This window comes from Mesoplodon densirostris, chromosome 4 (assembly GCF_025265405.1).
Source record: "Mesoplodon densirostris isolate mMesDen1 chromosome 4, mMesDen1 primary haplotype, whole genome shotgun sequence".
Taxonomy (NCBI): Eukaryota; Metazoa; Chordata; class Mammalia; order Artiodactyla; family Ziphiidae; genus Mesoplodon; species Mesoplodon densirostris.
Genome location: NC_082664.1, coordinates 128,758,204 through 128,827,555, shown reverse-complemented (window position 1 = coordinate 128,827,555; position 69,352 = coordinate 128,758,204). Strand labels below are relative to the sequence as shown.

The window sequence follows — 69,352 nt, the reverse complement described above, 5'->3', positions numbered from 1 at the left end:
TGAAAGTGCCAACTCAAAGTATGATACTGGTGGACTAGGAGGCAAACTAAAGGATGTAAATAGCTTAGTTTTGTCCTGGTTATGAGTTGCTGGCAGGATGAGGGAATCTAAACCTTGTGCATATCATGCACCACTTAAGTCTGTTGTAAGTACTAAAGGCACAGACCAGGACAAATACCTGCTTCGAAGGGATGGAATACTGAAAGTTTGGTGCTGCTGGGAAGAGAAATCAAGCCAGCAGAGGGACATCCTCTGATCAGGCAAACCTAAAAACTAAAATGAACCATTGGAGAATCTACTGTATAGCTCAGGGAACTCTACTCAATGCTCTGTGGTGACCTAAACGGGAAGGAAATCCAAAAAAGAGGGGATGTATGTATACGTATAGCTGATTCACTTTGCTGTACCGTAGAAACTAACACAATATTGTAAAACAACTATACTCTGATAAAAATTAAAAACAAAATCATAAAATGAAAAAAAAAACAAGGCTGCTGTGAGTCACCTTGTACATGGGTCATTTCACACATGCCTCTATCTGTGGAGAAATTCCTACAAGTGGAATTGCTGGGTCAAAGGGCATGTACATTTTAATTTTTCCAGTTGCAAAAATAATGCATACTTATTACACGAATTTCAAACAACTCTGAAGCTTATTGGTTAAAAAGTGAAAGAAACCCTCCCCACAACCCCAATCCCACTCCTCTGGTGGAGTTTTCCTTCTTTGCCTCCCTTTTGGGGGCACTTCCTCCCTGGCCCTGGCCTGCAGCTCTCAGTGCCATCCCTGCTTGCCTGATTCTGGGTCTCCCCTCCTCCTACTGCCCCACCTCTTCCTCCTCTCATCCCTCAGTAGAGACTTCCCCATCAATCCCCAGAGCCTGGGCTGGGATTGAGGCTCACAGTCAAATATAACCTATTCCCCACCAAACCTACCAATGTCAGGCCCCTGGCAAGTGCTTTCAAATCACAGAATGTTCAAACCAAAAGGTTAGGGGCTTCTCATCCAACTCTCACATTCTACCTTACATAGTTTTACACAGGAGACAACTGAGGCCCAGAGAAAAGTATTTCACATGGTAGTAAGTGCCCTGTAAGGATAAACAGTGACTTGGGTCCAGGAGTCTTAACTGGGTGGTGATATCTGAGCTGGGACCTAAATGACAGGGAAGAGCCAGGTAAACCAGCATATGCAAAGGTCCTGAGGTAGGAAGAAAATTTGTATATTTGACAGACAAGAAGAAGGCCAATGGACTGGAGCAAACGAGGTGGCAAAGGTACCCAGGGCTAATCACTTAGGGCCCTGGAGGCAGAGTGAGGTCATTCTGCAATGCCATAAGGTCAGCTTCTCTCCTGCTCCTGTGCCCCAGTAGCTCAGCCTGAAGAACACAGCAGGGGCTCCCTGAACCTTGCTGAATGAATGAATGAATGAGCACTGTGTGTTAAAGTGAGTGAAGAAGAGGGGCAGAAAGGTGTGTTACAGAATCCTTGAACAGAGACATAGATTCAGACCCCAGATTACTAATTGTATGGCTTGGGATCTGCTGTTTTTCATAAGTATAATCATCATCATAATGGTAGCCAACCCTTAGAGAGCTTTGTAGGCCATATAGTTAACATCTGTGTGGCAGCAACTCAATTCTGCCCTGGTAGCTGTAGTAGGGAAGCAACCATAGACAATGCAAAAACATGGGTTGGCTGTGTTCCAATAAAGCTTTATTTACAAAAGCAGGCTTTGGGCCAACCCATGCCTTAGAGAGCACTTAAAAAGTGCCAGATACAGTTGTAAGAGCCTTAAGTGTATTAACACATTTATAATGAGAGGCTCAACAGATCATTGTTCTGTATCTCATTTGGGTCTTGGACCCCCTTTAAGTGTCAGATGGTGTCTTTGGATGTTTGCTTCAGAAATCTTCACATACTCAGATACAGAGTTGTGCACACAGTTGTGGTGGGGGAGGCGTTAAGGACCTTCTGAGGCCTTTGTGGGCCTCCTGGATGGATAATCCCCAAGGCCTCTTCTGCCTCAGTGACCAGGTCGGGGAATGCCGGGGCAGCAGGTGGGTCTGAGAGGTAGAGGGGGAACCAGGGACTTCTGGGATGGATACTACAGTCTGGGACAGTAGTTGAGGGGTTGGCTGACAAGAGGCCACCCAGCCTCTCTGCTAGAATCTGTAGTGTGAGCTCTAGATGGTTGTCTTCCACCCCAAAATGTGCCCACTTGGTCGCTGGAGGAGTTCCTTCCCAACTCAATGGCAGAAAAAGCCTAGCTTGGGGCGGAGCCCTGCAGGAGACCCCCTTAGTCCTGTCTCCTGGCAGCGATGGTTGGTCAAGCACAGCTCTGCCTCTACTGTAAAATGAAGGAGTTGTATTAGACTCATTCTTTCCAACTACAGACATTTATGGGCACCTACTGCATACCAAAGACTACATTGTAAAATTGTGAGCCATTATGTTGAACACCTGAAACTTATATAATATTATACATCAACTAAACCTAAAAAAAAAAAAAAAAAAAAAAAAAAAAGAGTACATTGGACCCCACCAGTGATGAAATAGCCTCAAGTACAAAGAACTATGCCCAAGAGAAATGAGAGGCCACTTGCAGCCTTCAGCCAGGTCGGCTGGGAAGGTCCCTGGGAGGCCCTGCACTGGAGCCAGACCCTGAAGATGGATAGTTAGGGGCATTCCCAGCAGAGGGAAGGACATGGGTGTGGGAAAACTCAGGGTGTGCAGGGCCTACTTTGGCTGGAGTGTCAGGTGAATAGAGAGGAGCTCTCAGGAGCAAAGCAAGAAGGAGAATTGGGTCCACAGGTGGTTCGGGCCCTGCCTGGTGGGAGCTAGACCAAGGATCATCAGGAGGTGACAACTGCAGGGCCTTAGGGGTGGAGAAAGGGGCAAGCACTGGGCCTCCCCAAGCTTTGTGGGAGAGGAATGTTGGGGGATAATGACACTGGAAGGGGGACACGTGGGCGGAGGGCGCTGGTGGCAGGACACAGAAGAGAGTTGGATTTGGAGCTTCCCTGGTGGCGCAGTGGTTAAGAATCCGCCTGCCAATGCAGGGGACACGGGTTCGAGCCCTGGTCCGGGAAGATCCCACATGCCGCGGAGCAACTAAGCCCGTGCACCACAACTACTGAGCCTGCGCTCTAGAGCCCGTGAACCACAGCTACTGAGCCCACGTGCCACAACTACTGAACCCTGTGTACCTAGAGCCCGTGCTCCGCAACAAGAGAAGCCACCACAATGAAGCCTGTGCACTGCAACGAAGAGTAGCTCCCGCTCACCACAACTAGAGAAAGTCCGCGCACAGCAACAAACACCCAATGCAGCCAAAAATAAATAAAAATAAAAATTAAAAAATTTATTAAGAAAAAAAAAAAGAAAGTTGGATTTGGTAGGATATTTGTCTCTCAGGCGATTGGAAATGGAAGGCTGGAGCTAGGGAGAGATTAGGGAAAAGACTGCCCAAGGTTAAAGGCAGGCTGTGGCCGCCTTCTCAAAGGAGAGGTGTTGATAAGTGCTTTCAGAAGTTAAGTCTGGGAGGCTCCGTCGCTCTCCTTCCACCCCCAACAGTCTCTGGCAGGTTCACAAAGTGCATTAGCATGTGAAAGGCTCAGGAAGAAGTGGGATTGGGGAGAAGAGAGTGGTTTAGCTCCATTCTACTCACTGTGAGGTTGCTGTGGGTCTGGGGGCTCGGGCAGGCTCACTCATGGACTTCCTGGAAGAACATTTCAGACAAATAAACTTAAGCAGGGGGCAAAAAGATTTAATCATCTGTCAAAGTATTTATTAGTTTGCTTCTTTGTTTATTAACATTTTGAAGTAAACTAGCTTCAGCTCGAGGTCTGGATGGAGTCAGTGTGGTTAGCAGGTGTGCCCTGAGCCTTGTCCATCTCTACCAGAACCAGCTCCCCTTACAACATTTTAACCCACGAGGGTGGAATGACTATGTCTTTTCCAGATAGGGAAGCTATGGTTCAGATAGGTTCAGAAGTTGTCCCAAGATCACAGAGCAAGAAAGTAGGGAAGCCAGGACTGGGCTGGAACCAAGTGTCTCTCACCTCAGATTCCTTGCTCTTAACCTTCAGGGCTTACAACGTGGCAATTAAATTTAACTCTTAAAAAGTTGAAATTTAAAAATTTGTAGCAACATTAAATCTGTGGTTAGCAGATGAAGCAGCCAAGCTCCCCTTTCCCTCCACCGTGTCAGTGTGGACCGCCTGCCAGCTTGCTGCCTGAGCCTCCAGCTCTCTCAGGGTTGCTGGTTGTCCTGAGACACAGAAGGTAGAGGAAATGGCAGAGTCTCACCAGACCTGGGGGTTTGGTGGTACTGCTGGTAGAAAGGGGCAGGCTGAGAAGAAGAAACAATTTTTCAGGATGATGACAGTTCATTTGTCACCAGATAGACTTGGATCACCACTTATCAGCTATGGGACCTGGGACAAGGAATAAACTGTCTGAACCTCAGTTTCCCCAAGTTGTAAAATGAGGATGGTTATAGTATATGTGAAGTTGAAACACGCTACCATGTGTAACGCACTCAGCTTAAGGCCTGTGTGTGTAGATGGTAGCAGCCATTTATGTGAATTTTATTATTGGTGGTGTTCTTGTCAGGTGGTTGAGATGGGTCCTGAGGTTTCTTTAACATTCTGCAGGACTCTAATGAATTCCCATTTTGAGTCCTGTTAGAGCTGCAGGACTAGAGACCTCTCTTGAGAGGTCTGGAGTGGAAACTCTGATCTGAGAGTCTGCAGCACAAACAAAGGTGGTCTCTGGGTATCCGGAGCCAGGGTGGGGGTGGGGCATCTTCTGGAGGACAGCAGGCACAGGAGCTCGAAGATGCTACCTGAGGTTCTCTCGTTCTTCAGTCCCTGCTGAACACTCACAGACCGACTGCTCCTCCCCTGCCTCGTTGTCATCATCCTTGGGTAGGGAACAAGTCAGGGCTCTGGGATCAAAACCCTGGAGTTTGCCCTGCCAAGCTGTGTGAACTTGAGCAAGTCACTCAACGTCCCCAGTAGGCAGTTTCCCATGTGCAAAGGGGTGTATAATAATGTTAACCCTAGAGAAGAAGTTGAGAGGATGGGTCTAGACTCTAAAAAGAGGATATGAAAGCACTTAGTAAGCTTCAAAGGCCACACGAATGCAGGGCATAACTTTTCTCACAGGCCTGATACCAGTGGCACCTCTTCCACAAAGCCTTCCCAGATTGCCCAGTTGGAAGTGCTGCCCCCATCTAGAGGCACAAGTATGAGCACAGGAGAGGGCAGATCTCCTGAATCTGGCTAGTATCTTGGTAGTATCTCCTGACAGCCCTCTTGTTGTCTGTCCACCAAGCACTTTCCTAGCACTTGTCCTGTCCTCCATCTGTAGGATGCAAGACCAGCCAAGTTCATACTATGTGGCCCTGCCCTCTGACCACACACCTTGGTGTGTGGTGGAGTCCTTAACCCAAGTGCACCAGTAAGGTCTTTCCCTAAGGATTTACACATGGGCTTAGGATTGACAGGGAGACAATTCAGCATCTCTCTGAGTAATTAAACCTGTACCATGCAAAACTCAGAAGCTGGTAGCTTTCCTATACGACCATGTAGATGGGGAAACAGGGAAAGCTGTGATCAGGGAAGCAAAGACGAGGGATGAACAGAGAAGGCTTTCTGGGACCCTGCAGAGCTCCGTCACTTTCTGAAACTTCCTTCCAATGAAGTCCCTTTTTGACTTAAACTAGCACTTACAGGTTCTGGTACTTTCTTTTTTTAAAATTTTATTTATTTAATTAATTTATTTTTTGGCTGGGTTGGGTCTTCATTGCTGCATGAAAGCTTTCTCTTGCAGCGAGTGGGGGCTACTCTTCATTGAGGTGTGCAGGCTTCTCATTGTGGTGGTTCCTCTTGTTGCGGAGCACGTGCTCTAGGCAAGCGGGCTTCAGTAGTTGTGGCACGCGAGCTCAGTAGATGTGGCTCACAGGCTCAGTAGTTGTGGTACACAGGCTTAGTTGCTCCATGGCACGTGGGATCTTCCTGGACCAGGGATCGAACCTGTGTCCCCTGCATTGGCAGGTGGATTCTTAACCACTGCGCCACCAGGGAAGCCCTCTGGTACTTTCTAACCTTTTACAGAAAAAGAAACTTAAGTCTCAGAAAAGCTTACCAGTGTGTCTGGGGTCCCGTAGCAAGTTAGCAGAGATACCATATCACATATACATCCTTTTAATCAGGTTTTGAACAGATTGAGGTGTAATTGGCGTATAATAAACTGCACCTATGTAAAGTGTGCAATTTGATGAGCTTTGACATAGGTATATATTTGTGAAACCATTGTCACATTCAAGATAATGAATATATCATCACCCACAGAGGTTTCCTCCAGCCCCTTCTTAATCCCTCCAGCTCCTCCCTGACCCTTACCCCAGGGAACCACTGAACTGCTTTCAGTGCTGTAAATTAGTTTGCATTTTCCAGAATATTATATAAATGGAGTCATACAATATATACTCTTTTTTTGTCTTCTTTCAGTCAGCATAATTATTTTGAGATTCATCCATGTTGTATAGCTTAATAGATCCATTTTTGTGCTGAGTAGCAATCAATTTCATGGACATGCAACAATCTGTTTACCATTCACCTCTTGCTGAACATTTGGGTTGTTTGCAGGTTTTGGTTATTACAAATAAAGCTACTGTGAACATTCATGTATAAGTCTTTATAAGGCTCTGTGCTTTTGTGTTTTTTTTTTGGCCACTTGGCATGCGGGGGTGGGGTGGGCTGGGAGGTGTTCCCCCTGCAGTGGAAGCTCGGAGTCTTAACCACTGGACCGCCAGGGAAGTCCCTATGGCTATGTGCTTTTTTTTTTTTTTTTTTTTTTTTTTTTTTTTTTTGCGGTATGCGAGCCTCTCACTGTTGTGGCCTCTCCTGTTGCGGAGCACAGGCTCCAGATGCGCAGGCTCAGCGGCCATGGCTCACGGGCCCAGCCGCTCCGCGGCATGTGGGATTTTCCCGGACCGGGGTACGAACCCGTGTCCCCTGCATCGGCAGGCGGACTCTCAACCACTGCGCCATCCGGGAAGCCCTGGCTATGTGCTTTTATTTCTCATACAGAAATACCTAGGAGTAGAATGGCTCGGTCGTATGAAGGGTGGTCATATGGAAGTTATGTTATGTTTAACTTCTTAAAAAACTGCCAAACTGTTTTCCAAAGTGGTTACACTGTTTTACATTCCCACCAGTAGAGTAGGAAAAGTCTAGTTACTTCACATCCTCACCAAACACTTGACTTCAGTCTTTATAATTTTAGAAATTCTAATAAGTGTCCATAGTTTTAAGTTTTACCTTTAGGTCTGTCATCTATTTTGACTTAATTTTGGTGTATATATATGAGGTATCAATCAAATTTAATTTTTGTGTGTGTGTATGAGTATATCCAATTGTTCAAGCATCATTTGTTGAAAAGATTTTCCTGTTTACAATGAATTCACTTTCTTTAATAGATACAGGGCTATTTAAATTATTTCTTACTTTCTGAGTTAGTTTTCACACTTTGTATCTTTTGTTACGGAATTTGTCCATTTCACCTAAGTTGTCAAATTTATTGGCAAAACGTTTTTATGAATGATATCAAGCATCTTTTCATGTGCTTATTGGCCATTTGTATACCTTATTTGGAGTAATGTCTATTAAGATCTTTGGCCCAAGTTTTTAGTTATTTATTTGTCTTTTTATTGTCTATTTATTTGAATACTTGTGTCATAAGAATTCTTTATGTATTCTATATACAAGTCCCTTAACAGATTTATAATTTGCAAACATTTTCTCTCATTCTCTGAGTTATCTTTTACCTTTCTTGAGAGTGTTCTTTGAAGCGCAAAAATTTTTAATTTGATAAAGTCTATTTTATCTAATTGTTCTTTTGCTGCTTATGCATTTGGTGTCATATCTAAGAATCCGTTGTCTAATTCAAGGTTTACTACTGTGTTTTCTTCTAAGAGTTTTATAACTTTAGCTCTTACATTAAGGCATTTGATCTATTTTGAGTTACTTTCTGTATATGATATGAGCTAAGAGTTTCAACTTTGTTTTTTTGCGTGTGAATATCCAACTGTCTCAGCACAATTTGTTGAAAAAACTATTCTCTAACAATAGAATGGTCTTTGCACCCTTGCTGAAAGTCAACTGACCATAGACACACAGGGTTTATTTATGGACTCTCAATTCTATTCCATTGATCTATTTGTCTGTCCTTATGCTGCCACCACACTGTCTTCATTACTGTTGGCTGCTTTGTAGTAAGTTTTGAAGTGAGGAAGTATGTCCCCCAACTTTGTTCTTCTTTTTCAAGATTGTTTTGGCTATTCTGGGTCCCTTGCAATTCCATATGAATTATAGGATCAGCTTGTCAATTTCTACAAAGGTGTTAGCTGGGATTCTGATACAGGTTGTGTTGAATATGTAGATCAAATGGGGAGTACTGCTATCCTAATAATATTAAGTCTCCTGGAACTTCCTTGGTGGTCCAGTGGTTAAGACTCCATACTCCCAATACAGGGGGCCCAGGTTCGTTCCCTGGTCAGGGAACTAGATCCCACATGCCACAACAAAGATCCTGCACTTGGCAATGAAAATCTCATGTGCCACAACTAAAACCTGGCCCAGCCAAATACATAAATAAATATTTTTAAAATATATATATTAAGTCTCCTGATCCATGAACATGGGGATGTTTTTCCATTTATTTAGACCTTCTTTAATTTCTTTCAACACTGTTTTCTAATGTTTCTCATTTCTTCTGTTAATTTTTTTTTTTTTTGCGGTATGCGGGTCTCTCACTGTTGTGGCCTCTCCCGTTGCGGAGCACAGGCTCTGGACGCACAGGCTCAGCGGCCGTGGCTCACGGGCCCAGCCGCTCTGCGGCATGTGGAATCTTCCCGGACCGGGGCACGAACCCGTGTCCCCTGCATCGGCAGGCGGACTCTCAACCACTGCGCCACCAGGGAAGCCCTCTTCTGTTAAATTTATTCTTAAGTATTTTATTCTTTTTGATACTATTGTAAATGGAATTGTTTTCTTAATTTTATTTTCAGATTGTTGATTAGTATATAGAAATACAATTGATTTTTGCATATTGATCTTTTACCCTGAAACCTTCCTGAACTTGCTTATTAGTTCAAATAGTATTTTTGTGTATGTGTGTGTGGATATCTTAGGACTTTCTATATACAAAATGATGTCATCTGCAAATACAGGTACTTTTATTTCTTCCTTTCTAATATTGATGCCTTTTATTTCTGTTTCTAATTGCCCTGACTAGAACTTCTAGTACAATTTTGAGTAGAAATAGTGAGAGCAGACATCCTGATCTTAGAGAGAAAGCACCAACTATGAAAGTATTAACATCATATTAAGGATGTGAGCTGTGGGATTTTTGTAGATGTCCTTGATTAGGTTGAGGAAATTCCCTTCTATTTCTAATTTGTTTGTTTGTTTTTAAATTATAAATGGGTTTTAGATTGTGTCAAATGCTTTTTTTGTTTTGTTTTGTTCTGCATCTTTTGAGATAATCATGTGCTTCTTAAAAATTCTGTTGATAAAGTGTATTACATTAATTGACATTTGGATATTTAACCAACCTTGCAATGTTCCTGGGATAAATCCCACTTGGTCATGGTCATGGTGTAATTCTTTTTATATGTTGCTGGATTCAGTTTGCTAATATTTTGTTAAGGATTTTTGCATCCATATTCCTAAGAGATATGGGTCTGTAGTTTTCTTGTGATTTCTTTGGGTTTGGTATCAGGGTAATTCTGCCTGATAGAATGAGTTGAGAAGTGTTCCTTCCTTTTCTACTTTCTGGAAGAGTTTATGAAAACATTGATATTAATTCTTTTTTAAATATTTGGTAGAATTCATCAGTGAAGACATCTGAGCCTGTGGGTAATTTTTTAAGTTAATATTCTGATGTCTTTACTTGTTATAGGTCTTTACAGATTGTCTGTTTCTTCTTAAGTCAGTTTCAATGGTTTGTTTCTTTCTAGGAATTTGTCCATTTATTGGTATCTAATTTATTGGTATATAATGTTCATAGTATTTCTTTTTAATCTTTTTTATTTCTGTAATGTCAGTAAGAATGTTACCTCTTTCATTTCTAATTCTAGTAATTGAGTCTTTTTTTGGTCTTTTTTTTTCTTTTTAAATTTATTTATTTATTTATGGCTGCATTGGGTCATTGGTTGCTGCACACAGGGCTTTCTCTTGCTGTGGCGAGTGGGAGCTACTCTTCGTTGCGGTGTGCAGGCTTCTCATTGTGGTGGCTTCCCTTGCTGCGGAACATGGACTCCAGATGCGTGAGCTTCAGTAGTTGTGGCATGCGGGCTCAGTTGCTCCGCGGCATGTAGGATCTTCCCAGACCAGGGCTTGAACCCATGTCCTCCGCACTGGCAGGTGGATTCTTAACCACTGCGCCACCCGGGAAGTCCCTTTTTTTTTTTCTTGATAGTTCTAACTAAAGGTTTGTCAATTTTGTTGATCTTTAAAAAAAACAAAACAGCTTTTGGTTTATTGATTTTCTCTGTTTTTCTATCCTCTATTTCACTAATTTACACTCTAATTTTTATTTATTTATTTTATTTATTTTTATTTTTTTCTTTTTGCGGTATGTGGGCCTCTCACTGTTGTGGCCTCTCCCGTTGCGGAGCACAGGCTCCAGATGCGCAGGCCCAGCGGCCATGGCTCACGGGCCCAGCCGCTCCGCGGCATATGGGATCCTCCCAGACCGGGGCACGAACCCGTATCCCCTGCATCGGCAGGCGGACTCTTAACCACTGCGCCACCAGGGAGGCCCTCTAATTTTTATTATTTCCTTACCACTGCTTGTTTTAGACTTAGTTTGTTCTTCCTTTTCCAGTGTCTTAAGGTGGAAGGTTAGGTTATTGATTTGAGATCTTTCTTGTTTTATAATATAAGTATTTACAGCTATAAATGTCCCTCTAAGCACTGGTATAGCTGCATCCCATAAGTTTTGGTATGTTGTGTATTCATTTTCATTTATTTCAAGGTATTTTCTAACTTCCCTTGTGATTTCTTCTTTATTTTCTTGATTTGTATTGTTTTGCTTTCTTTTATTGTGTGTGTGATTTCTGCTGTGATTTCAGAGTTGTTGCTTAATTTCTACATATCTGTGAATTTTCTAAATTTCTTTTTGTCATTAATTTCTAATTTTATCCCATGTGGGTTAGCTTTCATTTCTGAAAGTTATTTTTCCTGGGTAAAAACATTTTAGGTTGATATTTATTTTTCCTTTCTGTATTTTAAAGACTTGGCTCCACGGTCTTCTTGCTTGCATTGTTTCTTTTTTCTTTCCTTCTCATTTTATAAATCAATACTCCTAAGAGGTTAGTAAATGTTTCACATGAGAGATACTTAAGTTTTATGTAGGAGTACAATTTGCCTTGAGTCACAGTTAATAAGTCATAAATCATGGATATTACTTGCCTTGTGATGAGCCTAGTTTCACTTGAAAAACTTGGAGAGAAGAGGTTAGTTATATATATTCTCAAATTCAAATTTTGTAGTCACCAATTCTCTTGATTTCCTTTTTGACTCAGTGGTTAAGATTGTGTTACTTAGTTTCCACGTATTTGTGGATTCTCCTATTTTCGTGATTCAGTTGATTTCTAGTTTCATTTCATTTTGTTCAGAAAATCTTGGTGTGATTTCCATATTCTTCAATTCATTAAACTCTACGGTGACATACATGTCATCTATCCTGGAGAAAGTTCTGTGATTGCTTGAGAAAAATGTAAATTATTCTGCTATTGGGCAAAAAGTTTTGTACATATCTTTTAGATCCATTTTTTATAATGTTGTCCAGATCCACAGATTTTTAAAATTGATTTCTGTCTCATTTTTTGTTTTTTTAAACATAGATTTTATTTATTTATTAATTTTTGGCTGCGTTGGGTCTTCATTGCTGCGCGCAGGCTTTCTCTAGTTGTGGCGAGCGGGGGCTACTCTTTGTTGCGGTGCTCATTGCAGTGGCTTCTCTTGTTGCAGAGCACGGGCTCTAGGCACAGGCTTCCATAGTTGTGGCTCGAGGACTTCAGTAGTTGTGGCTCCAGAGCTCTAGAGCACAGGCTCAGTAGTTGTGGCACATGGGCTCTAGAGCGCAGGCTCAGTAGTTGTGGCACACGGGCTTAGTTGATCCGTGGCCTGTGGGATCTTCCTGGACCAGGGCTCAAACCCACATCCCCTGCATTGGCAGGTGGATTCTTAACCACTGTGCCACCAGGGAAGTCCTCAATGTTTTATCCATTATTGCAAGTCCTGTATTAAAGTCTCCTACTATTATTGTGTTTCTCTCAATTTCTCCTTTCAGATCTGCCAATATTTGATTTACATACTTTGGTGATTTGATGCTGGGTGCATATATATTTACAATTGCTGTATCTTCCTATTGAATGACCCTTTTATCATTATGTAATGATCTTCTTTGTCTCTAGTGACAGTTTCTGGCTAAAAGTCAGCTTTGTGTGGTTTAAATATAGCCACTTCTGCTTTGTTTTGGTTAACATTTGCATGAAATATCTTTTTCCATCACTTCACTTTCAGCCTATGTGTGTCCTAGAATCTAAAGTGAGTGTCTGGTAGACAACAGATCTTGGCTTTTTATCCATTCAGCCACTATGTATCTTTTTGAAGGTCTAATTGTCTTTATTATGTGATTCATGACTCAGGTAGCATTCCATCTAGGAACTAGAAGGAGGTCCAGAGGGGAAGGCTTTTAGAGGCAGAAGGACGGTGGGGCAAGGATGTTACTAGCAAAAGGAAAAAAAAAATTGTTTCAGGCCAGGTCATCTTCTTTGGCAGGGAAGGGAAGGGTGGGGATTATGCAGATTGTCTCACTGATTAGTGCTAATTAGGAAATTTAAGGTATTTATTTAAAAGCCACATTCCTGGGAGAGGTTGAAAGTACAATTAAGTCTTGGTTTGCTGTCCTGGGGGCAAATAACTCCATTTTGGGTTTGTTACTGCTTTTTAACAATTCCCCCCTTTTGATCAAACTCTCACCCTGAGAGATGTGATCAAAATTTAAGGTATTAGTGCTACTCTGAGCTATGTATCTATGGATGCTTGGTGTGGTATCCACAGATCATAATGTTTTGTTTAATCCCTGTGACATTCACAGGTCATGGTTCCAGTTTCCTAATCCTTAAAGTGGTCATTCTCCTTGTTCCTTTTCTGACATCCCAGTCTTAGGGAGATCATTTGCTTGACATTTAACAGCTGTGAACACGCATTTCAAAGCTTTTGAGAGAATATAATGCACCAGGGGGATTTTTATGATAACTATAAGCAGGAGAATTCCCAGTGTTTGGAGTGTACTTTGGAGCCATGGTCCCCAAGACCCAAACCAATCAGAATCAAATAAGTCAAAGAAAGACCCTATTGAAAGAGTCATCTTCTTAAGTCAAGTTTGCTCAATAATGTTACGTAACTGAGTTTCAACTTTCCCAGAAGTATTAACCCAGGTATAACAGGTACACTTGCATTGTTTCTGACAAAAAAATATATGCTATCCTTATTTTTGTCTGTTTGTATGTAGTGTGTCTTTTTTTCCTCAGGCTGCTTTTAAGTCTTTCTCTTTATCACTTTTTTTTTTTGAAACTATTATTTTATTAAGGAATCCACTTCTATGACTTATGAAGCCCAGGCTGAGTTAATAGTGATGAGTTCTGGAGGTAATGACACCCCACTCTGACTTTCTGGTTATAACCACTGTCTTCTCTCTCTATCCCAACTGAAATCCCAGACTCATGAGGCCTCAATCCCTGCCCTCCTATTCCTGGAAGATGCCAAAGCCAACTATGTAAAAGCCTTTTTCAGAGGAAAAGATGACTTTTGTCTTCCCAGAAGACAAACCCTCTACTTTGCTTTATGAGGCAGATAGCAACCCCAAACCACAGAAAGGTTGAGAATTCTCTTTATCACTTTTTAAAAACAATTTTGATATACTTTGGTATAGGTTTTTTTTTTCTTTTTCTTTTTCTTTTTTTTTCTTGGCTGAGTAGAGAGTACTTATTGATGGTACATGACAAAGTAGGGGTCCTCCAAAGTAGGGCTTTGGAGAGCCCCAACTGTGATGGGGTCACAGTTTCTTATTCTTAGAAACTGTCAAGAACAAGAGATTCTCAGAGTCTTGGGAGATTGAGTTGAGGCAAGGACTCCCCAGAAGCTGAGGACCTCTCTCTTCCTCTTGTGTTCTTAGTAGGGCTGATGGTCCAGGGACTCTTACTCCTTGGAGGCCATGTGGACCATAAGGTTCATCACCCTGTTGCTATAGTCAGATTCATTGTCGTACCAGAAAATGAGCTTGATAAAGTGGTCATTGAGAGCAGTGCCAGCCCTAGCATCAAAGGTGGAAGAGTAGGGCTTCCCTGGTGGCACAGTGGTTGAGAGTCCGCCTGCCGATGCAGGGGACACGGGTTTGTGCCCCGGTCCGGGAAGATCCCACATGCCGCGGAGCGGCTGGGCCCGTGAGCCATGGCCGCTGAGCCTGCGCGTCCGGAGCCTGTGCTCCACAACGGGAGAGGCCACAGCGGTGAGAGGCCCGCGTACCACAGCAAAAAAAAAAAAAAAAAGGTGGAAGAGTGGGTGTCACTGTTAAAGACTCAGGAGACAGTCTGGTCCTTAATGTAGCCCAGGATGCCCTTAACGGACCCTTTGATACCTACTTTACCACCTTCTTGATGTCATCATATTTGGCACCTTTCTCCAAATGGAGGTCAGGTCCAGAACCAACACATTGTGGGTGGGGACATGAGAGGCCACGCCAGTGAACTTCCCATTCAGCTCAGGGATAACCTTGCCTACAGCCTTGGCAGCACCAATAGAAGCTGGGATAATGTGCTGGGCACCCCCATGACCATCACACCACAGCTTCCCAGAGGAACTATCCACTGTCTTCTGGGGGGCAGTGATGGCATAGACTGTGGGTATGAGTCCCTCCATGATGCCAAAGTTGTCATGGATGATGTTGGCTGGGGGGAGTGGGGGCAAGCAATTGGTGATGCAGTAGGCATTGCTGACAATCTTGAGTGAGTTGTCATATTTCTCATGGTTCACGCCCATGACATACATGGGGGCATCAGCAGAAGGAGCAGAAATGATGACCCTTTTGGCTCCACCCTTAAAATGAGCCCCAGCCTTCTCCAAGATAATGAAGACACCAGTGGACTCCACAACATATTTGGCACCAGCATCATCCTATTTGATGTTGGTGGGATCTCACTTCTGAAAGATGGAGATGGGCCTTCCATTGATGACAAGCTTCCCATTCTTATCTTTCTGCCATTGAATTTGCCATGGGTGGAATCATACTGGAACATGTAGACCATGTAGTTGAGGTCAATGAAGGGGTCATTGATGGAGACATTATCTACTTTGCCAGAGTTAAAAGTAGCCCTGGTGGGACTTCCCTGGTGGCTCAGTGGTTGGGAATCCGCCTGCTAATGCAGGGGACACAGGTTCAAGCCCTGGTCTGGGAAGATCCCACATGCCAAGGAGCAGCTAAGCCCGTGCACCACAACTACTGAAGCCCGAGTGCCTGGAGCCCATGCTGTGCAACAAGAGAAGGCCCCGCTCGCCACAACTAGAGAAAGCCCACGCACAGGAACAAAGACCCAAAGCAGCCAAAAATAAATAAATAAATTTATTTATTTATTTATTTTTAAAAAAGTAGTCCTGGTGACCAGGCACCCAATACAGCTGTATTCGTTTACTCCAGCCTTCACCATCATGTCTCAGTGACACGGCTGGCACTGCACAAGAAGATGCAGCTGTCTTGGGAATTCCCTGGTGGTCCAGTGGTTAGGACTCTGCTTTCACTGCCAAGGGCCCAGGTTCAATCTTGGTCTCTCTTGTGCTTTCTGTTGGATGGGGAAGACCAGAGAGCTTGGTATAGTTTCTTTATGTTTACAGTGCTTGGGGTTATCTTAGATCTATGGATTTATTATTTTTATCAAATTTAGAAATGTTTCAGTTAATTTTTTCCTTCAAATATATTTTCCTGTCTTCTTCCCTCAGGTTACATATATAGAAATATTAGGTCACTTGAAGTCATCTCACAGCTCACTGATGCCATGTTATTATTATTATTATTTTTTTTAGCCTTTTTTCTCTAGGTGTTTTATTTTGTATAGTTTCTATTACTATGTATTAAAATTCACTAATCTTCTGCCATGTCTAGTGTTCTATTAATCCATCTAGTGTATTTTTTTTTTCTTTTTTTTTGGTGGTATGTGGGCCTCTCACTGTTGTGGCCTCTCCCGTTGCGGAGCACAGGCTCCAGACGCGCAGGCTCAGCGGCCATGGCTCACGGGCCCAGCCGCTCTGCGGCACGTGGGATCCTCCCAGACCGGGGCACGAACCCGTGTCCCCTGCATCGGCAGGCGGACTCTCAACCACTGCGCCACCAGGGAAGCCCTATCTAGTGTATTTTTATCTCAGACATTATAGTTTTCATAATTTCAACTTGGGTCTTTTAAAAAATACCTTCTATATCTCTACTTAACATGGTCAGTCTTTTCTTTATCTTCTTGCACATATGGAATATAGTTAGAATAACTGTTTTAATGTCTGTGATATGGACTTCCCTGGCGATCCAGTAGTTAAGACTCTGTGCTTCCACTGTAGGGAGAACGGGTTCGATCCCTGGTTGGGGAATTAAGATCCTGCATGCTGTGCAGCCAAAAAAAAAAAAAAAAAAGTCTGTAATAACTCTGTCATCTGGATAATTTCTAGGTAGGTTTCAATTGATTGGTTTTTCTTTTCATTATGGGTCATATTTTCCTGTTTCTTTTTTACCTGCTAATTTTTATTGGTTGCCAGGCATTAAGAATTTTATTTTATCAGTTGCTGGATTTTTGTGTGTGTGTGTGTGTGTGTGTATTCTTTTTTTTTTTTTTTTTTTTTTGCGGTACACGGACCCCTCACTCCTCGGGCCCCCCACCCCCACCCCGCCGTGGAGCACAGGCTCCAGATGCACAGGCTCAGCGGCCATGACCCACGGGCCCAGCCGCTGCACGGCATGTGGGATCCTCCCAGACCAGGGCACAAACCTGCGCCCCCTGCGCTGGCAGGCGGACCCCCAACCACTGCACCACCAGGGAAGCCCTGTGTGTGTGTATTCTTATAAATGTCCTTGAGCTTTGTCCTGGGGTGCAAAAGTTACTTGAGAACAGTTTGGTCCTTTCAGATCTTACTTTTGTTAGAGGGGGCCAGAGCAGTGTTTAGTTTTTTCCCACTTTCGAGCCAAAAATTCTTCTGATGCTGGCTCTACTCAGTGTCCCATTAATTGTGTGGTTTCTACTCTGGTTTGTGGGAACCAGCACTATTCGCAGCTCTCTGTGAGCTCCAAGGATTATTCTCTCTCATCCTTTTGGGTGGTGCTTACTGTGCTTTCTGGTGGTTTCCTCACATGCATGCACTGAGCAGAATTACTGCAGAGGTACCCTGTGTAGAGCTCTAGTGTTCTCTGTGTGCAGCTCTTGCCCTTTTGGTTCTCTGCCTTGTGTTCAGTACTCCCAGCTTTTCAGTGTCTTCTCAGTGTGGGGAGGCTGCCAGACTTCACCTGCCTTCCTCTCGCTGCGCTCTGGTCTGGAAACTTTCTTCAGGCAGTGAGGTGGGGCATTTATAGGGCTCACCTCATTTGTTTCCTTACGCCCAGAAGTCACTATTTTTCCCTGTCTGGCATCCAATGTCTTGAGAACCACCGTTTCATATATTTTGCGGGGTATTTTATTTTATTTTATTTTATTTTTATTTTTATTTTTTTGCAGTATGCAGGCCTCTCACTGTTGTGGCCTCTGCCGTTGCGGAGCACAGGCTCCGGACGCGCAGGCCCAGCAGCCATGGCTCACGGGCCCACCTGCTCCACGGCATGTTGGATCTTCCCAGACCGGGGCACGAACCCGCGTCCCCTGCATCGGCAGGCAGACTCTCAACCACTGCGCTACCAGGGAAGCCCTTTGCGGGGTATTTTAGTTGTCTTTGGTGGGGATGTAAATCCAGTCCCTGTTACTCCATCTCAGCTGGATGCAGAAATCCTTATGATCATTGGTTGATTTGTTCAGTTGGCATTTACTGAGGGCAAGCTTGCTGTGTGCCCACCTCACACCAGGCTTGCTCATCTCCAAACACTCCAAATATTCCTGTCTCAGGGCCTTTGCGTGGGCCCTCTTCTCTGCCCAGAATGCTCTTTCTAGCTGTTCTTCCCTCCCTCAGCTCAAAGGCCTTCTCAGACTAACCTGTGTAAAGCTAATTGCTCTCTTTTATTTCCATCACACTTATGCTTTCCTTTACAGCTTCTTTTACTAGAATGTAGGCAGGAGTTTTTGTCCAGTTCCCCACAGCCAGCTCAGGGCCAGGCACACTGTCAGTGTTCAATAAATATTTATTGAAAGAGTGCGGTCTTTGCATATTTCAGGGTGCCTGTCATATAACAGAGCCCAGTCAACTTGGAGGTGCTTGGCCGGTGGGAACACAGCTCCCTGCCTGAAGGTGCCCAGCAAGGAAGGGAGACCAGGCCCCTGAACTGAGGCCCCCCTCAGCTGCGCTCTCCTTAGTGATAACCAAAGGCCCCACGTGCCTGCCTGGGAGGGCTGACAGGTGGGGCTGATGAGTTGCAGACCCAGGTCTCCGCCCAGCACAGAGCCAGATGCTGGGCAGGAGCCAGAGCCAAGCTTCCATGACACTGTTGTCTTCAAAGCCCCTGTCCCACCCTAGGCCCTGGGTGGGGATTTCAGGCCTCACCAAACCCCTCAGAGTGTCTGCCACCAGCCTCTGGGAAAAGATGGAGCCATCCCCTGGTTCTAGTCCCAGATCTAGTTGTGTGACCGTTGACAACTATTAGAATGCTCACAGGATTAGAGGTTGGCTCTATAAAGTAAATAGTACTTTGTAAACTGCAGACCTTCTACAAGTACTCACTGAGCCTTAGGAAATTTCTGTTCCAAAACCCTACTTTTTTTTTTTTTTTTTTTTTTTTTTTTGCGGTACGCGGGCTTCTCACCGCTGTGGCCTCTCCCGTTGCGGAGCACAGGCTCTGGACACACAGGCTCAGCGGCCATGGCTCACGGGCCCAGCTGCCCCGCGGCATGTGGGATCTTCCCGGACCGGGGCACGAACCCGTGTCCCCTGCATCGGCAGGCGGACTCCCAACCACTGCCCCACCAGGGAAGCCCCCAAACCCCTACTTTTGACAGAGGAAGGGACTGTTTAAATGAGATGATGTATGTAGACTGCTTAGCACCAGGCTTGGGACTTTGTGTTTGTATTCTAGCTACTAACCAGCTGCCTACCTCTGGCTGAACAACCAACAGCCTGCACCCCCTCAGCTGGGGGCTTTGATCCATCTGTCCGCAATAAGGATTATAGCTACCATTTTTTGAGCATTTACCAGGTGTCAGGCCATGAGCTCAGCACTTTGCGTGCATGATCTAATTCTCTCATCATAGGCTGAAATAGTTGTTATTATTTCCAGTGAGGAAACTGAGGCTCAGAGACATTGGGTAATTTTCCCAAGACCCTGAAACTAGTAAGTGGCTGAAGCAGTGTTCAAACCCCAGGGTGGGAGGTCTCCAAGCTTCTAGGTCCTGGCTTCTCTTCCCTTAGCATTCTCTTCTAATAAGTGGTATTTCCTGCCAGCTACTCCTTCCTGGGCCTTTGGGGAAGGTTTCTGAGAGTCCATTTGGCCAGTCACTGGATCAGGGCAAGACAGGGTCTAAAACCTCCAGCTGAGAGTCTGCCCCGAGGCCCAGCTATGAGCTTGTGGAGTTGGCAGTGAGGAAGTCTCTGAGAGTCAGAGAAAATCCCATGTTAAAAACACCCCCCTGGGGGAAGGAGAGGGGGTTGGGCAGGAGCCCACAGACGCAAGGGTTCACTCAGCAAGTGCCTGCCAGCTGGTTCTCCAGGAGCGGCCAGTTGTACATTCCCCACAGGATGGCGGGAGCTGCAGATACAGGCAGGCGAGTGAATCTGGCCCGTGGGAGCTCCACATGGGCAAGGTCACTCAGATGGGGCCACCCAGGGGGCCTGGCCTCTCTAGGAGGGGATGGAGCTTGAATCAGCCTTGGAGCATCTCATCAATTTGGATGAAGGAGTGGGGGTGGGATGAGCAGCCTTTTCAGCACAGAGAAGCCCTGAGTGCCACCCAGGCCATCCGCCTTTCCTGGGCTCCTGGCCTGCGCCCCACTATGTGTCCACACCACAGTCCCTAAGTGAGGGGTCGTTAGTGCTTGGTACATGAAGAAACTGAGCCCAGGGTCCAAGACTGCGGGTGGGATGTGCTGAATGCCAGGTGATGAGTTGGATTATTCTTAGGGAGGCCATGGAGGGCCATGGGAGATTCCTAAGCATCAGTAAGTTACCTGGGCAATGTCTGGGGCCGCTTATTGCAGGGGACGAGAGCGGAGGCCAGAGACAGTGTAGAGGCTGTTGGAGCAATCTTTTTTTTTTTGGCCGTGCCGCACAGCGTGCGGGATCTTAGTTCCCCGACCAGGGATCGAACCCGCACCCCCTGCCGTGGAAGTGCCGAGTCCCAACCACTGGACCACCAGGGAATTCCCTGTTGGAGCAATCTTGAGGGGCTATGAGGCAGACCTGGGCCTGGGCGAGAGCTGGAAAGGCCTGAGCAATGGGACTGTGCTGATGGGAGGTGCAGAAGATGTAAACAGTAAGGGATCTTAAAGACCATCTACCCAACCCACTTGTTTTACACAAGAAGACTGAGGCCCAAAGAGGGAAAGGGGATTGTCCAAGGGCAAACAAGAGGTAAAAGGTAGAGCCAAGCTAGAAAGACCCTGAAAAGTTCAAGGACACCCCACCCCGATTAAACACTGAGCAGAGTTTCCTCCTATAATTGACCCTCCTTCCCCTGGGATCAAGCCCCACCTGAGGTTACCAGGGGCCCCAGTAAGACCCAGCTCAGCTTCTGTCTCACTGTGAGCCCCTGGGGCCTCTCCTCCTCTTCCCTGGGCCACAGTTGCTCATCTGTGAAATGAGGCCATTGGACCAGCTGACCGCTTTGGCCCCTATCTGCTCTATGTGCCCAGAGGAAGACAAGGCTAGGGCTTCTTCCTCACTCTGGTCCCCCACCCCCTAGTCCAGCATGACACTGACACGCGGGTGGGGCTGGCCTCTTGGGGCTCACATGCCTGGGGAGGCAACATAATCTCTAAAGGATCCGTAACCCTCTCCTTTTGAACCCCAGAGAGGGCATCTCCTTCATGTGAGGACCACAGGGAGATGAGCCACTCGGAGATGGGAGGCTGGGGAGGCAGCCAGGACACCTGGGGGAAAGAGGAAGAGAAGGAAGCAGGAGAGGGAGGGCCTCCGGGCTTCAAGGGGGAAGGACAGAGTGACTGGGAAGGGCCCTGCGGGGGTCCTGCAGTGGGAAGGAGTCTAGCCTCGCTGCTTCACTCCTTCGGAAGAGTGTGGGGCATGACACTTTCTGGCTGTAAGTTTCTGAGTACGTGACCAAGTTAAGGTGAGCTAATCTGGGGGCCGGGCCAGAAGCAGGGGGATGCCTGGGCCAGGAACCTGGGAGGAGGAGGAGGAGAGGTGTGGTTGGCCTGGAGAAAAGAAGAGGGAGGCAGAAGCGAAGGAGTCAGGGTCCCTGCCTGGGAGCTACTCAGGCAGGAAGAGTGTGGGGGGGCACTTGGTTTTTGTTTTCGTTTTTTTAAATTTATTATTTATTTATTTATTTTTGGCTGCGTTGGGTCTTTGTTGCTGCGCGCGGGCTTTCTCTAGTTGCAGAGAGTGGGGGCTACTCTTCGTTGCTGTGCGCGGGCTTCTCATTGCAGTGGCTTCTCTTGTTGTGGAGCACGGGCTTCAGTAGTTGTGGCTCGCAGGCTCTACAGCGCAGGCTCAGTAGTTGTGGCGCACGGGCTTAGTTGCTCCATGGCATGTGGGATCTTCCCGGACCAGGGCTCGAACCCATGTCCCCTGCATTGGTAGGTGGATTCCCAACCACTGTGCCACCAGGGAAGTCCCGTGTGGGGGACTTTGAATGATGCCTTGTCCCTGATGAGTCACTGTCTGGTGTTACATACAGCCCCAGACCCAAGGAGACCTGGCATGGAGGGGCAGAAAGCATAAATTTGGAGCAGGGCCAGGCCTAGATTTCAGACCTCTCCACTCACTAGTTGTGTGGCCCTGGGCTGGTCTCTTGGCCTCTCTGAGCCTCTGATTCTAGAAGGGAATAGCAGTTGTTTCATCCTTACTGGGCAGGCTGTGAGATCAGATGTCAGTCTTACCCCAGACCCTCCCACTCCCCTTGCTGGTCAAATGCCACTTCTTCACCCAAGCACACCACCCCCCAGGCCTTGGGAGCGGCATTATTCCTCAGTCTCCCACACCACCACAGTCCCTGGGGCTACAGGAAGCCTTCTGGGAGTGCCCCAGTCCCTCTAAAGGGGTTGGAGCTAATCCAGGGCCTGTGCAGTGAGGGAATCAAATGGGAGGCTGGGGTAGGGAGTGCAAGGACCCTCCCATGCCTGCTTCACCACTGTGTCTCCTGTTCCCCCCCCGCCCCGCCCCCGACTCTCTGATGGGATACTTGCAACTACCTCCCTCCCCGTTTTCTAAGCTCAGGCCCTGCTTGTCTGTTCCACAACAAGGAGTGAATGTCATTTAAAAGGAGATCAGGAGATTTGCCTTAAATAGGCATGGAGTGCGTGCCGGGGCCCAGGGTGCCGGGCGGGGGAGGAGGCCACCCTGGGTGTTGGAGGGAAAGGACTGGAGCTGAACAGAGAGGAGAACACCCTCCCTAAGGGTGTGCACAGCCCTTCACAGTTTACCCAGATTAGTCCTGGGCTGTGGTGGATTAGTTACACAGGGCTTATTCCCACCCTACCCCCATTCTGAGGATGGAGAAACTGAGGCCTAGCTTAGGGAACTGACAGGTGTGCTAGTTGCCAGGTGGCATCTGAGGAGGATGCCATGGTGTTTCTGCTTCAGCCCCCAGGAGCTGGGGCCTCCTGCAGCAGGGAGGAGGCCCCTGCAGGGTTGGGGAGTAGGTCTTGAGGCCTCCCCCTGACACCTACCCCCACTACCAGGTCCCAGGCCTTTGGCTCCTGCCCCTGGGTTGCCCCCGCTTGCCCTCCCAGCCCCAGCTTGTAACTGGACGCCCTCCTCACTCGACACCTTCCCAGGTGAGCTGGGGCTCTGCTTACTGAACCCAACACCAGCTGGGGGAGGGGAGTGAGGGGGCACCCCTGGGGCAGGCATCTGCCGGGAGGCTGCGAGGCTGCAGGAGGGAGCTGGAGGTGGTGGGAGTCCAAGGAGTGGAAGGTGGGCTGACTATCAGCCTCCCCCCCGCAGGGCTAGTCTGGCACCCGGGTTCACTGCCCCATTCAGCGTCTCCTACCAAGCCCCTCCCCTCCCATCTCATCCCCTCCCAGCCATTTATGTCTCAGCAGGTGATGCTCTTGGAATCCTAAAGAAATGGAGTCTTGAGTGTGGGGTTTCAGGGACAAAGCTAGGGGAAAGGAAGCAGCGCCTGCTTCCTCCTTTTTGCAAAGGTCCTGAACACCAAGGTGAGACTTCAGACACCTGGGTGCCATCCTGGCTCTGCCATTTACAGCCCTGTGACCTTGAGCTGCCCACCTTCTGTGAGCCTCCTCTGTAAACTAGGTCTAAAGATCCCCCTCGTAGAGTCATCAGAGACGCTCAGATAAGAAGGTGGACAGAGGCAAGAAGAGGGGCAGTTATGATACACACAGTCACCGACCAGGGCTGGGACTCAAGTTTGTTTTGGGAAGGAGAGGGGACAAGACCTCATTCTCCCCTTCCCCTTAGAGGCTGGGCACAGCCTGGGTCCTCCAGGAGGGAAGACTGAAAGAGAGTCTTTACTCTGGTCTCCTGCTAATTCTCTTTGTTATTCTCTGGCCACCCTAGAGGCTGGGGGACAGGGGGAGGGAGAGATGAGGAGGGTTGCAGGGTGGCGTCTTCAGGTAAGTGCAATAAAGGCCAATAGGAGCTAACCATGAGGGTTTACCACATGCCTGTCCCCACCCCAGCTCTTTACCTGTCCTAACTCCATGGCTAATGATGAAATTTGGGCTGAGGTTTTAGGCAGCATGTCCAAGGTTACACAGCAAGTGGTGGAGCCATTATCTGGCTTCTGTGTCCTCTGCTGACCTTGCAAAAATCCCAGGACCCTGGGACTTGGGTTCCAGACCCAGCTTGCAGTGTGACCTTGGCCAAGTCACCTAACCTTACAAGGGATTAGTTTCCTTTCCCCATAAGGTGGGGATAATGTCCCACTCTCCTCTTGGGGTTATTGTGGAAAAACAAGGGGGCTAATGAACTCAAACCATGAGGCACTCAACAGATACCTACTACTAGCTTCTCAACAAAGAAGCTTCCCTATGCCTACTGGCCGCCCCAGCTCCTGAGGTGGCCCACCCAGGCACAGAGACTGGAAGACAAAGGACCCGACAGGTCTCTGGGCAGAGACCGACTGACCACTTGGCGCCACCTAGTGGTGCCTGGCGTGTGGTGCTTGGGGAGCAGGAGGCCCACTACTCTGGGATGCAGGGGTCTGAGCACCACCATTGGCCCTGTAGGGGTGAGCAAAGTGTGCCAGGATCTCAGAAAGGAGCAGGTCATGCCTCGCTAAACCCTCCCCTGGCCTCCGACTGAGGGTAGGGTGAAGGTGGGCCCTCCACCGGTCCCTCTGTTTCAGCCCCACCTCTTACTCCCTTTGGACAGCTCCGTGAACACCAAGTGTAGTGCACAGGGTTCCAGTTCCAGCTCTGCCACTGCCTAGCTCCCCAGGCCTCAGCTACCTCCTCTGCAAAATGGGAGTAAAAATCCCCACCTTGGGCCTCCCTGGTGGCGCAAGTGGTTGAGAGTCCGCCTGCCGATGCAGGGGATACGGGTTCGTGCCCCGGTCTGGGAGGATCCCATATGCCGCGGAGCGGCTGGGCCCGGGCCGCTGAGCCTGCGCGTCCGGAGCCTGCGCGTCCGGAGCCTGTGCTCCGCAACGGTGGAGGCCACAACAGTGAGAGGCCCGCATACCGCAAAAAAAAAAAAAAAAATCCCCACCTCTCAGGGGATGGCACTGGCCCTGAATTCTTTAAATATCAAACATTTTATGAAGTGTCTCCTTTCTAAAGTAATTGTGCTCAGTGCTTTGGTGCACGAAGACATCTAAGCCAGGTCTCTTGCTACTGTGGGGTCTCCAATGTCTAGCCAGCACCTGGATAAATATTTGTGAAATGAATGAATGAATACATGAACACACAAGACGGGCAGGAGGTCTCCTCTATCCCAGTGTGACAGGATGTTACTGAGGATGTTTTCTTGGTTCTGTCTGTCCTTATCCCTCCACCCCTGCCCCCAAATTCTAAGTGGGGTCACCAGGCTTCTTTGTCTCAAATCTGGAAGCTATCTGAGGACACAATGTTTCCTGGCTTTTGCATCCTAGGTCCACTTCCTTGAGGGGATTATGTTGGGGGTAAGGAGAATCAGAGAGGAAGGTCTCCAAGACAGGGGAGGGGCCAGCGATCAGAGGGTCCCCTGGGAGTACCACAGGGAGATGCAGGGTTCCAGAGGGCATGGTGTGAGGCCCCCAGAGAGGTTATGGCTCTGGGAAAGCCCTCCCCCACCCTGCCCCTGGGCCTGGGCAGAGTTATGGCCTGTGGATGCTGGTCACTGTGGGTGTCAGCAGCTACCATGAGGCCCTGGAGCTGAGAGGCCTGCTCCTATGAGGCCTACTCCTGCCTGTATGACCCTGAGGGTGGGGAGCCCCCAATCCTGACTGAGATAGGGGTTTCCCTATACCCCCAGGGATGCAGGTTTAAAGTTAGATTAAATGAGATGCCAAGAAAATAAAGAACGGGGAGGTTCCTTAAACACCTCCCTCATGAGGCAGTCTACTCTCATGATCTGGCCTGAGGGGCAAGGATGTCTGGAGCTCCCCCTCCTATGAACATGTTTGCCCTCCTCCAGGGGCCTTCTGGAGAGCATCTTCACCTTGAGAGAGGATTGCTCAGGACAGGACTTTCTGGTGCCCAGACGGTCTCATGAGGAAGACATCTTTAAGCAGGGTGAGTTCATCTGAGAGCAGGGAACACTGGAATCAGTCCCTGGGGAAGGGAAAGGGGCTGGAGGTGGTGGGGATGCCTCAGCAGTGTAAGTTGAGGGGTGGGGTCAGAGAGGAGAGTCCCAGGAGAGTGTACAGAAGAAATAACTGCATCTCCAAGACATCTTCAAGAGCCTGGCTCTGGAGGATGATGGGGGATTCATCTCTGGGCAGAAGCCCTGGTCCTTCTTGCATCCTGAGAGCATATTCAGCCTCTTGTCAGTGGCTGCAGGCTCTGCGCAGGAGACCAAGCTCAACCAGAGACACGCCCACCTGTGTAGTTCAGGACTCCTTCCCTGGTGGCTGTGCTCATTGTCCAGGGGTGGCCGCAGAGGTCCTCCAGGCCAGCTGCTCCCAGCTCCACCTTCAGTGACTAGCCTCCCTGGTTCCCACTGGTTCCCAAGCCTGGGTTTCTGGGCTTCATATCAGTTCTTTGAGCTAGGCTTCTGTTCTGCCACCTTCCTTTCCCACTCAAGTTATCTTGACTTGGGAACACCCTGATCCTTGAATGGCACCACATTTAAAAGCCCCCATGGTTGCCCACTTGTGCGTGTGGGGTCACCCTGATGGGCTTGGCTTCTCCTAAGACTGTCTTGTATTTGGGGCAGAGGAAAGGGTTCATGCCACAGAAAAACAGCTGACTCCTCAGGGTCAGGAAGGGTGGTGGCAAGTGCAAGACAGGCAGGGGTCATCCGGGGGGCCCGGGTGGCACCCCTCTAAGCCCCCACATCTTGTTTGCCAAAGGAGCCAGTGTAGGAACAGGCAGGACTGTGCTCTACGGACACTACGGTGATGATAACCATTAGTCATCATAAATTTTATTTATTTATTTTGGCTGCATTGGGTCTTTGTTGTTGCGTGCAGGCTTTCTCTAGTTGAGGCGAGCGGGGGCTACTCTTCGTTGTGGTGCGCGGGCTTCTCATTGCGGTGGCTTCTCTTGTGGAGCACGGGCTCTAGGCGCGCAGGCTTCAGTAGTTGCGGCACGCGGGCTCAGTAGTTGTGGCTCACGGGCTTAGTTGCTCCGCGGCATGTGGGATCTTCCTGGACCGGGGCTCGAACCCATGTCCCCTGCATTGCCAGGCAGATTCTAAACCACTGCACCACCAGGGAAGTCCCATAAATGTTAATAACAGCTACTGATTGACCTCCTGCCATGTGGCTGGCCTTTCTCCCAACAAACCTATGTGGATGTCAGTTACCACCTGCACTTTATAGGTAAGGAAACCCTCTCTGAGAGGTTGTGTAACATGCCTAAAGTTGCACAGCTGGTGAGTGGTAAAACCAGGATGGAAAGCCAGGTCTCTCCCCGATCTATAACCATCAGTCAAATTCTCCACAGGCTGTGCCTCCTCCACGAAGCCCACCGAGAATGTCTGAGGCCCTGTAGCCCCTCTGAAACACCGTGGCACTGAGCCCCCATTTAAGCAGACACTCCCTGAGCACCCAATCTTTGTGTGCTGGAGCCTGTGCTGGCTTTTGGGAGACAAGGACAAACACCTTCAAGCACCCGAGATTTCACGTCCCCTAGCAACCAGCATGGTTTCCGCCTTCTTGAGGTCTCCCACCATTGGCAATTTTACATTTAACTAACCATTGCTCTCTAGAGCTGCCACTGCACGCTTCCACTATAACCTGTATTTATCAGCCAGAACTGATAACCTTTTCACTCATAAGCAGTGAACCTTAGTCTTTGCCAGCCTATGAGGGCCCCTGAGCAAATTCCATCAGGCTTTTTGATCAGCTGAAGCTACCATGATCAGAACATCCAAGCTGGAGCCCCAGCAAGGCACAAAGTGAGAAAGTTTCAACCGAGGTCCCCAGCATTTGGACATTGTGACAGGCCCATTTCCCATCGTGTGAATTCTCTAGTGTGTCCTTGTCAGACTGTTGGGTAATGGCAATTCGCTATGAGTCACCAACCTCAGGTAACTCAGCTTTGCCAAATAACCAGTGATACTAACGAAACCTCATATAAGGGTGCTCTGAGCTCAGCCATCAAGGCGTTAACAGACACCTCTGTGTGACCAGGTATGCGGGGTGGGGTAGGGGTAGCACCCCGGAAAGGGTCAGCCAGTGCCCCAGGTAGGGGTTCTTAAAGGGAGCATAAGACTCAACTCACAGTCCTCACACAGTTCACAGGTTTATTTGACCAAAATAAATACAGTCTGAGAACAACCATTTCAATACTTCTACACACGATTTCTTCACCGAAAGAGCAGCGTTAAGATATAGACACACAGTTTGCAGTGCATGTTCTCAGGTTAGGCTCAGGAGGGTGTTTGTCCTGGCTTGTGCTGGGCTAGGTCTAGCTGTGAAGATCCCCCCGCCTCAGGTTCCCTTCTCTGCTTGGGACCTGAGTCCCCTGCCAGGACCCCTACAGCCTGTTCCTGCTCCTGGAGGACCTGCCACCTCTCCTCTCTGCAGCCTAAAGAGAACGGCATTCATGGGCTTCCCTGGTGGCGCAGTGGTTGAGAGTCCGCCTGCCGAGGCAGGGGACACGGGTTCATGCCCCAGTCTGGGAGGATCCCACATGCCGCAGAGTGGCTGGGCCTGTGAGCCTTGGCCACTGAGCCTGAGCATCCAGAGCCTGTACTCCACAACGGGAGAGGCCACACAGTGAGAGGCCCGCGTACCGCAAAAAAAAAAAAGAGCGGCATTCACAACCGTGTGGCCCTGTGGCCAGCCCCTCGCAGAGAGCTGTGTCCTATAACACCAGCTACCACTGCAGGCCCATTGCCACCTCCTGACCCTGGAAGCAGCTCACCCAGGGCAAGGGGAAAAACTGAGGTACAGCTGGCAAATGAATGGGAAGCACTCTCCTGAGCCCTGCCAGGAGGCTGAGAGCCCCTGATGAAGGGAGAAAGGGACATTCACTACCCTCCCCCAGGTATCCCCTGGGGCCTGGCCCACCAGGGAGCAGGAAGAGGGGGAGACCACCCTTTGTCTTCTCTTTGCAGATCAAAGGTTCGGGTCCACGTTCTCCTGGTCTGAGGCTGCCTCATCGTCATCTGGGGGCTCCTATATCAGAGCCAGAGAAACCCAGTCATGGGCTTGTGCCACCCCCGAGTCGTAGCCTGGGGGCCAGCAGCTCCTTCCTCTTGCCCCTGCTGCCAACGGAGCCGAGGAGGCTCTGCCACCCCCTCCCCATGGTCCTTTGGCCTTCCCTCTGTCCTAGCTCCCAGGCTGCCCACGGCCCCATGGCCCACCATTGGGTGACTCCCTCTTACCAGGCTGAGGCCCCTGTCCTGCCGCAGGGTAGCATAGAAGCTCAGCACACGGGGGTCACAGCGAACCACCATGGGGTCAAAGTCCAACACACATAGGCCCTGCAGGCTGCGGGCCCGGGAAAGGGCCACATAGGCCTGGCCGCTGGCAAACACACGGCCCAGAGAGATCTCCACGCAATCCAGGGACATGCCCTGGGGGATGGAGGGACAGGGCTGGAGCCAGCTCAGCCTGAATTCACTTGTGCCCAAGAACCTGACCCCACCTCCACCAGCCCAGCTATTGCCCCTGAACTCCTTGCCCTGTCCAGAGATTCTGAGTCAGAGAGACAGGATGATGGGTGTCTGAGTAGGGGGGTGTCCAGGAAATACAGATCCAAGATAAGAGTAGAGGGATAAGGGTGAAAGGAAAGAGCTCAGGTCTGGGTCAGACAGACATGGAAATGAATCTTGGCTCTACAGGGCACTAGCTGTGTGACCTTGGACAAGTTACTTAACCTCTCTGAGCCTTGGTTTCCTCTTCTGTAAAACAAGAATGATTATTACAACTATAACTCCTACAGTTGTCATAATATGTTAAAATGAACATATCTAATAGTGGCTCAGAAAATGGCAGGGCCCGAGATGACAGAGGGGAAGTGTATGTGTCCAGGAAAGAGAGGAAGTGGGATGGGAAATGCACTAAAGAAAGGTTTATTCTACAGCTGGTCTGGAACTTTCCATCCAGGGCAAATTCAACCCTCACAAAGCCTCTAAGACCCCACACCCTTCAACATGCCCCAGGCCTATCCTGCCCCCATCCCCACACTCACCTGGCTCTTGTGGATGGATATGGCCCAGGCCAGCTGGAGGGGCAGCTGCTGCCGGCTGAGAAGCCGGCCCCCAGTGGCCTGCACCATCCAGCGGTCAGCACGGATGACCTCGGTGACTCCACACAGGAACCGCACCTGGGGCAGCCCTAAGGGAGGCGTGGAGAAGTCCCACCTTTCAGTCCCGCTTCAGGGCTCCAAGGTGAGGATAGGCCTCACCTTTCCATGCTAGCCTTTTCCTCTGCACATTAACCCCAGGGCCCTGCTGCAAACCTGAGCAGTAGGACTGCTCCCCTATCACTTACCTCTCCCCTCGGCTTCGAACCCAACTACCACCCCTCGGGCACCATTTACCAGGCCCCGAGACACTGCCAAGTTCTTCACCAGCATCACCTGCGAGAGAAGGAAAACTGGAGGCATGGACTGCAGGGCATCCCCACGCCTGGCCTCAGCTCCAGGGGTCACTTCGGCGGATCTCTGAGGCTGGGGTCTGTCATGGAGGGGCACTGAGTCTGCTGAGGCCCCTGCGACAAACTGCTTTATTTCCTTAGGTCTCAGTTTCCCCTTGTGTCAAAGGGGAATGACATTTGCTCAGTTTGCCTCAGAAGGAGGGGGTAAAAACAATAAGGTGACAGGGCACAATGACCAAGTCTATTACAGGGAATGTGTATGGACCTCAATCTTGAGGGATAGCCCTCTTCCAACCGCTGTGCCTGCAATTCCCCCTAGGTGCCCTTTGGAACCTGAGAAAAGGATCCCACCCTCACCATTGTGGAAGGAAGGAGGATGCTCACAGTAGAGGCTACACTGCAGAAGACAACTGAGTGCGGTAGGTATTTTACTCTGAATTTAGAGATGGGGAAACCCAGCTTCAGCAAAGGAAAGGCATTTGTCTAAAGCAACACTGCTTGGAGCTTCAGGTGGAGGAAGAAAATGGAAAATGGAAGACAGGAAAATGGCTGGGAGCTTCAGGTAATGGAAGACAGGAAAGTGGCTGGGAACAGGAGGGAAGAAGTTTGCTATGGTCACAGCTGGGCCCTCTGGCTGTGGAGCAGCCTGTGCAGAGGGGCAAGGATCAGGGAGGCCGATGCTCCCAGGGTCTAGGCCCTGCTTCCCACTCACCTGAGCCCCCAGCTTTAGCTGAAGGAGCTGGCTAACGGGACACTGGGCATCTAGGGTCCGGGCTTGCTCAGGGTCACTGTCCATGGCCTCAAAGCTGTGTACCTCACCTGGGAAAAGAGAGTTGGGCAAACAGATTACAAGTCACTGACTTGTGGCTCAATTTCCAAAAAAACACCTATTAGACCAGGGCATGGAGGGAGGTAGTGAGCACAGCTCAAACCTAGCCGGGGCTTTGGAATCAGAGGCCTGGGTTCAAGTCTCATTTGTAGTGTTTACTGGCTGAATGACTTTGACCCAGGAAAGGCTACATCTCTCAAAGACACAATTACATCTGCAAATGTAAGGGACTTTATGGTCACAGAGGCTGGGACCGAGATATCTAAATGACACCAAGGGCCCAGGCTGCCTGGGGGGCCATGCCTGCCTGATGGCCTCTCCCAGCTGGCCTGGCCCAGCCCCAGCTCCCTGCTCACCTGGTAGTTCCTGCAGCTGCCTCTCATTGGTAAGGGCCACATCATCCTGGTGGGTGCAGAGCCTCGTGGCCACAATCCCATCTCGCCCCACCCTGTGGGCAGCAGTGGCCCGGAGCTGGCGGGTGACCTCATCTGAGCACCTGTGGAGGCCAGGCTATCAGGGCAGAGCCTACCTGAATACCAGGGAAGGTGGGGCAATGTGGGTGATACGGCGCATGCAGCAGGCCGTGGACCAGGCTTGGGGACTGGATGGAGCACCAGGGCAAGATCTGCTGGTTCCCCAAGCTGGCCAACTTGTTCCTTCCTCACTTGGACCCCGGACACGGAGAATGAGCACGGGGGTGGTGCTTGGCTGTGAGCGTGGGCAGGCACCCTTCCCTGTGTCTGCCCCCAGGTTGGAGCTAGCCGCTCTCCTGAGGAAGTTAGATATGATGAGTGAGCATAGGCCAGAGATTTAGAGACCGAGGTGAGGCTCTGATGTTGATACCCTGTAATACTGGTACCCTATAATCAGATTGGCCTCCAAGCTACAATTTTCTAGCCCCTTGCCTGCTGCCTTAAGGGAAAAAAAAAATCTAGCCTGTGTTTCTATTTTCCCCACTTCAAGCCTTCCTCCAGGGAAGCCTGGGTGCTGCAGCAACTCAAGTGAGAGGAGGGGGAAGAACTTGGGAACACCTCTCACTGCTCTCACACTCAGCCTTTCTCTTGTCCCCCACACTTGCTGGTGTATGCTGTGCACCTTCCTACCTGCCTCCTGTCCCCTGGCATAGAAAGCCCCTCACCACCACCACCTGCTTCCTTCATCCCATCCCAATCTGACCTGGGTCCCAAGACCCAGCTGCGGTCCATATCTTCTGCCCTCCTGGCCTCCTTTCCACTCCCAAGTTAGAGTATCTGTAGCATTTCAACCTTTTGTCCTAGCTGGGGTGGGATCATGTCTGCAACCTCCTCTCCCCGGCAAGTGGCCACACAGGGTCAAAGAGTAGAAGGAACTTGGGTTTTAGAGTCAGACCTGAGTTCAAACCCTAGCTCAGCCACTTACTAGCCATGACTTTGGGCAAGTCACTTCACCTCTTTGAACCCCAGTTTCTTCATCTGTAAAATGGGAGTGTTAACATCTCTGAATAACTCCTGTGTCTCCATCTGCCCATAATTCCCTGACATGTACTCTGTGCCAGGCCCTGTGCTGGACGATAGGGCCCCAACCCTGGGGGAGGCTGGGCCCCAGTGCTCACAGAGTGACCATCCCCAATGGGGCCATGAAGCATTTCTCTCCCTTCTCTGGGTTCCTGTGCTCCTCCCTGACCCACGCTTGCATCCGCATCCCATGGCCCCTTCTCTATTCACCAGGGCCCACCTGCCCAGCCGCACAGCTTGCAGCAGAGAGATGAAGGTCTGGTCCGTCTGCCTCCACACCTCAGTCAGCTCCAGGGTCACTGGGACGCATCTCCTCCAGCTCTTGGCCTGGTAGGGGCAAGGTGGGGTGTCAGCGAGCAGAGCAGACCCCTATGGGGGTTAGGGCCAGAGGGTGAGTGCTACCTGGAAGCAGAACTGCGGGGGCTGGGATCCCTTGGTTACAGGCGGCAGCTGCAGGAAGTCCCCACAGATGATGAGCTGGATCCCTCCAAATGGCTTGCTCTGCTGCCTCACAGCTCTGGAGAGGAGCACGTGGTGCTTTAGGTGCTGGGATGAGCGAGTTCCACGGGGAAGACCACCAGAACCCAGTCCTCACTGCCCATACTGACCTGGCCACGGCCTCCAGCTTGTCAAATAGGTCCGCTTCCACCATGGAGATCTCATCGATGACTAGCCGCTGGCAGTTCAGCCAGCCCTGCCGCACACCTGGCCGCTGGGCCAGGGCCACACACTGGGCCAGGGGAGCCTGGCCCGAGCCAATGCCTGTGAGTGACACTATTCAGCCTGGGCTGAGATCCCAGCCCTGTCTCAACCCTGACCTCCCCTCTCTTCCCACCTGCCTGGCTTGCTCCCAGCTTAAGCCCCAGAGGCTCTCACTTACCTGCAAAGGCATGGAGGGTAGTACCCCCGATGTGGCAGGCTGCCACCCCAGTGCTGGCAGTGGCCACAGTGCCTGTGGGAGGCAGTGAGCCCAGGATACGCTTCAGCAGATAAGACTTCCCTGTCCCTGGGCAGAAGGCAAAGCCAGGGCCACTTCTCCTCCATCCTAGCACACCACTGTTCTCCCCACACCCACTCTGCTCCCCACTACCTGCACTCCCAGTGAAGAAAATGCTCCGGCCTTTCAGGACAACCCTCAGCACAGCAGCCTGTTCCCTGGAAAGCTCTGGTTTGGTGGGGGGCAAGCTCAGCTTCTTCACAGGCAGGGGCCACCTTGGGACTTCCTGGGGGGATAGGGCTGTCTCAGGGCCTCCCCACATTCCCTAGGCATTGCCCCCTCCCTTCTTGGCCTGGTAGCCCTTTGTGTCTCTGCTGGCTTCTCTCCTTGGAGCCCCTGGGCAGCCTCGGTTCACCTGGAGATCTTGCCAGTAACCACAGGGGTCCAGGTCTCTCCTTGAGGAAGGGACCGAGGCTGGATCTCCACTGACTCCAGGTGCCCTGAAGACCCCAGTGTGCAGGTCCAGATTCTCCTTCAGCTTTCTCCCCTGGGTTCCCTAACTCTCCTGGTTCTCTTACCCATCCTTTCTTCTCACTACCCTTCCTGTCACAGATGTGTCTCTCTTGACTCAAAACACCCAAGCAAAACCCTGCCTAGCCAGGGCCCCTTCTGGCCGCATCTCCTTCTTCTTACCAGCTTGTCTCAAATCTCTGTGGTCTGTGATCTATCTGTTCCAGTTCCCGAACACTGTCAGACCCACCAGACTTTGTCCCCCTATCTGATTGGACCTGTTGGCTGCCCCTACACAGCTGACTGCTTCGTTCTCTTCAAAACCTCCTCTCCTCCTCCAGGGCGACCAAGTTCCCACTTTTCTTCTGAAGCACCTTCTCTGCTTTCTCTTTTAATGTGACCTTGGCCCCCTTTTCCTAGTCTCGTTGCTCAATCTCAGGGATTGCACCATGAGAAACACATGCACAATTCCCATATTCCTGTCATTCTCAGAAGTCTGATGAGCATCTCGTCTGAGATAACCAGTAGCCATCTCGAACACCGCCACCATCTTCCCCCCACACTTGGGCTTTCTCGGTCTCTTCCGTCTCAGTGCCACACCCACTCCCCAAGGCGTACCCCCCTTCCTGTCCTCACGGTGCTGGGCTTGGCCCCCGACCGGGGCTCCGTGGGCTGCTTCACCGGCGTGGAGTCCGTGACGCAGGTGGCCGCGGCGCGCTGCAGCTCCTCGGGCTGCACCGGGCTGATGGTGACGAAGTCGCGGGGCCGCGGGCCAAGCAGCTGCGTGCGGGCGGAGGCCGGCCCGGGACCCGGGGCCGCGGCCAGCTTGAGGCGCAGAGTGCGCAGGAAGCGGCGCAGGCGGTCAGGGGGGCAGTCGGAGAGCAGCAGCTGAACAGCGCCGGTCCGGGGAGCGCCGTCGGCGGGAAGCCGCAGAGTGCTGCGCCCGGACGAGGCGAAGCGCGTGAAGAGGCGCACGGCGCGCAGTGGAAAGCACCGCGGCCGCTCCACGGGCCCGGGCGCCTGCAGCCTCAGCATCAACTCGCGGCGCTCGTTACGACCCAGTCTCAGCTCCGCGGTGCGTAGGGCCTGGCGCCTTCGCGGCTGCCCGCCCGGGCTCAGCTCCTCCACAGCAACACGGCACCGCAGCTCCGCCTCCGCGCATTCCGCTGCCACTGCCTGGGTGCCCGACAGCATCGCCACCAACTCTGCAGGCCTGCAAAAAGACCGGAGCGCAGGGGTCATCACAGGTGGTGTAGAGGTCAGGACGGGGAGCCGGGTCATAGCCACAAAGGGTCCCGGGGCTGTCACTGGTAACACAGAGAGTTCACGGAGAAGGTAAAAGGGTCCTGGGGCGAACCGGAAATTCTCTTAGAAATTACTCTCCTACACAATAATTTCCAGAGCGGCGGATGGGCAGCGTCAAGTACACCCAGGGTTGGGGAACCTCGGCTGTGCGACAAGGGCCACAGAAGAAGGGATCCCCTGAGCAGAAAAGAAGCCTGCTTCCAAGAGACCCAGGGCGAGCACGAGAATCCTGAGTCTTCTCGCCAGGAAGCAGGGGACTCTCACGTGTGGAGGTAAGCAGGGGACTGACATGTAATCAGCGCCTTCTGTCTTCCAGGTACGTTCACTGGTTTATATGCAGCCAAGCAGGTCTCACTATCCCGCGTGTACAGAAGTGGAAAACAGGCTGAGAGAGGCCACAACGGCTGGTGGGAGTCAGGGCTTGTGTGATTCTGAAGCCCCGGCGCTTCCCATCTCCAAGGTGGGATGGGGTAGAAAATATTTGGCTAGGGAAATCACGGAGGGAACCTGGCGTCCGGGTTTCCGTTCACCCTCCGTCTGACCCACTAGTACGCACCCTCCCGGCAGGGACCCCTTGAAGAAGCAGGCGCTCTGCCTCCCACCTCTAGGATCGGGTGAACACTCACTTGCGCCAGCACTCGGGCGAACAAGCTAAACAAGGTCCATGCAGTCAAAAGTAGGACACTAGAAACTTTCAAATACTGGGTGTAGAAAATCACCCTATCACCGGCCGGATCTTTAAATTTTCCGGCCAATCAGAGACAGCGGGCGTGACAACGGGAGTGTCTTTCTTTGGGTTTCAACTCGCGGGGCTTGGGCTGTACCAATAGCACGCCGGAGGAAGGAGGCTTATTGTGGTGGTGGAGCATACCAAGTCGCGCGGACTAGTGGGTGTGGTGGGAGGGGGCGGGGACTGCAGCGGGCCGCGCTTGGTGTTGTGTCACCAATCGCGTCTCTGAGGGTTTATTTTCAGAACCATACCTCCAACGCACACTCCCTCCTCTCTAGCCCTGGCACTAAGGCTGAACTTGGCCTTGCGGAAGAGCTGCCTCTGATCCCTCTCATCTCTGTTTACACATCACAGGACCTCTGCCCATTTCTGGGCAGACCCCCCCAACCCTCGCGCTCGCGCGCGCGCACACACACACACACACCCATGGCCTACTGCTCTCGCTGCCCACCCCGCCCCCAACAGCTCTTTCCACACTTATCTGTCTCTGTAACCATCATTTTACGCATTTGTCTTTCCCACGTGTCTGAGACCCATCAGTGAGGAACTCTTGAGACCTGTGGCCAGCTGCTCAGGGAGTACAAGGGAAGTGTGTGGGCCTCTGTCTTCAGGGAATTCGCATCCCTCTCATTGAACTGAATGCTTAGGGAATTCATTTTTAATTATCTTTTTCCTCCCTCATTAAATCTTGGAATGACATAGCTAGAAGGCATCTTACAGGTGAGTCAGCCTGCTCATTTATTGAATTGCCCCCATTTTTCAAATGAGGAAACCAAGGCTCCAAGAAGTTTTACCAGATGTCACGTAGCTTGTAGATAGCAAAACAAAGCCTTAAACCCAAGTCTAAGTCTGCTAGTTTAACTGCTACACCACACTGCTCCCAGGTGACTGGTCTAACTTGGTGAAGGGAGTCTAGCCCTGGACTGGAATCTCAGCTCCTGAGAGCCAGTGCATTGCCCCAGGCCTGCCAGTCAGATGTTACTCTAAGCAAGTTTCCTTAATGTCTCAAGCCTTTGTTTCCTCATATTTAAAAATGGATAAAGATGAAGATGTGATGATTGCACAACTCTGTGACTATACTAAAAAGCATTAAATTATTTGCTTTAAATTGTACGGTATGTGAATTATATCTCAATAAAACTTAGGAAAAAATCATGAGAAATATTTTTCCTCTTAAGTGTTGTCTTGACATGTGAGTACTAGTAGCACAGGAAAATTTTTAATGTCACTGTGGTAGGCAGAATAATGACCCCCCGCCCCCACCCCCCCACAAACCGCAAAGATGTCTGCATCCTAATCCCCAGATTCCTTTTGTGAATATGTTACCTTACATGGCAAAAGGGACTTTGCAGATGTGATAAATTAAGGATCTTGAGATGGGGAGATTACCCTGGGTTGTCTGGGTAGGCCCAACTAGGATTCTTATAAGGGAGGCTAGAGAGTCAGAGAAGGAGATGTGATGAGGAGGAAGCAGAAGTGTGTGTGTGTGTGTGTGTGTGTGTGTGTGTGTGTATGTATATGTAAGAGGGAGAGACAGACAGAGAGAGAAAGATTGATTTGAAGATGTTACTGCTGGCCTAGAAAATGGAAGAAAGGGCCATGAGACAAGCCATAGAATACAGGAGGTTTCTAGAAGCTGGAAAAGGTGAGGAAGTGGGTATCCCCCTCTAGATTCTCCAGAAGGAACACAGCTCTTGATTTTAGTCTAGTGAGACACATTTTAGGCCTCCAGAACTGTAAGATAATAAATTTGTGTTGTTTTAAGCCAGTAAATATGTGATAATTTGTTACAGCAGCTATAGCAATAAGAAACAAATACAATCATAAGCTAGAAAGCGAAAGCTGGGATTATGAACCCATGTCTGTCTATTTCCAAAGCCTGTGTTCTCTCTTCCCACTACCCTCTGCTCAAAGTGGGCCTAGCACACTCACACTGTCGGCTACCTTCTCCCTTCTCTCTGTGTAGTACCCCAGGCCAGTTCTAGAGAAAGCATGGAGGCTTCCACATGAATTTTCCCCCAACATTTTCTTTCTTTTGGCTTTCTTTTTTTTTTTTTTTTTTTTGGCCTTGCCACTAGGCTTGCAGGATGTTAGCTCCCGACCAGGGATAGAAACCCGCCCCCCGCAGTGAAAACCCCGAGTCCTAACCCCTGGACCGCCAGGGAATTCCCTCAAGTTTTTTTTTTTTTTTTTTTTTTTCTCGGTACGCGGGCCTCTCACTGTTGCGGCCTCTCCCGTTGCGGAGCACAGGCTCCGGACGCGCAGGCTCAGCGGCCATGGCTCACGGGCCCAGCCGCTCTGCAGCATGTGGGATCCTCCCGGACCAGGGTGCGGACCCTCAACCACTGTGCCACCAGGGAAGCCCCCAAGTTTTTTTTTATTGTAAAATATACATAACGTAAAATTTACCATGTTGACTATTTTTACGTGTACAATTCATTGCCATTAAGTACATTCAAATGCTGTATAACCATCACCTCTATTTCTAGAAAAGTTTCATTATTCCGAAACAGAAACTTTGTATCCATTAGACAGTGGTTAGAAAACCATTAGACAACTCCCCATTCCTCTCTCTTCTCAGCTCCTGGTACCCCAAACATTTTATTCTGAAAATATTCCAACATATACAGAAAGATAGAAAGACTTTCACAGTGAACACCATATACCTACCACCAAGATTCTACAATTAATATTTTGCTGTATTTGTTTTAACACATCTAACCATCTATCCATCTCCCCATTCATCAATCTGTTTTTTTAAACATCTTTATTGGAGTATAATTGCTTTACAATGTGTGTTAGTTTCTGCTTTATAACAAAGCGGATCAGCTATACATATACATATATCCCCATATCTCCTCCCTCTTGCATCTCCCTCCCACCCTCCCTATCCCACCCCTCTAGGTGGTCACAAAGCACCGAGCGTCAATCCATTTTTTGTTATTCATTTCAAAGTTGCAGACAACAGTTCATTTCACGTCTAAACACTTCAACATGCATAGAATTAACTAGAGTTTATGCTTACCTTTTTAAAAAAAGAATTTATTTATTTATTTGGCTGCACCGGGTCTTAGTTGCAGCAGGCGGGTTGTAGTTCCCTGACCAGGGGTCCAACCCTGGCCCCCTGCATTGGGAGTGCAGTCTTAACCACTGGACCACTAGGGAAGTCCCTATACTTATCTTTTTTTTTTCCCCTTAAATTTATTTATTTATTTATTTTTGGCTGCATTGGGTCTTCGTTGTTGGGTCTTCGTTGCTGCCCGTGGGCTTTCTCTAGTTGCAGCGAGCGGAGGCTACTCTTCATTGCGGTGCTCGGGCTTCTCATTGCGGTGGCTTCTCTTGTTGCAGAGCTCGGGCTCTAGGCATGTGGGCTTCAGTAGTTGTGACACGTGGGCTCAGTAGTTGTGGCACGCGGGCTCTAGAGTGCAGGCTCAGTAGTTGTGGTGCATGGGCTCAGTTGCTCCGTGGCATATGGGATCTTCCCGGACCAGAGCTCAAACCTGTGTCCCCTGCATTGGCAGGCGGATTCTTAACCACTGAGCCACGAGGGAAGTCCCAGTTGGTTCCTTTTTAATGCTGAGTAATATTGCATTGTATGGATATACTACAGTTTACCCATTTTCCTATTGATGGAAATCTGGGCTTTCTGGGATTTATGCTTTAATTTCTCTTGAAAGAATTCCTAGGTGAGAAATTGCTGGTCATGGAGTATTTTTTTGTTTTTTTTGCGGTACGCGGGCCTCTCACTGTTGTGGCCTCTCCCGCTGCGGAACACAGGCTCCGGACGCACAGCTCAGCGGCCATGGCTCATGGGCCTAGCCACTTCGCGGCATGTGGGATCTTCCCGGACCAGGGCACGAACCCGTGTCCCCTGCATCGGCAGGCGGACTCTCAACCATTGCGCCACCAGGGAAGCCCAGGTCATGGGGTTTATATTCAGTTTTATATGAAGCTGCAAGAGCTTTTTCCAAAGTGGTTTTCTGTCCACCAGGTTAACAGTGAGTCTTTGGAGCGAAAGGAGTCGGAGGAAAGCTAGATACCGCCTGGCGATGGATTAACGGTCCTCAGACTCCGCCCTCCTCCCCGCCCCAGCGCCACCAGCCGTCAGCTGGATCCTGATTGGCCGATGGAGGAAGGAGGCGGAGGCAGAGGGACTCCTCAAATCTGGGGCCGGACTTCCTCACATCTGGGGCTGGACTTCCTCACATCTGGGGCCGGACTTCCTCCCTCTGGGCTTTGGGCCCTCTTCGCATCCGCGGGTCTTCTGCTCGCTGCTGCCGCCGAGAGGTCAATTCCGAGTGAAGCGCAGCACTGCTCCTCGATCTCCTCGCCTAATCCAAAGCCTGGTTTTAACGCAAGCTGTCAGGAGGAACGGGTTTTCTTCACTATGAAATTTCCTCCTCCAGAACTCTTTCTATACGTCTTATCTGCTTTCTCCCACTGGCGGTCTCAGTCCAATCCCCGGCTCACTAATAATAACGACGACATCAGCACACGACTAGGTGGTTTACTAATTGCACTTTCGGCGTTTTCTCATTTGATACTTGAAACAGCCAGCCCCTTCCTTCCTCTCTCCCTGCGGCCCTTTCTCGCTGTGCTTTTGCCCTCCCCGCCTTTACAGCCCTAAGCTTACAACAGTCTGGCAGAGGAGCTGAAAGGGTGTTTCGCGGTCTTCCAGCTTCCAGAGCACACCTCGTGTTGCTTCTTCTTTGGGCAGCTGACACTCATTTTATTGAACCTCTGGTACAGCTGATTATACCTCGTTGAAATACTCTCTTAACTTCCACAACATACTCCCCTCGTTTTTCCTACATATTGGCTGCTTCATGTCTGTCTCCTTTGCTAATCCCTTTCCCTCAACCAGACCTCTCAATGTGGGAGGACTTTCTTTTTTTCCTATCTTTTCCAATCTCATGACTTAATTATCAGCTACATGCTGATTCTCAATATTATAACCCCAGCCTGCCCTTCTCCCCTGAACTCCAGACTGTATTGCCATTTGTCCTCCTGATATCTCCATACAGATGCCTAAATGGCATGTTTTTTTTAAATTAATTAATTTATTTACTTATTTTTGGCTGCGTTGGGTCTTCGTTGCTGCGCGTGGTCTTTCTTTGTAGTTGCAGTGAACGGGGGCTAATCTTCATTGCAGTGCGTGGGCTTCTCATTGCGGTGGCTTCTCTTGTTGCAGAGCACCGGCTCTAGGTGTGCGGGCTCTAGAGCACAGGCTCAGTAGTTGTGGCGCACGGGCCTAGCTGCTCTGCAGCATGTGGGATCTTCCTGAACCAGGGCTCAAACCCGTGTCCCCTGCATTGACAGGCGGATTCTTAACCACTATGCCACCAGGGAAGCCCCTAAATGGCATGTTAAACTCACGCTCTCCAAAACAGAGCTTTTAATCTCCTTCTCCAATACCACATAGACCTGTTTTTCTCCTGTCTTCATCATCTCTGTAAATGGCACCTCCATTTTTTTTTTTTTTTTTTTTTTTTTTGCAGTACGCGGGCCTCTCACTGTTATGGCCTCTCCCGTTGCGGAGCACAGGCTCTGGATGTGCAGGCTCAGTGGCCATGGCTCACGGGCCCAGCCGCTCCGCAGCATGTGGGATCTTCCCGGACCGGGGCATGAACCTGTGTCCCCTGCATCGGCAGGCGGACTCTCAACCACTGCGCCACCAGGGAAGCCCACCTCCATTTTTGGCTCAAGTTAAAAACCCACACCATATCCTTGATTCCTTCTTCACCTACCACATCCAATCCACCATCGAAACCTGTTGTTTCTGCCTCCAAAATGTTTTGTTTTGTTTTTTAGAATTGTAGTATAGTTGACATGAAAAGACAACCTATGGACTGGGAGAAAATATTTGCAAAGAATGCGACTGACAAGGGCTTAATTTCCAAAATATACAAACAGCTCATACAACTCAGTAATAACAACAACAAAAAAACCAAACAACCCAATCAAAAAATTGGCAGAAGACCTAAATAGACATTTCTCCAAAGAAGACATATACAAATGGCCAATAGGCACATGAAAAGATGCTCAACATCTCTAATTATCAGAGAAATGCAAATCAAAACTGCAATGAGGTATCACCTGACACCGGTCAGAAAGGCCATCATTAAAAAGTCCACAAACAACAAATGCTGGAGTGGGTGTGGAGAATGCACACTGTTGGTGGGAATGTAAATTTGGTGCAGCCACTGTGGAAAACAGTATGGAGGTTCTCTACAAAACTAAAAATAGGGCTTCCCTGGTGGCGCAGTGATTGAGAGTCCGCCTGCCGATGCAGGGGACACGGGTTCGTGCCCCGGTCCGGGAGGATCCTACATGCCGCGGAGCAGCTGGGCCCCTGAGCCATGTCCCCTGAGCCATGGCCGCTGAGCCATGGCCGCTGAGCCTGAGCGTCCCGAGCCTTGCTCCGCAGCGGGAGAGGCCACAGCGGTGGGAGGCCTGCGTACCGCAAAAAACAAACAAACAAACAAAAAAAACAGTTCCAAGCCTTGGATTCTTGATCTGTAAAATGAGGATAAAAATTCTATTTATTTCATGGATGGGTACCTGCTTTTGTGAGGAGTTTAGTACAGTGAGCGGATAACAGAGGTGCCCCAAATTCTTTTGAGTGAACAGATAAATGCCAGGGTGAAGTACTGGAAAACACCCCACTTCAGAGGCACTCAATAAACTTTGTTGATTAAATGGCACATACATATGCAAAATAGACTCCATCCCTTCCACAGCCCCAGACTTTCAGTGACTTCCCATTGGCCTGAGGTTGAAATATAGTCTCCTCAACACAGCTTCAAGGTCCTCTCTACACTGAGCTCTGTCTGCTTCTCCAGCCTGGCCTCCCTATACGCACACACACACGCACACACACACACAAATACTCTTTCATGCCTCCATGCCTCCATGTTGTTCACACTGTCTCCTCTGCCTGGAATGCCTGTTCCTTCTGTCCGGGTTTTAGTGCCCTTCCTTCCTCTATGCCTTTATCCTCACATTTAACACATAGTTTTCTCTGTTTACATGCCTTTCTCTCCTGAAAAAGGACAGGGACCCTGGGTCCTGCCATTATCTTCCAGCCATTAGTGTAGGGCCTGACGAATAATCAAGGCAAATGAAATATTTGTGATGAAAAAAATGCGTGTGGTGTGGTGGCAACAACCAGAGGGCCAGTATGGGCTGAGTGGGGAAACTGAGACCAAAGTGGTTATCAGTGGCTCACTCTCAAGGGACAGAGCTGCCTGGATATCAAAACTGACCTCACCCCCAACCCACCATGAGTTGCTTCTGTGCAACAACATGAATTCCCTAGGGGCTCTGGTCTCCAGCAGGCGGAACATGAGTTTCCAGATACAGGATCTTCTGAGTCCTCAGGCACAGGGAACAACGGCTGCACAGCTCTGCAAGTTGAGGGAATAAAACCGTGTGGTGGCCACAAGAGGTTGTTGTCATGTATACTGATTTTCTCAGTTTCCCAGGCTGGGTTTTCTTCATCCTTTTAGATAAAGGAACCCAGGCCCAGGTATGAAGAAAAAGTCTGACTCCATCTTCTTTCCCCTTGGCCCTGGAGCTCCAGGCTGCCCTTTTCCATGCTGCCTGGAAGTGACTTGGAAGCCTGAGGGCCAGCAGAAGGCAGTGAAAGGGGAGCTGGGTCAACTGGTACAGCTGCTGCTATGGCAACCAGAGCCAAAGGAGGTCACCATTGATTCCACACGCACTTAATTCTTCCTGCAGAGGCATTGGGCAGGGTTGACCCAGAGAGCTAAGAGGGAAGAGGTGTGTGTGTGGAGGGAACAGGACCGTGCTGGAGGTTGGGATGTAGCCAGTCACTTTCTCTCCCTAGGCCTCTGATTCTCTAAGTGTAAAGTGGGAGTACAAGGTATAACTAACACCATTATCTGGTCCCTACATTTCACCCCTCGGCAAGGTTGTCAAGGCTGCAAGATTCACTGCTGGATGGGGGTGGGGGCGGGGCCCTCAGATATAAGAACCAGAGGAGGACGGCTCTGAGCAATGCCCAACGAGGGCAGGAGAACACTGCATTTGGGGACCCCCGAGAGTCAGAGGCAGACCTCCTCCCCCAAAGGGACCCTGGAGTACAGACTCTCAGCCCCAGGTCTTCCCGTTAAACGACTCTCCGGACGGGATCCGAGCTCCAGGCGCCGCCCTGCCAGGAGGTTCCAGGGAGAAGGGGACCAGGTAGTCGCCACTACCCTAGCGTCAGGTAGGAAAGATGGACTCTCTGGATGCCCCCATTTCTGGGCCGCCCAGGCCGGCTTGGCCAGGTCAGGCAACCCCAGCCCACTCGCTCAGGAGACCTGAAATGCAGAAGCCGCCACCTCCTCGGGCGCTCTCTCGGTCTTGCCCCACCCCGGCCCCGCCCTCGGACCCCGCCCGCTTCCCTCGCCTCTGCCTCTGGCCGGAAGCCCCCTCCCCCTCCCCCTGCCGGTGCCCCGCACCCTTTATCCCTTTCCAGTCCCTCTCCTTCCGCGAGTCAGGGAAACCTCTCTCCACTCTGTTCCCCACCCCACCCCCGTCTTCCTCCAGCTCCGGCTCCTCCATCCAGTCCCCAAGCCCCCGCCCGGCCCCGCCCAGGCTCCTCCCTCAGCCCGGCCCCGGCCCTAGTTTCCCGCCCCAGACCAGGGCCTCGGGGCCCCGCTAGTCCCCTCCTCGGGCCCCGCCCCCGGCCCCCGGAAGCCTCTCCCCGCCCTCGGCCCCGCCCCCCCGAAGTTTCTTGGGCCCCCGGCAGCCAGCGGGACAGAAAGCATAGAGCCGCCGCCCGGCCGGCGGTGGATGGAGGTAACGGAGACCGCGCGGCGCCGGGAGTGAGCGGCCGAGCGGTCGAGCGGCCGGACCTCAGCGGACTCGTCATGGAAGAGGAGGTGAGGGCCGGGCCAGTCGGGGGACCAGGGCTGGGGTCTTCGAGACCCTCGCGGTGGTTGAGGTCCCTGGCTCAGGCCCTTGTTCCAACCAGCCCCTCTCCCGCGGGTCTCCAGGCAAAGCCTAGGCAAATGAGATGAGCAGGGGCGGGGGTAGGGATCGCAGACCCATCCTCCTTCATTACTTCTGTCTTCTCTCACCAACTATGGGCATGGTGGTTGTTATTGTTCCCATTGGATTGATGGGGAGACTGAGGCTCTGGTCAGTTTGATGACTTGCTGAAAGTGTCCTAGGTTGCTGGGCTCGAACCCTGGTTACCACTGACTCCCTGTGCTGTCCACATCGGATCCTTAGGGCACTGTGTGTGTGTGTGTGTGTGTGTGTGTGTTCTGTGGTGGGTCTGTGGGTTCTGGAGTCCCTGTCTCAAGGAATCTTGAGGTTGTGACCCTGTCTGGTGGCCTCAGGACTGGAAAAGTTGCGTTTTCTCCCCTGTTTAAGTCCCTGTGAGTCCCCTTTCCCCTGTGAGTCTACCTTCTCCCCTGCTTGGGTGTCAGGCCCTTGTAGGGGCTGATCCCTGCCCCTGCCTTTCCCACATCCCTGGAGGGCTGACTCCCTGGAGGAGCTGGGCAGCTGGACCAGCAATGCCCCTTGAGCCTCCCTCTACCCCTCAGGACCCCCTTGGTCTGGGATGGGGTCAGACACTCTGTGACCCCTGCCCTTTACTTGCAGACTCAGTTCTCTCAGTAGCCCCCTCATCCAGGCACACCGCCAGCACTTAATGTGTGACTGTGGAATGCATAAACTAGGGAGGGGCCTGCTGTGGCTAGAGGATTTTGCTTCTGGTCCCCCAAGGGGGTCTCAGCTTCTGCCCCTCCCAGACCGAGGGGAGGAGATGTGTCTTTGCCTGGATAAGTGGGGAGGAAAGATGAAACCTTCACTCTTGGGGCAACCTTGGCTAGCTGGGGACCAGGCTGCCTGTGTCCCCATCAGTGCTCGTCTCCCTGCTTCCTGGGACCACTGCCCAGGGGCAGCTGGGGTATCCGTCAGAGTTCCCTCCAGACCAGGCCCTGCATTTCTGTGGGATGGTAGATAAGTCACTTCCCCTCTAAGCCTGCATTTCCTCTTCTATAAAATATAGGGCCTGGTCTCCTCCCCGGGTCCTGATTGTAGCCCCTTCTCTCAGAGTGGGTGGAAATAGGGGGCAAAGTCAGGCCACTATGATTGGCTGTGGTTTCTTGCTGACAGGGGTGGGGCTTCCCCACCCCTGCTGTGAGGGCTGGGCTGTCTGGCTGTGGCCCCTCTCCTTCTCCCAGGGGATTTGGGACAGGATTACTCCATCTCCTGATCTGCTCTGGCCCCTAATTAAGGGAAGTTCTCCTGGGGCCTCCTGGGCCAATGGCTTGTCTGGAGGTCAGCCCAGCCCTGTACTCCCTCTGGTCCTGAGTCTCTAACATTGCCACTTACTGACTCCCAGATGCCAAAAGCTCCCTGCACATCTGGGCTATCTAAGGTCTTGCCCACTACCTCCCCATACAGCCGGGGGCTCCCTGTTCCCTACCCTGCCCCCGCCTTTGACATCCCTCTTTCCCCCTTAACTTCCTCTTGTTTCTCCAGGCCTCAGTGCCCATCCTCCTTTCTCTAAAACACCTCTTAGAGATCTTAGTCGTCTGCTCTTCCCCATGACCCCAGGCTGGTCTCATCACCTCACTCCCAAATGGCTGCTTTTAGTCCTCCCCTGGCTTTGAACTTCCTCCCCACACCCCAGGAACCCTGATGCCAAGCCCCCTCAGCCTCAGTGACCTCCTCCATGCAATGGGTTGGTAGTCCCCATCAGGCTGAGATTTGGTGCAGAAGTGCAGGTCTGGGCATGGGGCATCTAACCATTTGTGTTCTCAGGGCCTCAGTTTCCCCATCTATAAAATGAGGGAGGCGGGCAGTCCAGAAGTGCGATGGTTTATGTGCAAAAGCTTTGAAAGCTTCAGTTATCAGTGTGAGGTATTGTTGCAACTGGACTCAGGCTTTTCTATCTCCGCCCTGGGGTTCTGCCCCTCTTCCTCTCAGTCATGCCTTTCCCTGGCTTGGCCTCCAGTGGCACCAGACTGCTCCTTTGCCCTAACACACCCAGAGAGAGGCAGGGCAGTGTCCTGTCCCAGCACCGGTTTTGTCACCTTAAGCTAATCTTCGACCCTTTCTGGCCTGCACTTTCTCATCCTGTAGTGAAGGGGTTGAGAGTATAGGGTCTTTGGTACCTCCTGTGCCTTTCCTTCTTCTCTGGGCCAAGATGTGTGTCTCTTTCCCTCCTCACAGTCCTACCAAAACCCTTCCTTCTGCAAGGGCTTCCTAAACTAACCCCAAGTCCTTCCCCTACCAGAGAGCCAAGACCCCCGGGGTATCCGTCTGGGTCAGTGCTAGAGCCCTCCCAGTGGGCTGGGATCCTCTCAAGCAGGGGGTGCCTACCCAACCCCCAGACTGGGGATTTCCCTTGTCCAGGGTCTGTGTTGCCCCCATCAGACTGGAAGTTCTCCAGGTCAGAGCCTGTGCTTCTTCTCTCTGATTGCCCCATCACAGGGCTCTGACATGGTAGGTTCTTAGCAGAGTTTGGTCAGGGAAACATGGGGTTTAGTCAAAGGGCAAAGGTCATTATCCTAAGCTCCCTGTGATGTGAGGCGCCAACAAGTTCTCTTCTGTTGGTCTCTATCTCCCTGTCGTGGCCTGTGTTGTGGCTTTCCACATGCTCCTTTCTGTGCACAGTGTTCGGCTGACTGACCTGGTATCTTTTTCCTTTTTTTTTTTTTTTATTTTTAATGAATGACCCAGAGGCCCTCCCATCTCAGGCAAAGCAGAGCCAGGCTGGTGCCCAGGGGTGCCTCAGGAGCTGCTCACGGTGGGCGGGGGGAGGGCCTGAGTGAGGATGGGTGGGAGAAGAGAGAGCGAAACAGGAAGAACAGTGGTCAGCTGGTCAATAAGAGGAGAGGAGGCCGAGAAACTGGGCTGAGCAGGACAAAACCTCCCCTGTGAGCCCTGCCAAGGGGAGGGCCCGCTTATTAAAACTTACTGGGGCATCTCCGGCCCCCTGGTGGGAGAGTGTCTGAGGGGCAGGGAGAGGGGCTGGTGAAGGATGGCAGGACTCTGACCTCCAGCCAGGCCTGTCTTCTGGTGGCTGTTGCTGTGGCTGATTCCTGGCAAGGAGACCCTCCCCTGGGCTTCGGTTCATGCCACCTCCAGCCCCTCAGCTGTCACTCCCTCCATCCTCAAGTGCCTTCTCTCCTCAGTGCCATCCTGGTACTCCCATCCCTAAAGGTTCTGGACTGGCTTCCCTAGCTAATCAGTCATGGTATTCACCTGGCACTTCTCTGCTACATGCGGAGAGGATGGTGGTCAGGGTACCAGGTTCCAGCCTGGCCCCCGGGAGCTTCCAGCTGGCAGGAAGTTTTCACGTCTCAGGCTGTGGGTGAGGCAAGTAGGGGAGGTCACAAGTGGAGGGGGATGTGAGATCCCATGGGGTCATGGGTGGGCCTCTGCAAACAGGAGGCGAGCTTGGAGCTCAGAGGTAGATCTGGGCAGCATGCTCCGCGGTCTTGTTTAAGAGAAGCCTAGAGTCTGCAGGCCTAGGGGGTGGCCAGCTGCTGTAGTTGCTAATGGAGGGGTGTGACATGTCAGATGTTGAAGTGGGGTTTCCCATTTCCCACTTCTACCCCTCCAGCCCTGGTGGAGGCCAGCATAGAGGGGTCTCTGTGTGGATGAGGCCCCAGTGGGTCACACAGCCCATGGGGCTGAACACAGGGTCTCTGGTGATGGGGCGGCATTGGGTGCATGGTAGGATGCTAGAGCCTCCCCCTTCTTGTCAAAGGGCCCTGAAGTCCCCTCTTTCCCTGATCAGGGTGGCTCATAACTGGCCTGTCAGCAAGCCTCTCACTTCCTCATTTCTCCATCAAGGAAGACCGTTTGGGACCATTCCACTTCTCCATTTCTCTTGTCATCTACAAGTTAGGGAGAGACCCTGAGGGGGCATCTCGTATTCCTGGAGCTCCTGGGAGCATTGAGACCCAGCAGCTAAGCCCAGAAAGGCCTTGTCCTGAATTCTGAACCAGGCCCAGGGAAAGGGTTCCAGAGAGCCAGAGGGGATGGCATTGACAACAGTAACAATAATGACAGCTGCCATTTACTAAGTTTAGGGTATCTTAGGCATTGCTTTGTATGTCGTATCTTTTTATTTAGCAACAAACATTTATTGAGCACCTACTGTGTGCCAGACACTGTCTAGGCATTGGGGATACAGCAGTAATCAAAACAAAAACCCCTGCCCTCATGGAGTTATAATCCTTGCAACTTCTGTTAATATCATCATTTCACAGATGAAGAAACTGAGGCTTAGAGAGACCAAGTGACCTGCCTCTGGTCTGCGTGACTTGGGCTTCACAGCTCAGACTCCTGACCACTGGAGTATGCAGTCCAGAGGGGGAGGGGGCCACAGTAAGAACCAGACTGGGGATTCCCTGCCATGATGGAGCACAGGGAGGCCATGCCCTGTCCAGCCCCTAACAGCCCACCACACTTCTGTCTGGACTTGTCCTTCCAAAGGCAGCTGTGGCCACAGGGTATCCCTGGGGAGAGGTATGCTCCTTTTAACTGGAGCCCCTTTTTTAAGCTTTATGTAAATTATAAAGCAGTCAGAATTAGTCAGTGCTGATTTCCTTCTAGCATCCTGTAGGTTCTGACATGCTCTTAGCCCCCCCTCTCCTCCACTCTCCCCTTCACACTCACCACTGTGGGTACCAGTCATTGAAGCAAAGTGGTTAGCAAATTGGGTGTATTTTTATTTTCATTTCACAGATATTTCTTGAGCACCCATTATGTGTAAAGGAACGGTACTGGGTTCTGGGGACCAAATGTGAATTCGACCCCATCTAGTAGGCATATACCTGGAGTCTAGCTACTCAAGCAGGTAATCAAGAGGCACAAGACGTCAGTGACTGGCCTGGAGACTCCAGGGTGGCTACCATGTCCTAGAGAAGGGTTTGAGTTTACCTCCTGTACCTGTCTGTGGTTGAAGACAGCATCCTTGGAGCCCTCGCCAGACAAGGTGGCTACCCTAAAGTCCTGGTCTGGGGCAGGGATGAGGGCAGTGGAACCTCCTGCTTTGGGGTAGGATGCAGGGGCCGGAGAGTGGGCTCTCTAGAAGGGCAGGGGTAGGGAGGAAGATTACCACTCTGCCTGCCTGCCTCCTCCCATCCTTCTGATTCTGCGTGAATGTCCTTTCCTCTGGGAGGCCTTCCTGAGCCACCCGGACCTGAGCCAGGTCCCCTGCTGTCCTCTCGCACTCCCTCCTCTTCACTTCCCCTTCACTGATTCCTTCATAGCGTTTCATGGTTGTTAATGTATTTATGTCTGGTATTTATTTGTTCAGCTCCTCCTTCCCCGCATTGCCAGCCCCATGAGGGCAAAGATGTGTTATTTTTATTCTTCCCTGCCTACTCCAGCATCCGTGAAATTGTAGGTGCTCAGTACAGCGTGCGTTGATGAGGTTGAATGAATACACGGGAGGCAGAATGGTGGAAGGGAGAACATGGGGTCAGAGAGACCCAGTTTGAATTCTGGTTTTGTCCTTCCAGCGGTGTGACTCTGGCGGGTCACCTCCCCTCTTGGAGCTTCAGTCCTGCCGTGACATGTGGATAATGATGCTACCACCTGCGAGGGTAGTCGCATGAGTTAAATGAGACAGTTTGGGTAAAACATAATACAGTGGTTCAGTATAAGGTGACTGCAGCTGTTACTTTTGTGGCTGCTGTTATTAACTGTTATTTCTGATATTGGATTGAGAATATCTGCCTCAGGGGTTGTGGGGAAGCTCAAATGGGGTGATATCAGTAGGTATCCAGCAGGGGGACACATCCCTGTGTGGCCTCACGGCAGCAACCCTCATGGCGTGTCCGGATGCTGTGTTACAGGGCTTGAAGGAGGGGGGCCAGAAGCCTCGGGGAGCACAGACAGCGGACAAGGCTGGCTGGATCAAGAAGAGCAGTGGGGGCTTCCTGGGCCTCTGGAAAGACCGCTACCTGCTCCTCTGCCAGGCCCAGCTGCTGGTCTACGAGAGCGAGGTAAGGACCTGCCTGGTCCTCAGTTTGGGGGTGCCGGGTCAAGGAGCAAAGTGAGGGCAGCCCAGCCCAGAAGAGGATTCCAGAACCCAGACTGGAAGGCCTGCTTCGCTGTTGACCTGCTGTGCAACCTTGGGCGATTGCCTGGTCTTCTCTGGGTCTTTGTGGTACAAGGACGATACCTCTACGTGCGAGTGTAGGACTCCTGGATGAGGGGCTCTTTGAAGCATATGTGCACAGGGATGTGTGTGTCTCCTCAGCTGTCCACCTACACTGCAGCTCCCTATCCCAGGGCTAGGTTCCACATCTGTGAAGTTTCCAGAAAACTGAAGCTTGCTCCACTCAGTAATGATAGTAGAAATAATACTTATTGCTCATGCTTGTTTGGAGGTCTTACATACCTCTTGGGCGCTGCTCACAATAGTCCCTTAAGAGTGGCCATCATGGGGACTCCCCTGGTGGTCCAGTGGTTAAGACTCCGTGCTCCCAATGCAGGGGGCCCGGGTTCAATCCCTGGTCAGGGAACTAGATCCCACATGCTGCAACTAAGAGCTCACATGCCGCAACTAAAAATCCTGCACGCGGCAACAAAGATCCTGCATGCCTCAACTGAGATCTGGCACAGCCAAATAAATAAATAAATATTTTTTTAAAAAGAGTGGTCATCGGGCTTCCCTGGTGGCGCAGTGGTTGAGAGTCCGCCTGCCGATGCAGGGGACATGGGTTCGAGCCCTGGTCTGGGAAGATCCCACATGCCGCGGAGCGGTTAGGCCCGTGAGCCATGGCCACTGAGTCTGCGCGTCCGGAGCCTGTGCTCCGCAACGGGAGAGGCCACAACAGTGAGAGGCCCACGTACCGCAAAAAAAAAAAAAAGAAAAAGAAAAAAAAAAGAGTGGTCATCATGTCACATTCTACAGAGGAGCACCCTGAGGCCCAGGGTGCTCAAATCCTGTTCAACATCTCAGTGAGTGAAGGTCAGGTCTAGAACCAAAGTCAGGGATCTCTCCACCCAGCTATGCCAGCAAGTAAACTCGAAAACTTATTCTTGGTGGAAGTCCTCTAAAATATGTTGGATATTGTCTGCCCTTCAACAGAAGGTACTGGCCTAAACGGAGTCTTCGTGTGTATATATATAATCAGGTTCGTATTTTCCCTCAAAGTTATTCAATGAGTGCTTTTGTTTAAAATAGTTTCTTCGGGAGGTGGGGTAGGGATGTATATAATTGGGGGAAAAGAGTTATGTGTACTTAAATGGATGTCAAGTTCTTACTAGGTCTCTATACTGAAGGTTCAATTTTTTTTTAATAAGTTCACTTTTCACCTACTCTATTCTTTGTGCAAAAAAAAAAAACCCCAGAAAAACAAACAAACAAAAAGCCATGCATCTAGGAAAACATAGTTTAAATACTGTATATATGATAATGAAAGTTAGTAATACTCATTATTTAATAAAGTTTGTAAAGTACAAAAAAAAAAAAAAGTTACAAAACACACTTGGTGGCTCAGAGTCACTGATGATCAGGCTGTTCCGTACTGCCAGACTGCACTTTTCAGCTCTGCATTCTCCTCTAACATCAAGCTGCCAGTTGCCGCTTTTGCCATCCTTGTGCCTCTCACAGTCCTCATATCTTCCCACTTCAGACTTGTGCCCGTTTTCATTTCAGCAGGTTTGGAACTTGGACAACCCAGGATATGGAAGTTGTGTGTTAAATAAGTGTCAATAAAGTTCTGGGTGAAGATCTGAGGCGAAAAGGTGGCCTTTACTTAGAGATGCTGTTTATGTTCTGGGGTTGAGGCTCTCAGAAGGCCTGTCCACTGCAACTGGGTTATTACTGTATGACTCTGACAGACGGAGTACACGGGGAAGAACTGGCCTGGGGGCAGAGGAAGGGGGATCCTGCCTGTTCCCCATCAGCCTCTGTCAGCGTGCCTCAGGCTGTCTTGGCAAATTCATAACTGTCGCAGACCAAGAAAGATCTAGGTTTTCAAAGGAGCTGCCTTTGAGAAGCATCTCACCTTTCCTGAGCAAGTCCCCAGGCTCATGGAGTTGGGGTGTCAGAGAAGCAGCCGGAGGAGGCCAAGGGGATGAGTGGTGCAGACAGCCCCCCAGATGTTCTCTACTGCTGCTGTCCCCAAATTAGGATGTGCTGTGGCGGCAGCAGGGGGCTATTTTTATAAATAAAGGGGGCTGTCGCAGCTTCCTCCAGTCCCAGCTGCCATAAGAGTTCAGTGACAGTCCCCCCAGCTGTCAGCCCATCAGACGCTACCAGACTTGTCCTGGGTCACCCCTCTACATCTGGCCCACGTCTGGGAAGCAGGAAGGATTTCATATCCCCTAAACACAAAAAAGTCTAAATCATGCTTTAAAAAAAAAATCACTATTAGAAACCTCAGGGCAGTTTTAAGAACTTAGCACTCGGGGGTGGGGGAGCTTGGCACAGAAGGAGTTGAGAAATGCTTACTAGTTTAATTCCTCTTTCTGATGTAAGGAACTAGAGGAGTGCGAATGACTCTTGGCTGTTTCCTTGCTGTCAGTGAGGCTGACATTCCAAAAATGCTGCCCCCACCCAGTGCCTGCTGGTTTATCCGACTTCTGAGATGCAGAAGGGCTGGATGATTCAGCGTTTCAGGTTGAGAGGAGACCCAGGTCAGGCAGCCATGGGGAGCTGGGTGGTGGAGATGGAGTGACTTTTGTTTCCAGACAGAGGAGGGGAGGGTACGTTTGGACCAGTAGCTGCCTAGTCGGGGGAGGCCTGTGCCCATGGGGTAGGTGAGCCTCTCTGTCTGGGATGGGGGTTGGGGGGACGTCCTTTCTGGAGTCTCACTCTGAGTCAGGCATTCAGTTCAGCAAACTTTTCCTCTTGAGGGCTGCCCCTTGTAGGGTGCTGTAGGGGGAACAGAAAGGAGAGCAGACACATGCAGCAGAGGGTAGAGAGAGATGGCTCAGCAGGGAGTTAGGACCATTCTTCCCCATGACAGGGTGTCCCTAGCACCTAGTAAGATGCCTGCAGAAGTGCCCTCTGATGGGCACCCTTAGAGGAGGGAGAGAGCACTGAGGCTTAGGCTCTTGCAGGTGAGCAGGGCAGCTTCCTGGAGTGGGTGGATTTTACCAGCCCTTATGTTGAGTGCAGGAACCTGGAAGGGACTGGAGACTAAGGATTGGAAAGAGATGTGTGGAGGCAAAAATGGGAAAAGACACCTGTTTGAATCTAGATGGAAAAGATCAGGCCACCCTGGCCACCTGTTCCCCTTTCCCTGAAAGGCTAAAGAGAGAGTAGTTCAGTGGTTACTCACCTTAGCTGTACAATCATCTGCTTTGAAAAATACTGATGTCTGAGCTCTATACCCCAGGGATCCTGATGTAATTGGTCGGGGATGTTGCCTGGGCACTGGGGTTTTTTAAAGCTACCAGGAGCTGCCACGGTTGAAAATCTCTGGTATAGAGCAGAGGTTCACAAACTTTTGCATAAGGGCTTGTTAAAACTCAGATTGCCAGGCCCATTCCCCCAAGATTATGATTCAGTAGGGATGGGCCTTGAGAATTTGCCTTTCTTTTTTTTTTTCCAATTATCCAATTTTTTATTATTAGATTTAACAGACAGAAAATTATATTTCAATAAATTTAACCAGAACAAACGTAACATAGGGGTAAAAAAAAGATTACAAAAACTGTACCATTGGGCTTCCCTGGTGGCACAGCGGTTGAGAGTCCACCTGCCGATGCAGGGTACACGGGTTCGTGCCCCGGTCCGGGAAGATCCCACATGCCGCAGAGCGGCTGGGCCCGTGAGCCGTGACCGCTGAGCCTGCGCGTCCTGTGCTCCGCAACGGGAGAGGCCACAACAGTGAGAGGCCTGCGTACCGCAAAAGCAAAACAAAAAAAAACAAAAAAAACTGTACCATTATTCACTGAACATGTGATTAATATAAACTACATCTTGATGAAGACCTGTAGGAAATAATGTGCAAACCAGCGCTGATCCCCAGATACACTTTGCATTAACTTTTTTTTTCACACACACACACTGTATTTTATTTTTACAAGAGATAAATAAACTGACACCAATCATTGTAAATGGATGACCACAACAAAAGCAACAATGATTGCAATTACCAAACATGAAACACACTCACACTATGTCATAATATTGACATTCAGTCCAGTAATCCTCCACTGTAATAGCTCCTTTACTTTGCAGTGAAAATTGATTTGTATATTTTTTGCCTCTGAGTCCTTGTGGGATATATATTTTTTTTTATTCAAGAGAATTTGCATTTCTAGCAAGTCCTCAGGTGATGCTGCGGCTACTGGCCCAGGTACCACACCTGGAGGACCACTGATGCAGAGCAGCCTGCTGCTAGGGCACTGTCCAGCTTCTGGCTCTGGCTGGAAGGAGTGTGGTATGCTACAAAGGGCTCTGGCTTGGGAGTCAGAGGATGGGTGTTTGCATTTGGCCCTGCTCCTTATATTTGGGTCTGTGCCCAAGGGCAAATCTCTTCGCCTCCAGGTCTCATTCTCTTCCTCTATAAAATGAGACAAATGCTGGGGCTTTAGGATTTCAAGGTGCTTGAAGGACTCAGGAGAATCGGGGATGCAAAAGTGCTCGCTAAGTGTCAGGGTTTCTTAGTATATGCGACTTATCATGGAGGAAAATTGGGGCATTTCCTCTGCAAATAATCGAGTCACTGCCTCCCAGATATTCCACCCCAAACTGTGGAACACTGAGGCGGTCCCTGGTTGGATGCTCTGCATGATGTCCAACAGCAAGAGTTTGCTTAACTTGCTTGCCAGTCTCCAGGGCCTGCATCTACTTCCCTCGAGTCTCCAGGGGGAGAGTGTGCCACACCCAGGAAGCTGTTCCAGCTGGGTGTCCCCTGGAAGTGGGACCAACTGACCACCATTGAGGGAAGAGGGTGTCCCAGACAGCTGGCTGGAGAAGCACCTGGTGGGTAGAGCCCATGAGGAGAAAACACTCAAGGGCCAGGACTGGCAGGCAGAAAGGCAGCCCAGCCAGTGTCCAGGGGTGGCTGAGAAGAGGCTGGCCACTGTCCTGCAGCAGCCTTACTAGTGATGAGGCCTCACGGTGGCAGACTCGGGGGATACTCTAGAAGGAACCCTTGCCTTCTCCATTGTGCAGGCCATGGAGAGTGGCCTCTCACCCCAAGCCAAGGGTCAGCAGAGGAAGATGCCAAGTGGGGAAGTCAACTCCAGATCACTGTGGTGAAGGCAGGTTGTGTAACCTCAAACAGCCTTATTCATGCTTCTCTCTGTGGCTCTGCCTGGAAAGCCGTTTTTTCCTCTCATTTGTGACAACTTGCTCCTCCTTCCAGACCACCTCTTTCACAGGTCTCTGCCTGGCTTCTGGGCCTGCATGGACGCCCAGGCACACTTTCCTAAGCCTTTCTAGCTTCCCCGTTTCCTCCTTTGACCTTAGGCACATTTGAGTCAGCCCTGCTGCCCACCTTCGGGCTGTGAGCCCCATTTCTCATATGGATGGTGAGCCTTGAGGGTGGACTGAACACCGTCTCCTTGCCAGGGTCTGAATGCTGCATCTCAGTGGTTGATTGGCAGCCCGAGGGCCCCCTCTGACCAAGCAGTGCCCTCACTGAGTGGGATCGGGGTCTGGGCCTGGACCTGGGTGTTTGAGGATCTAGGGCATCCAGCTCTCACCACGTCCCCTGTGTCTCCCTCCCCAGGATGAGCAGAAGTGTGTGGAGACAGTGGAGCTGGGCAGCTATGAGAAGTGCCAGGACCTTCGTGCCCTCCTCAAGCGGAAACACCGCTTTATCCTGCTGCGGTCCCCAGGGAACAAGGTAGGGCTAGGCCTGCTGCTGACTGACCTCCCTCCAGGCCAGGGTCTGCTGGGGAAGGTCACCCCTGGAAGGCTCTCTAAGACAGGCTGGGCCCCTGGATGCAAGTCTGCAGGTTCTCTGTTGAATGTGGCTGAGGCTCAGACCCAGGGGCTGCCACAGGCTGGACCTTTGGCTTGCTTTTATCTTGAAGTCGCCCCAGCCCCTGGCTGACAGGAGGCGCATTTAGAGCTCTGCCGAGAGCTCTGGTCCCCCCTCCCCTTCTAGGCCCTGGGGCCTCCTTCCCGGGCTGTAGTTGGAAAGTAGCCTTTAGGAGGTGGGGCCCTTGGCCATCTCCCGTACCCAGGAGGCCCAGGACTGAGGCAAGAAAGCTGGGGATGAGGCCTTCACCCCACCAGGCCTCTGACACCCTGACGTAGTCAGGCGGCCACACCCTCCCCTCATCCCAGGCCTTCCTGGGTGGGCCACCTCTCCTACCTTTCATCCTAGGCTCAGTGCTCGGACCTGCAGCCCCTCAGCTTTCCTCCCTTTGCACTGTTCTTTCTTGTCTGAAGCTGGAGGAAGTCTCTTGCCTGAGAGGTTCTTGCCCTGGGACATGCTGTGTGTGTGGATGAAGTTCACTGTTTGCACCCCGCATCTGTGGCAGGGAGTCCGGGTGGGTGTTAACATGTGGTGGAGTTTCACAGATGTCAGGAGGGAGATCAGATTGGAGGCTGGCATTTACAGCGCCTCTCGCCAGCTCACACCAATCTGCAGCTGGGCCGTGCCTTGCCCTGACCTCTGCATGTCACGTGGAGCCTCGCAGAGCGGGGCTGAGTCACAGAGGCGGGGGGTTGGAGAGTGGGCCTCGTCTGGGCTTGCCCGAAGCCATTCTGTCTCTTTCATAGGTTTAAGGGCCAGGAACCCAGTCCTCTGTGGTCCCTGGAGCTCTGGGCCCTGGTGGAGACCATGATGCTTTACTCACTAACCCTCTGTCTCACTTGGCGGTGGCGGGGGGCAAGGGAGCCACCGTGGAGCTCTGACCCTGGGGGTGGCGGTGTGCCCAGGGTAGGGGCAGGTTTCATTGACCTCTGATGCTTAGGGCTCTGTGAGGAAGGGGAGAGCCACATTTTGGTCTTTCAGGCCCTGGAGCCCTGACCCTGTCCTCGAGATCCACTTCCTCTCTCAGTGGCGCTGTATTTGTGTGTGTGTATTTGGGAGAGGTGTAGAGTGCGCTATATGTGAAGGTCTGCCTGTGTGCCTGATACACGTGTGTGCACCTCTTTATGTGCCGCTGAGTGTTCGCCTGGCCCAGGGGCTGCCTGGGTCTTTGTGTGTCCCTTAGTGAGCTTATGTGGATGTGAGGGGGAGGGGGCCTTGCTTCTCTGTCCTCTGCCAGCACGCTTCTGTGGGCCACCTCCTTTCGCGGCTCTGAGAATCATCTGGTGGTGAGCCAGGTGGGTCGGTCCCTACTCAGGGGGGTGGCGTCACCTTCCGAGAGGCCTGTTTGTGCAGCTGCATTGTCAGCTGCTTCGGCCAGCACCCTCCCTTTCATCCCTGAATCGTGCCAAGAGTTCAGGTCAGCTCTGGGTGACCCTGGGAGCAGGGCGAGGGTCGGGGAGATGGGACCGTGGGGTGATTGGTGGGGTCTGCCGGGCAGCGGGAGCACAGCCCACCCTGGTTCCGGCTCAAGGGCCCCTGACCCTCGGCACCCAGGAGCTCACACAGAGAGTGGGCGCTCTCCGAAGGCCAGATGGTAGACGGCCCTGCTCCCCACCCCCAGCGTCCTCTCTCCTTTCCTATCGCCCTGGGTGTTCCCCTCCTCAGAGAGGCTGCGGGCTGGCCGGGAGGTCACATGACCCCGGCTGTCTGGTCCTGAGGCCGCCTTTTTTTCCCTCTAATCAAATAAACAAAGACTCCAGTGTCTTGCGTGCCCCTCTCCCTCCTGCCTCCCTGTCCCCACGCCCCTACCATGAGGTCACAGGCAGACGCTGCCAGGAAGCAGGGTGGCCTCTGCTGGGCCTTGCTGCCCCGCTGGTTTCAGCCAGCTTGGCCCTTTCCTCTTTCCTGCCTCCTCTCTCCCCCTCCTGCTTCTTTCCTCTCTGCCATTTTGTCCTCCCCCCTTTTCCAGCCATGTGGGCCTTCTCTGTGTCCAGTCCTGTTAGCTTCTAACCTCCTAGCGGGGCCTGTGCTAGGAAGGGCTTGAGGAGGGACGTGTGCAGCCTTCAGGACACAGGGGTGGGGCAAGAGGAGCAACTTCTTGGTCTCCTGTTTGTCCCCGTTCGGACCACCTTCTGCGGTGCCTGGCTCATTCAGCAGGATTTCAGGGTTCCTTAGGGTGACGCTGGGTCCCATTTAACTTCGTATTCCCTCTCCTAGGGGAGCCCCTGGGCCAACACCCTCCCCCCAGCCTGCCTAGGTGGGCTGTTAATGGGAAAGGGTCACAGTTTGGGTTGAGTCCAGTGGTTGTGTTTCTGTCCCACTGAGGCCCTGAATAGTAAAGAGACCTGTGCAGGTCTCATTGCAGGTTGGTGCGACTAGAACCCTGTGATCTTGACTCTCAGGCCAATGCTCTTTCTCTTGCTGCATCTGTTGCTGAGTTCAAGTGTATGCCTCTCAAGCTCTCTGGGATACTAAGTCCTGTACCAGGCAGGGACCCCACCAACTCAGGGCCTGTGAGCAGGAGAAGCATAGCTGGGCTCATGGGCTGCCCTGGGTCACCTTACTCGCAGCCCTCATTCAGGGTTGGGTGGACCCTTTCAGAGCCCAGATGCAGCGCTGTCCCTTCCTGAGCCCCTACCGGCCCTGATGGCTGGGCTGAGGCAGTTGCCAAGGTGCCCTGGGGTTTTCGACTTAGATGCCGATCTGCTGCCAGGATCAAATTTACCCTGATCATGCAAATGAGAATTTGGCTGTGCCTGGCCTGGGGAGGTGGGTGGGACCAGGGCCCTGTGTGAGGAGAAGGCAGAGGCAGCCAGGAGGAAGTTATATAACGAGGATGCTGAGGGGGCCAGGCGGGCTGCATGTTACATAACTGGGAGAGCAGCAGGAGGGAAGGTGCTATCTTAACACCCGGGCGGGGATGGGCAGCTGGTGACCCGCCTGACAAAGAACTAGGGCATCTTGAGGTCAGACTGGGCAGTGGCCCCAAAACAGGAACCTTGGGCCTGTTCATCCATTGATTAGCTATTCATTCAGTAACTATTTACTGAGTACCTACTATGTGCCAGGCTGTGGCTTTAGTCATGTTTAATTCCCTCAGCATTGCTTTGTGGTAGGCGGTGTCATCCCTTTTTCCAGATGAGGAAACTAGGACTGTTTTGTCCAGAAGGGAAGAAATGGTGACAATTCCTATTACTGAGCACCCGCTCTGTGCCCACTTCCACGTTTAACACTTTGCTACGTCACTGATCTTCATAGCTCCCTGAGGCTCCGAGTCAGCCAGCTGTGAGTGCTGGTCTGTCCAGCTCAGAGGCCCTGCTGCTGTGTCCACCATAGGGGCGGCTCCTTGGTTTGTATGGCCTCACTCCTTTCACTGTTTCCTGTCTGACCATGGGGCCTGGCAGGAAGGGGCCTCTCTGAGCTGCCTTCTGATTCTCATGTAGGAGTTCGGAGCTCCTGCCTGAGGTGGGAAGGAACCCATGGGGTGGCGTGGGATGAGGTTGGGTGTGAGGTCAAGTCATGGGATTACTTTAGGCCACCTTGGCCAAGTCCCATCCCATCTGATGAGCCTCTTTTTCCTCATCTATATGATGAGGGGGCTGGAATTGACCCCCTAATGCCCTTTCTCTCTTGCAGCCTGTGATTCAAGGCCAGAAAGGAGACCCTGGGACTTTTTCACTTGTCTAGGACTGGTTGTGGGGCCCACTGGGCAGCTGCGGGCGGCCCTGGTCCCAGTAGGCCTTCACCAATGGACACCCCTCATGCCTGTCACCTCTGTCATTGTACACAGTCTGGTGGAAGTAGACTGGGACTACTCCTACTTTACAGAGAAAACTCAGAGGTCAGGCAGCTGGTCTGGGGGAGTCACATGGAGTGAGACCAGATCTGGGCAAGGCTGATTGGAATCCAAATCTCTGGCAACTGTATACGTGGAGAGAGCCCCTTCTCTGCTGGATCTGTCCCATCCCTTGCTCTGAAGCCCCAGTGTCAGACCTGATGTGGGGGTCATTGTGGTTTGCTCCTGACCAGCTGTGTGGGGGCAGACTTCAATTCGGGGTGGGAAGCTTCCTCAAGACCCCAAATGTGAACCCTTTTAAACATCTGCTATCCACCCCACGCATGCCTCTTGCAGGTCAGCGACATCAAGTTCCAGGCACCCAGTGGGGAGGAGAAGGAATCCTGGATCAAAGCCCTCAATGAAGGGATCAACCGAGGCAAGAACAAGGCTTTCGACGAGGTGCGATGAGGTCCTGTGGACGGCTCTGGGTCTCCTTTCCCACCGTGTGTGATCTCAGAGTGGACCCTGCCCCACCCCACCCTGACAACCCCTTGATTATGTCACTGCTACAAACACTGGGGCATCTGTGGTTGTTACCTCGTTTAATCCTCACAACACCCCTCAAAGTAGGTGGTTGTGTTCCCATGTTACAGATGAGGACACTGAGGTGTAAGGAAGTTAAGTAACTTGTTTTAAATTAAAACGTGGGTAAGTGGTGGGGTAGAATTTAACTGGGTGCAGCCATGCATCCTTTCCAACCCAGCCCCAGCCAGAAACAGCAGGAAACAGCAGAGAGGTCTATGGGTGAGCTGAGAGCCCGACAGCTCACTCTTCAGTTGGGCGGTGAAGTCCAAGCTTGGCTGGCTCTAACCCTGGGCCTCCTTATCTGCCTGCAGTGGCCACCCAGCCCCCTGTGCTGCAGTGGTGATGGCAGCAGGGCCATGATCAGGCTTTGGGCAGTCAGGGTGTCCCAGGGGGCCAGATCTCCTAGGGAGGGTTTATCTTTGACATCATGGATTCATAGCTGTTTGGGAAAAAATGGGCTTGGGGGCCACCTAGAGTGACCCCTTGGATTGCAGAAGACTGAGACCCAAGGGGAGCGAATTTTCCCATGCAGGTTCCCTCTTAACACCCAGGTTCCCTGCCTTGCAGCCATGGCTCCTGGATCACGTCTTACGTGACTGTGCCATGCTCAGCCCTTCACTTGCTTGGGAAAGTGTCCCCATTTCAGGTGGAAGAGTTGGAGGCCACAGGAGCATGGGCTGGGTCTCGGCCCACAGCCTTGGCGGAGCAGAACCAGCTCCTCCACTGCAAAGACCCTCAGGTGGGCCTGAGCCTCACCTGTGGGCAGAAGAGTCTTAGCCGCCCCCCACCCCCCACCCCACCGCAGGGACAGGCTGCTCCGGGATTCAGAGTCTGGATTTCCCATGTGACTCTTCCTGTGGCTTCCCGGCTACTCCTCACCCCCATTCCTTATCCTTAGAGAGGAGATGCTGCCCCCCAGACTCCCTGACCCCTGGGGGTAGAGGCCCTGCTCTTTCTTGAGCTATCCCCAGGCATCCTGGGAGAGTGACTGGGGCCAGGGAAGGTCTTTTCTGGAAGCCAGGAACTAGGGGATCATGGGCTGTCTTCTCCCCGCTCCCCCCACAGCTAAGCACAAAAGCAGCCTCAGGGCTGCTTACATATTGCAGTGGACTGAGGGGTGAGGGCTGATAGCCCACATTTGGGCAGGAAGACTGAGGCAAAGCAAGCAGCTGCAGAGAAGGGAGAGCCTCAGACTGCCGAGAGACGACACAGGCTGTGTAGAGGCAGGGAGAAAAGCAGGGAGATACCTCAAAGAGAGGGACAGCTGGGGCGCTTGACCCTGTCAAGCAAGGATGCAGGTGCAGACCCTGCCTCTGCGTCTCAGGTTAACGCCTGGGCATTTCCTCCTGTCCTCAAGGCCTGCTGGGGACTGACGTGGTTCCCTGTCCTCCCCAGGTAAAGGTGGACAAGAGCTGTGCCCTGGAGCACGTGACACGGGACCGCGTACGTGGGGGTCAGCGGCGCCGGCCCCCTACAAGAGTCCACCTGAAGGAGGTAAGGCCTTGGCCCCAGCTTGGGGAGGTTGGGAGTCAGATGAGCCTGGGACCACAGCTCCTTAAGTGGCAGCGGGCTTGGGCCACCTTTTTCCTAAGCACTCTTGGTATCGGGCTGTCTGAGTGGCATGCGGGGTGTCGGTGTGGAGGCGCGTGTGCGGTATGTCCTCAGGGAGTGGGTGTGCCTGCTTCCCGTGTTGAGTCCACGGGCCTTAACCCAAGCTGGTGCTGGAGGGAAACTGAGAGCCTGAGGCTAGTCCCCGCCTCTCAGAGCTCAGCTTCCAGCTGGAGAAGAGACCTGTCCACTGACTGCTCCAAGCAGCGCTGTCTAATTTTGGTACAAAGGGCGGCTCAGGGAGGCTGAGCAGGAGGGACCACAGAGGACCCACAGACACCTGGGCTGACCCTTGAAGCATGGGAACGGTTTCAGTGGGCAGACTTGGAGTGAGGGAGGTCCTAGGTGGAGGGAATGGTGCGAGCTTGAGGCCCAGGGCAGGGGAGTTTGAGGTGTGCCTGATCCCTTTGACTGGGAGATGCGTCTGGGAAGGCGGGGTTGGGGGGAGGAAATTATGGAGGCCTTGAAAGCAGGAGTCGGGGGCAGGATGGATGGGAGGGTGCGTTCCAGAGGTCAGTTGGAGGCCCTGGGTAGGATGGGTCCCGTTGATGGAGGGAAAGGCAAGGGGCCAGGAAATAGAGGCAGAGGTGGGGCCTCTAGGCTCCAGGAGGGGGTGAAAAGGGAGGGGCCGGTGTGAGAGACACTGGGAAGCAAGAGCCGCCTGGGCTTGTGATTGAATTCAGGACTCGGGGAGGCGGACTGGACAAAGAGGGAGGGTTGTCAGGAGCGCCCCCAAGCCTGGAGACCCGGTGAAGGGAGGCCCTGGACACAGGGAATGTGGGAGAAGTTATGGGCAAGGGGGAGGGGGAAGGGAGGAGCCCTTCATCAGACCAGTGCTACTGATGGGTGTCGATAGTTGGGGGAGAGATCTTGGAGGCCAGGAAAGAACCTCAGCAAATGCTGCCTTTGGGGAATGGGGGGCAGTAGGGAGCAAAGGAAGAGGAAGCCAGAGAGTGGCGCATCCGGAGAGAAGGGCACAGGACTGGGGGTCATCAGCCAGATTGGCAGCCACAAGTCACGAGGCAGGACTGAGGAAAAGGCAGATGGTGACGTTTACAGCACATTTTCTCAGAGAAGGAGTCAGCTTAGGGCTGTCATGGGGTGCAGAGCTGGGGATGCTGGAGAGAAGGAGATAGACCATGGCGGGGAAAGAGGGAGACAGAAAGGGGCCAAGGTCATTGGAGGGTTTGCTGGTGAGATGAGATAGCCTGTTCTGTCTGTCAGCGGAGGGAAAAAAGCCTGCAGAGGGAGTGACTGAAGTAGGCAGAGAGGAAAGGCATGTCTGAGGGAGGAGGCCTAGGAGGTGTGGGGCAGGCCAGCCTTGGAGAGGGGAACCCTCTGAGAAGAATTCAGGGAGGCACTCGTGTCCAGTGACTGAGCGCATGTGTAGGCCAGGTCACCCTGTGTATGTAAAAGGGAGTGAGGGACCTTGAGGGACCTTGGGAAGGGCCTCCTGCCCAGCCCCGCTCCAGGCCCTCTGAGGCTCCCTGGGAGTTTTCCCCATGACCGTGGGGCTGCTGGGTGTCCCTGTGGGCCCTTGCGGCCAGATGGGGACAGCTGCCTGCTGGGTGCAGCTGTTCTCCTCTGGCACTCAGCTGTGGTCTGGGGCTTCCCGTGTCTGGAGCCACATGTGACAGCATGAGGAGAGTGGGCACCGGCTGCTGAGCAGCGGGGCAGGCGAAGGCTGGAGAGCTCTGGCCCGGAGGGCTGGCAGACCGAACAGAGGTCTGCAGGGCGAGTGAGCTCAGGATGATTCAGGAGACCCATATGTGAGTTCTGGTCCTGTCACCTGCTGACTGTGGGGACCCTGGGTGGGTGGTTGCAGAGAAGGGACCCTCCCAAGGCCCACAGCCAGGTAGGGGCCTGAAAACAGGGCTGGAATCATGTCCCCTGAAACCCAGGCCAGCACAATTGCCATTCAAAAGAGCGGCCTATCACACAGGCTGGAAGAAGCCAGGCTGGGGCGCTGAGAGGGCACCCTAGCTCTGGCTTCCTGGCCTGTGATTTCAAAACCAGGAATTCTGTGGAAGTGAGAGAGAGGAGAGGATTCATCAGAGAATCACTTTAGCTTCTAATCAGGTGGCTTTGGAAACCAGAGCAGAGGGCATGGAGAGTAGGGGGCCAGGGGCCTGGGCAGCCTGGATGGGAGGGCTTGAATACCTTGTAGGTGGGCACACCTGACCCAGTGGCTGGTCATCCAAGTTGATGCCCATATCCTGCCCCTCCACCCAGGTAGCCAGTGCAGCATCCGATGGGCTTTCGCGCCTGGACCTTGATGTTCCTGACAGCGGGCTGCCAGTGTTTGCCCCCAGCAATGATGTCAGTGCAGCCCAGCCCCGGGAGACACCCCGGCCGCCCATGCCTCCTACCAAGCCTTCTGCAGCACCTGAGACGACCAGTCTTGGTGACGGAGTGGAGACCCCTGTAGGAGAGAGAGCCTCAACCCCTGTTCCAGCAAGCTCTGAGGCCCACCCTGAAAGCCGAGAAGACTCAGAGACTCCAGTGGGGGAGGACAGGGGCTCTGAGCAGCCCCCCAACAGGGTCCTGCCTGACAAACTGAAGGTGAGCTGGGAGAGCCCCAGCCCTGAGGAGCCCCCTGACCCTGAGAGTACAGAACCGCCCCAGGTGCCCGATTCTGGGACTTCCAAGGCTGTGCCTAGGGAAGGTGGGAAGCCCGCTCCACCCCCTACACCCCCACCCAAGATCTTATCGGAGAAACTGAGAGCCTCCATGAGTGGCATGCAGGCTTCTGGGCCAGCCCAGAGTCCTGGGGCCTCTGAGACCTCTGCCCAAGGCCCAGCACAGGTCTCGGTGAATGGTATGGATGACAGCCCTGAGCCCATCAAGCCATCCCAGGATGCAGGCACCCCAGGAACTTCCCCAAAGGATGCAACAACGTCCACAGCCCTGCCCCGCTGGGACCCGCAGCCTCAGTTCCATCCCCGCTGCTCCTCCCTGGGGGACCTGCTTGGGGAAGGCCCCCGACGTCCACGGCAGCCTGGGGAACAGCTGTATCGGGCCCAGCTGGAGGTGAAGGCGGCCTCGGAACAGACGGAGAAACTGTTGAACAAGGTGCTGGGCAGTGAGCCGGCTGCTGGGAATGCCGAGGCGCTGCTCAGCCAGGCTGTGGAGCAGCTGAGGCAGGCCACCCAGGTCCTGCAGGAGATCAGAGATCTGGGAGAGCTGAGCCAGGAAGCACCTGGGCTCCGGGAGAAGCAGAAGGAGCTGGTGACCCTCTACAGGAGAAGTGCACCCTAGGGCCTGCCGGCCCAGAGCATGGTCCCTCCTGGCCAGCTCAGTTCATTGGAGCCCAGCCCTGCCGAGAAATGTGCTTCTTTCCAGGCTGTAGAAGGGCCATCAGGCATGTCAGGGTTTGGCCAGGACCTGCAGAGACTCCTGGGATCCTTCTCGCCCTGCCCTGGCCAGAGGTGCCAAGTGCCACCCAGGGCTGCTCCCTGGCCGGGCCTCCAGCTCTGGGCTTGGGCTGGGAGCACGCATGCGGTACCTCTGTGCTGGCGTGGTCGTTCCGAACAGCCCCAGGGCCCTGGCACAGCGCTCGGGTTTTTGAGGGCGGCGTCATCTCTGCTTCACGCCCTCAATAGTTTACATTCCTGACTTCTGAATAGAGCACAGCTGAGCCCCCCTGCTGCCTCCATGTCCAGATGTTCCCAGGCAGAGGCAGCTTCAAGCCATAAGCAACCCTCCCCACCCCCCTATTCCTAGTAGCTGCAGGGGCCTTGGGTCTAGACTAGAGGTTCGTCCTTCAGCTGAGTGAGACCTGGAACCCAGCTAGGGCCTCTGAAAGCAGGTGGGAGGCATCTGTGTGAGAAAGCCATTAGCTGTGGGGCCCCTCCCTGGGCCTGTTTCCTATTCTGCAGGCCTTCCCCTCTGGTGAGCCGTGATTGGAGGACTCCAGGGTGGAGGAGGAACTCAAAGGGTCTTGTAGTCTAGTCCCTGCCTCTAGACCCGCTTGTGTCCAGCCTTGCACATTCCTGTACAGGTGAACCCAATGTCGACATCAGAACATCCTGTATGTAATTCATTATAAATCAACCTTCAGAAGAGAAGCTGCCCCAACTTCTGTGCCTCCCAGATGGGATTTATATCTGGGTCTCTGTGGTTGCTTCTCAACCCAAACAGGTCCAATATCCCAGTTATTTCTTCGAATGCCGATGGGAATGTGTTGGGACCTGAACCCACTTCCCTCTCCCCTTTCCCCTCACCCCTCTGGCTCAGGCTAGAGGGACTGCTCCTCCTGAACTTCTTATGGAAGGAGCATTAGCTCCTGTCCCTTTCGTGGTCCGTGCCTGCACCCTGGGCCTCTACCGAGCCCCTCCCCCTCATCGTCTCGGGCTCCAGGAGCACATCCAGCCTCCATCCTGCTGCAGCGGCTGGACTGAGGGCACTCTATAGGTTCAGAGGCCCTGAGGGCCACAGCCACTCTCCCTGGGGCCTGTGGGAGTAGGCGCAGCTTCTGACAGGCCTGCTCAGGGGTTTCTGCAAGTGCACTTTTGTTTACTGAAAGAGAAGGAGGGTCACAGCTGCGTGTCTGGCCTTCCTGCCCACTGCCTCACCCGCAGCCACCAGTCTCGCCCTCTGAGGCCCGCCGGCACAGCTCACTGCCTTCTTTACTTCTCCTTGGTTCTTGAGGGCAGTGGCCAGGGATCAGGAGGGGCACGTGTCCACTCTGCAGCCTGTACTAGGCAGGGGTGGGGGCAAGCAGCAAGGTCATGGCTCGTGAGCCCGCCTTGGCCTCCCTAAGCCACACTCCTTGAACAGACTAGGTTCCCATGCCACAGTCTGATGTCTCTCCATCTGTCTCCAGTATGAGAGCAAGAATGTCACCAGGGGCCCACAGTCACGTGGCCCCCTGCAGTCTTCCTTTGGGGAACAGCCTTGCTCCACCAGCAGCCTGGGCTGGCTGGAGCATTAGCCAAGTCACCTCCTTCCTGGGACTAGAGCCTCAGTTTCCTCCTCTGATAAGTGACCAGGCTGAGCAAGTAGCTCTGAGGTCACCTTAGTGGCCTAATGCCATTGGTTTCTGTGGGGTTCCTGTGCCTTGGCAGCCTGGACCCGAGGGGGAAGCCAGCTTCCAGGGGAGGGGAGAGGATCGGGAATTCACAGGGGCTGCCTGGCCTGCCTCCTTGAGGAGGGTGGCATTCCATGCCTTCTGCTTATGAAGCGCCTTTCTTGAAGTTTGGCAATAAATCCCTTTTCATGGAACTTCGCTGCCACAAGCCTGTTTGTTGGTGTGGGGACCAGCTCCAGGGCCTCATGGAAGCAGAAGGTAGGTGGTGGTTGACCGGGGCATCACCTTTCCTCCAAGCTCTCTTCTAGGGCCCACTTCTCATGGGCCAGGCTGGGGGCCTCGCCCTCCCCCAGTGCTCCACCTTCGCTAAACTCGGCCAGGCGCTCCAGTCTCACCCCGTGCCCCCAACACGTTTCTACAGCCCGGAGGCTAAGTGTCATAGGGAACAATGCTTTTCAGTTTTTAAAAACTTCATTTGGAAATAATTTCAAACAGAGAAAAGTTGTGACGGTAAGTATAGTACAGAGAACACACGTATACTCTACTCAGGTTGACCTGTTGGCTTGTCTTTCGAGGGCCTTCTCTCTGTAATACACAATTTTTTTTCTGAGTCTTTGGAGAGTTAGTTACCATGGCCCCTTTCCCCTAAATACTTCAGTGTGTATATCCTAAAAATAAGCATATCGTCTCATTAATCGTAGTGCAGTTATCAACTTCAGTAAATTTAACACCGATAGAATACTTACTGTTCATATTCTGATTTTGTCATTAGACCCAATAATATCACATGTTGCCTCCAGGGTAGGGTTGAATATTACATACATGTCTCTTCGAGTCTCCTTTAATCTGAAATGTTTCCACAGCCTTTATCTTTCATGATGTGGGTATTTTTGAAGAATACAGTCCTCCCCAGCTTTTTAATAGAATATTGTTCATTTGGGGTTGGTCTGCAGTTACTTCATAATTAGATCAAGGTTATAGAGTCTCAGCCAGAGAACTGCATAGGCGATACTAGGTCCTTCTCAGGGAATCACAA

At 51.8% G+C, this 69,352-nt stretch overlaps 2 protein-coding genes, 1 long non-coding RNA gene and 1 pseudogene across 10 annotated transcripts; 2 read left to right on the top strand and 2 right to left on the bottom strand.

The window, feature by feature from the left end:
- Positions 1-14,718: 14,718 nt before the first annotated feature.
- Positions 14,719-15,784, bottom strand: LOC132488168 (glyceraldehyde-3-phosphate dehydrogenase-like; annotated as a pseudogene).
- A 12,497-nt stretch (positions 15,785-28,281) lies between these two features.
- On the bottom strand, positions 28,282-36,315 carry PIF1 (PIF1 5'-to-3' DNA helicase). Of its 8 annotated transcripts, none has more exons than XM_060097181.1 (13): positions 35,943-35,983; positions 34,967-35,561; positions 33,992-34,124; positions 33,782-33,907; positions 33,510-33,663; positions 33,304-33,418; positions 33,122-33,228; positions 31,765-31,904; positions 31,292-31,398; positions 30,475-30,562; positions 30,173-30,318; positions 29,364-29,555; positions 28,282-29,154 (listed from the first exon to the last, which is right to left on the bottom strand). In XM_060097181.1, coding segments are annotated over exons 1-13 (1,965 nt in total). In that variant the 5' UTR covers positions 35,945-35,983; the 3' UTR covers positions 28,282-29,094. The 8 variants fall into 8 exon arrangements, with proteins under 8 accessions (XP_059953164.1, XP_059953165.1, XP_059953162.1 ...); XM_060097182.1 differs by having other exon boundaries at positions 34,985-35,561; XM_060097179.1 differs by lacking the exon at positions 35,943-35,983 and adding an exon at positions 36,280-36,315 and having other exon boundaries at positions 33,782-34,124.
- LOC132488692 (uncharacterized) lies at positions 35,035-41,443 on the top strand. Its single transcript, XR_009531798.1, has 3 exons — positions 35,035-35,606; positions 35,750-35,925; positions 40,375-41,443. It is a non-coding gene; the product is annotated as an uncharacterized LOC132488692 (long non-coding RNA).
- Positions 41,444-45,139: 3,696 nt separating this feature from the next.
- On the top strand, positions 45,140-68,510 carry PLEKHO2 (pleckstrin homology domain containing O2). Its single transcript, XM_060097176.1, has 6 exons — positions 45,140-45,271; positions 51,218-51,367; positions 57,062-57,178; positions 61,449-61,553; positions 63,075-63,173; positions 65,520-68,510. Exons 1-6 carry the CDS (start codon positions 45,260-45,262, stop codon positions 66,543-66,545), a joined length of 1,509 nt encoding a protein of 502 aa, XP_059953159.1. The 5' UTR covers positions 45,140-45,259; the 3' UTR covers positions 66,546-68,510.
- The last annotated feature ends 842 nt before the right edge of the window (positions 68,511-69,352 follow it).

Bases quoted from the DNA above. Each gene is read 5' to 3' on its own strand.
- PLEKHO2 (XM_060097176.1), top strand. The intron at 51,368-57,061 runs GTAAGGACCTGC...CTCCCTCCCCAG, and splicing joins TGCTGGTCTACGAGAGCGAG to GATGAGCAGAAGTGTGTGGA. The intron at 63,174-65,519 runs GTAAGGCCTTGG...CCCTCCACCCAG, and splicing joins CAAGAGTCCACCTGAAGGAG to GTAGCCAGTGCAGCATCCGA.
- PIF1 (XM_060097177.1), bottom strand. The intron at 33,664-33,781 runs GTAAGTGAGAGC...TGTCACTCACAG, and splicing joins TACCCTCCATGCCTTTGCAG to GCATTGGCTCGGGCCAGGCT. The intron at 30,319-30,474 runs GTAAGTGATAGG...CGCCTCCCTTAG, and splicing joins GTTCGAAGCCGAGGGGAGAG to GGCTGCCCCAGGTGCGGTTC.